This window comes from Dasypus novemcinctus, chromosome 31 (genome assembly GCF_030445035.2).
Source record: "Dasypus novemcinctus isolate mDasNov1 chromosome 31, mDasNov1.1.hap2, whole genome shotgun sequence".
In the NCBI taxonomy this organism is placed as follows: domain Eukaryota; kingdom Metazoa; phylum Chordata; class Mammalia; order Cingulata; family Dasypodidae; genus Dasypus; species Dasypus novemcinctus.
Genome location: NC_080703.1, coordinates 5132435 through 5204523, shown reverse-complemented (window position 1 = coordinate 5204523; position 72089 = coordinate 5132435). Strand labels below are relative to the sequence as shown.

At 41.4% G+C, this 72089-nt stretch overlaps 1 long non-coding RNA gene across 1 annotated transcript; it reads right to left on the bottom strand.

Moving 5' to 3' along the window:
* Window positions 1-45044: 45044 nt before the first annotated feature.
* Window positions 45045-46146, bottom strand: LOC131277013 (uncharacterized). Its single transcript, XR_009184208.2, has 2 exons — window positions 45956-46146; window positions 45045-45178 (listed from the first exon to the last, which is right to left on the bottom strand). It is a non-coding gene; the product is annotated as an uncharacterized lncRNA (long non-coding RNA).
* Between the last annotated feature and the right edge of the window lie 25943 nt (window positions 46147-72089).

The window sequence follows — 72089 nt, the reverse complement described above, 5'->3', positions numbered from 1 at the left end:
TAAAAATTATATATACAAACATAAGAGAGATAAACAAGATACAAAACCAGAGAATAAAGTGAAGGTAGTGAGTTACCTATGTATAAAAGTTTGATACAAAATTCCTTTAATAAATGATGCTTTTCCAGGACTTAGGACTGATACCTTTCTTAACACAGCAATGAAAAATATCCTCGTTATAGTTCAAGTCTAATAGCTCAAAATATCTTTAAAATGTGTTTTAAAAGTAGTCACTGGAAAAAGAACAATAAACATCACGACAATGCTGTCAAGTTCAAGAAACATCTCTGAAAATCTCAGAATTGCTTTAAGGACCTGAAGGACACTCAGTTAAATTTTTTAATCCAAGAAGAAATGATAAAACTGACATCTCAATTCAATAAATAAAGGATTGCAATGGAACAAATAGTGATGGAAAATTGGTTATCTGTCTAGAAAAGAACAGGTAAACTCCTACCAAACATCAGACTATGGGCATATCTCCTTTTACTGAGTTTTGCTTTATTGCACTTTGCAAATATTGTGTTTGTTGGTTTTTTAAAATAAACTGAGGGTTTGTGGCAATCCTGTGTCAAGCAAGTCTATCAGTGCCAGTTTTCCAACAACGAGTGCTTGCTTCATCAGTGTCACATTTTATTTTGCCCGTTTTCCAACAACATGTGCTCGCTTCATCTGTGTCACATTTTAATTGAGGTATATGTATTTAAAAATAAAAAATAATGTTATAGCATACTTAAAAGACTATAGTATATGTGCACTGGGAAACCAAAACATGCATGTAACTCACTTTATTATGGTGGTCTGGAACTGAACCTGCCAAATCTCTGAGGTATACCTATATAATAAATCCCAGGTGGATTAAAGATCCAATGGGGAAAAATTAGTAAAATATTTGCACTAACACATATTTAGTGAAATAATCTTATGCATGATGGGAAAGTCAGGAACCATTAAATGACATGTAGATTTGGCCACACACATCTTAAAAACACAGTGCAATAGAAAGATGAATTAGGGAGCAGGAAGGCAATTCCTAGAAAATACAAATGGTCAATAAACATTTGACAAAATGCTCAACTTCATTATTGCTCACTCAAATGCAATTTAAATACATGACAAGACACCCTTTTCCACTGAATTGCGTGGCAAAAGCTAACAGGACAAAAAAACTGTACAGTGGAGGTGGGGGTGACCCAGCCACCTTCACTCTCTGCTGGGGAGGTGGGACATCTACCATTCAGAATCACTATCTACTGACATTACACTAGTAGTCCCACTCTTGGCATTCTAGTCTGAGGCTTGAAGGAGCATGGGCCCCAGTAGAATGACATGCAAGGATGTTTACTACAGCATTGTGGATAGAGACCAAAGATGGAAAGAACCTGAAAGATTATAAGCTGGGGAACTGGTGAGTAAGTCCCATAAAATACTACACCACTTTGAAAAAGAACGTATTTGATCCACACATATTGGTCTTGAGGAAGGTCTATGTATACTGAACATAACGGTAAATTATATGATACACTGGACATAACAAAGAGAAAAGAAAATTGGTTTCCATATTTGTGTACGTTTGGCATAGAAAGCACAGTTACAAATTTGTTATTTCAGGGAATTGAGGTGGTTGGGGTTAACTAATTTTAGTGTTTATCTTTATAGGCCTTGGCATTGTTAAAATTTTTTTAAAAGAAAAGAGTAATGACTTTTTATATATTTAGCTTTTACCAGAATATGATCGTAAGTCAAGTTTGAAGGACACAGAAGAAGGTGTTGAAGTCTGTTGAGACTATTTCCAATCACACAAAAAAGGTGTGCTGTGAAATTTATGAGAGGGAATCTTTATAGCACAGATACCACCTAAACTAAAGTTTCCCAGAGAAGAGTGAAATATCTGACTTGGTTTAAAAATGCACTCAGAAATAATTAGGATTTGTAGAGTTCAGAGATTCAGACTTTTTAATCAAATGGCTATTGTGCATGCTAAACCCTTTAAAACCCTTGAAGTGAATCAAGGAATACTAAGACTCATACACCTTCAACACTTGAAACCATCTAGAAATCTCATATAGCGGGAACTGGTCCTATAGGACAAGACAGAAATGGGGTCAATTTACCAAAAAAAGGCCAGCTATTACACATAGCTCCACGTAAATGAAAGTTTTCCCTTTTAATAAAGTTGTGGAGAAAAGTCAAAAGAGAAGTGACTTAGTTTTCAGAAGGGGCACAAGAAAACTGTTTGCCCTCAGTGAAATAATGCCATACACTTTTTGTTTTTACCTTATAGAAAGGATATTCTAGAACTGAGGATAAGTACAGTTGTGTCAGTTGTGCTAGACTCAGTCTGTCCAGACATGATTCTTCACCTGAAATGAAAAGCATCCCAATCAGGTACGTTTCAATTTTCCTACATGTAATGAAAAAAATCATGAACATCCAGCACTAATTAATTCATTCCAGAAGTGTGATGGATTTTTAAGTGACACTAGAAAATGAACTTGTTAGAATTATGCCCTCATGCTTGCTTAACCAGTGACATCTCATTTTGACTTCTACATACCCCAGCTCCTAACTTCTGCCCCTTGTTGGGATTCAGGCAGTTACAGCAGCAGACCCCTGCTAATGGGAGCAACTCGATGATCCCCCACAGGAGCATGAATGGCCTGTTGAGGTGCTGATGTCTTCCACCTATAGGAAGCATATCCACCAGCCCATCAAGCCACTGAACCACCACCATGGCAGCGCCAACCACGTGAGGGCTGACTTCTACAGGGAGAACAACATCCCCAGCATCAAGGCTCCTGGCTTTAGGTACTTTTCTCCAGCCTGAGGGTCACCCCAGGCCCCAAAGGCCCAGGAGCTCCTTTCATGGGGGAGGAGGGACACCTGGGGCCTTAAATCCTCATTGTGCTGACATCTCGAAACTGCAGAGATTCCCCCATTTGGCCTTATGGTGGGGACAATGAACAACAAGCAGCTTCCCTAAGGGGCCCTGGTTAAGAACCTGGCAGACACCTTTAGAATGTAGGCACATCCAGCAGGTGGATTTTTACATGAGACTATTTCAGATTAAGTGATGCTGGTGACTCATTCACTGCGGGCACCTTCACAACATTAAAAATATCCCCCCACCTTAAGTGACTGGGATTTGTGTTCATGGGCTTTCTGCATTTGTATTCTGGGAGGGGTGTGCAGTTATTTTCCTAATAGTCACAGAAGCCACTACTACCTGATATTATCTCTAGTGTACCTAAAACAATGCTTGCAATTTACTTTCCTCAAGAGGAAATATCAGGAAAGTTACATTTTAGCACAAATGAACTCTAGATATACTGCAGTGCAATTTCTCCCCAGTGGTCTGAACTGCAAATAATGGGATTTTGTTCACTCGAGGACAAAAATCCCTAGGAAGGATGGATGGCCCTGGTGGCCAGCATTTTCTGCTGTCACCCTGTAAGTGAGAAGCAGCTGAGGTCATGAGGAAAGCATGGAGCTTAGCATTCACCAGGGTTGGGTAGAATTCTGGCTTCTCCATTTTCTAGCTCTGAGGTCAAGTGTAAGTCTTGTCATCTCTCTGAGCCTACATTCCCCCATCTTTACAGTGGGGAATGCTAACCTTGTCTGTGTCTGAGTCTGAATTCAGTGTCTCAGGGTTTGGAGGCTAGACATCAGATCAAGGGATTAGCAACCACACAGTCCTGCAGGGGGCATCCTGATGTTGGCTCAGCCTCTGCTCATCACATGGCCATCTGAATCCTGTGGTCTCCACTTCTGCACAGGGGTACATCTGTCTAGATCCCCTCCTTGTGAGGTCTCCAGTCCTGTAGGATGAAGGCCCTCCTGGCTCAAAATTTGGTTTCATCTTAAAAGCATCTTTAAGATTCTTCCAAATAGCTCCCACCCACAGCACTAGGGACCAGGATTTGAATGTGTCTTGGGGGATATGAGTCAGCCCCCATCAGTAAGTCTGTGAGGGGCTTGGTGAGCTCACAGAGTTGGTCATAAAACAGGTGGCACTCTGGTACACCACGCTGCTCATCAATCGTGCTGAAGATCATCAACTTTTGATGATTTTAAAGCAGACTGCTTTTTTTTCAAATTCTACTCAGTTTATTCATTTTTTAACAAGATATTACATTAAAAAAAATATGAGGTCCCCATTCACCCCCACCGCCCCCACACCACCACTCCCCCGACAGTAACACTCTCCCCCATCATCATGTCACATCCATTGCGTCTGGCGAGTACATCTCCAGGCATCGCTGTACCCCATGTCCTGTATTCCACACCATAGCCCACACTTTCCTACGTTCCATCGGGTGGACCATGGGAGGACATACAACATCTGGCAATTGTCCCTGGGGCACCACCCAGGACAACTCCAAGTCCCGAGAATGCCTCCACATTTCTTCTCTTCCTTGCCTTCCCTGTACCCAGCAGCCACCATGGCCACTTTTTCCTCATCAATGCCACATTTTCTTGATTATTAACCACAATAGCTCATAAATAGAATATCATTAAGTCCACTCTGATCCTTACTGTATTCCTCCTTCCTTTGGACCTTGGCTTGGTTGTGTCCATTCCACATCTATGTCAAGAGGGGGTTTAGATTCCACATGAATATTGGATGCAATCCTCCTGCTTTCAGTTGTAGGCATTCTAGGCTCCATGTTGTGGTGGTTGACATTCTTCAACTCCATGTTAGCTGAGTGGAGTAAGTCCAATAAATCAGAGTGTAGGAGCTGTAGTCTGTTGAGGGCAGGGCCTGCCTATCATATTGTCAGTCCAGAAATTCAAACTCCCAAGATATATCTTAAGCCCCAGCACCAACTACAATTCCAGTAAAGTAGCATGAAAGGCTTGTGAAAAGAGATCCCATCTGAGTCCAGCTTCATCATGCAGAAACACCAGTTCCAAAGAAGGGCCAACTGACATGGCAGTGAACCCCATCTGCCATGACCATAGAACCTGTGGGTCTCTTTAGCCCTCAAAAGGACCAATATCTGGGGGTGTATCTACTTTATCTGTCTCTAAGACTCTGCTCAGGTGTGCATATGGGCAATTCTTCTGACAACCTCCAGACTCTTTTTTAGAGACTCATAGCCATATATACTCATTTGTCCTTTCCATTTCCCCCTTAATTTAGGTCAAACAGAATTTTTAACTCCTGTTATTATATGTAGATAGGGATATTCTGCTGGTCCGCATTGAACCTTTAATTCAAGGTCATTTTCTAGTTGCATCATCAGCTGGTACTTGGAAGTGATCCCTTGGTGCCAGGGAGGCTCATCCCCGGGTGTCATGTCCCACGTTGTTGGGAAGGCATTGCATTTACATGCTGAGTTTGGCTTCGAGACTGGCCACATTTGAGTAACACGGAGGCTGTCAGGAGGGAACTCCTAGGCACAGTGCTGCTCTAGGCCTTGTTCTTATTTCAGGCATTTAGGCTCACAAGCATAGTCATTAGTATCAGGGGCTCACTGTTGGACCCTCATTCCTTCCTGATCCTTACCGTTGCACCTGGGGTACTACCGCTGCTCCCCTCCGGACAACGGCAGAGCCCCCACTGGCCAGTAACCCAGTACCCCCCCAGCTGTTGTATTTAATTTTTTCCACTATGAGTATATCCAAACATTTCCATACCCTCTGGACGTATGCCCTGTATAACTCCCTGTCAATCATATATCGCCTGTCAATAACATCCCATACCAGTATTCCTCCGCTGCCATTTTTGAACCACTCTGTGATCCAAAACTTACTGAAAAGTAAAGCCCAATATAATGTCAGGTTCCCTTACTAGTAAAATGGAATATAGCAATGAGTTTAAAGGTTAGCTGTAGAATGCATATTGATTTGGAAAAATACTACATCTTATCTTTTTCTTTTCTTTTTTCCTAATTCTACAGCTTCTCTTCAGAGGAGTCCCAGATCACAGTAATTCATATATACAATGTATAGTACTCCCACACATCCACCATAAAACCTTTTCCCTTCCACAGCGATAATCTTTCAACTTAGTCATATCATATTTACTTAAACTGATGTACAGAATCTGAGACAATAGCTTTCAAACAAGGTGACATTTGTACTTACATTGTGGTCCATACTTTAGGATATACAGTTTTCTAAATTTTTTAGTTATCCTTTGTTTTACATTATGGTTTACATTATTAGGCTGTCATCCCCTATATGTTTTTGGTGTAATATTACATGTTTTATATTCATCCTTGTGTACTCTCACGAAACTCCTCTCTTGCCCCCACATTTACATGGTTCCATCCATTCAACATCCATTTTCCCCTCCCCTTGGGGCCCACAGCGACAGCCAATCTCCATTTCCCAAGGAGCCATGCCCAGATATACTTGCAACAGTGCTCAGGGCCTGACTTGCTCAACTGACCTAAGGCCCTGGGAGTCATCCTTTCTCTCGATTGATACAGTTCCCTCTATTTGATGGCATTAGTCCTCCCCAGGGTGTGGGTCCACCCCCACTCTCACTACTTGGGTCTCTACCCAATGGTACAACCCACCCTGGCAAAATGAGCATTCAGACATTCCCCAGGAGTCTGTCCCGCATCAGACCATTCCCTCCAAGCATCCTAAACAGGTAACCCTCCTAATTATATTTTGATACGGTTTTCTCTGCATTTTACTCTCAACCAACACCTGACACTCTCATTTGTTCATATGTTGCCCCTCCTTCCCCCAATTTTTTGGGCAATATTACCCCTCCGCCCATCCCCAGGCCCCCTCAAACCCCCAAAGCCCCACCCAAAGGCAACCCCTTGCCCCATTTTATCTCTTCTTTGTGCTCATACTTACCACCAGATCATCATAGATTCCACCCCTGCAGACGTCAGCTTACATCCTTCCTCTACCCCCCGATTTCCTGTAAGCCTTTCTTCCAGTCTCTAGCTCTCTGAGACAGCTTGCTTATTTCATATCATTGAGGTTATGTAGTATTTGTCCTTCAATGCCTGAGTTGCTTCACTCAATATAAGGCTCTCAAGATTCATCCATTTTATCACGTGTGTTTGTAGTGTATTTGTTCTTAAAGCTGAGTAGTATTCCACTGTATATATATACCATATTTTATTGATCCACTCATCTGTTAATGGGCATTTGGGTTGATTCCAACTTTTGGCAATAGTGAACAATGCTGCTATGAACATTCATGGGCATATATCTGTTTGTGTCCTTGTTTTCAGTTCTTCTGGGTATATACCTGCAGTGGTATTGCTGGGTCAAATGGCAAACCTATGGTTAATTTTTTGAGAAACCACCAAACTGTCCTCCAGAATGGTTGGATCCTTCTGCATTCACACCAGCAGTGGATGAGGATTCACATTTCTTCACATCCTCTCCAGCATTTGTATTCTTCTGTTTTTTTCATAGCTGCCAATCTTAAGGGAGTAAGATGGTACCTCATTGTAGTTTTGATTTGCATTTTCCAGATAGCTAAAGATTTGGAGCATTTTTTCATGTCCTTTTTAGCCATTTGTATTTCTTCTTTGGAGAAGTGTCTGTTTAAACCTTTCCCCCATTTTTTAAATGGGTTGTTTATCTTTTTATTTACAAGATATAGGAGTTCTTTATATATGCAAGTTACTCGACTCTTATCAGATATATGGTTGAAAAATATTTTCTCCCATTGTGTAGGTTCCCTTTTTACTTCCTTGACAAACTACTTTGAGGTGTAGAGGGCTTTAATTTTGAAGAAGTCCCATTTAACTATTTGTTCTTTTGCTGCTCGTGCTTTTGGTGTGATGTTCATGAACCCATTTCCTATTACAAGGTCATGTAGATGTTTCCCTACACTGCTTTCCAAGGTCTTTATGTTTTTGGCTCTTATATTTAGGTCTTTGATCCCTCTTGAGTTGATCTTTGTATAAGGTGTGAGATGGTAATCCGCTTTCATTCTTCTACATATGGATATCCAGTTCTCCAGGCACCATTTGTTGAATAGGCCATTCTCTCCCAGTTGAGAGGGTTTGGTGTCTTTATCGAATATTATATGGCTATATATATGAGGTTCTATATCAGAACTTTCAATTCAATTCCATTGGTCTGTGTGTCTCTCCTTATGCCCATACCATGCTGTTTTCACTTCTGTAGCTTTGTAGTATGTTTTGAAGTCAGGTGGTGTGATTACTCCAATTTTAATTTTTCTTTTTCAATACATCTTTGGCTATTCGAGGCCTCTTTCCTTTACAAATAAATTTCATAGCAAATTTTTCCAGTTCCTTAAAGAAGGCTGTGTTGATTTTTATTGGGATTGCATTGAATGTGTAGATCAGCTTTGGTAGGATAGACATCTTAATAATATTTAGTCTTCCTATCCATGAGCAGGGAATATTCTTCCATTTATTTAGGTCTTCTTTGATTTCCTTGAACAGTCTTGTATAGTTTTCGGTGTATAAGTTTTTTACCTCTTTAGTTAAATTTATTCCTAAGTATTTGATTTTTTTCTTTACTATTGTGAATGGTATTTGTTTCTTCATTTCCTCCTGATCTTGCTCATTATTGGTGTACAGAAATGCTACTGGTTTTTGCGCATTGGTCTTGTAACCTGCGACTTTACTAAACTCATTTATGAGTTCCAGAAGCTTTGTTGTAGACCTCTCAGTGTTTTCTATGTATAGGATCATGTCATCTGCAAATAATGAAATTTTGACTTCTTCCTTTCTAATTTGAATTCCTTTTATATCTGGTTCTTGCCTCAGTGCTCGATCAAGTACTTCTAAGACAATGTTTAATAGAAGGGGAGACAGTGGGCATCCCTGTCTTGTTCCTGACTTTAGAGGGAAGGATTTTAGGATTTCTCCATTGTAAACAATGTTAACTGTAGGTTTTTTCATATATACTCTTTTTCATGTTCAAAAAATTTCCTTGTATTCCAATCTTTTGGAGTGTTTTTATCAAGAAAGGGTGCTGTATTTTGTCAAACACTTTTTCTGTATCTATAGATAAAATCATGTGATTTTTTTCCTTCAGTCTGTTTATATGGTGTATTACATTGATTGATTTTCTTATGTTGAACCATCCTTGCATACCTGGAATGAATCCCACTTGGTCGTGGTGTATAATTCGTTTAATGTGTTGTTGAATATGATTAGCAAGTATTTTGTTAAGTATTTTTGCGTCTAAGTTCATTAGAGAAATTCGTCTGTAATTTTCCTTTCTTGTGGTGTCTTTGTTTGGCTTTCGTACTAGGATAATGTTGGCAAGAAAGAAGGAGTTAGGTAATGTTCCTTCTGTTTCGATTTTTTGGAAGAGCTTCCCTAGGATTGGTGTTAATTTTTTCCGGAATGTTTCGTAGAATTCACCTGTGAAGACATTTGGCCCTGGGCTCTTCTTAGCTGCGAGGTTTTTAATGACTGATTCTATCTCTTTACTTGTGATTGGTTTGTTGAGATCATCAATTTCTTCTTTCATCAATATAGGCTGCTTCTGTGTTTCTAGGAATTTGTCCATTTCCTCTGAATTGTCATTTTTGTTGGAATATAGCTTTTCAAAGTATCCTTTTATGATAGTCTTTATTTCTATGTGGTCAGTGGTGATATCTCTTTCTCATTTCTTATTTTGTGTATTTGCATCTTCTCTCTTTTTTCTTTGTTAGTCTCGCTAAAGGTTTGTCAATTTTATTCATCTTCTCAAAAAAAACAGCTCTTGGTCTTGTTTATCTTTTCAAGTGCTTTCTTATTTTCTATTTCATTTAGTTCTGCTCTTATCTTTGTTATTTCCTTCCTTCTTCTTCCTGTGGGATTACTTTGTTGTTTGTTTTCTAATTCCTCCAAATATGCAGTTAGTTCTTCAATTTTTGCTCTTTCTTCTTTTTTGATGTATGAATTTATGGCTATAAATTTCACTGTCAGTACTGCTTTTGCTGCATCCCATAAATTTTGGTATGTTGTGTTATCATTATCATTTGTTTCAAGGTAGTCATTGATTTCTTTTGAGATTTCTCTTTGACCCACTGTTTTTCTAAGAGTGTTCTGTTTAATTTCATTATTTTGGTGTGAAATCTGGGCCTCTGGCCCTTGCAGATTTCTAGCTTCACTCCACTGTGATCAAAGATTTTATTTTGTATTATTTCAATATTTCTGAATTCATTAAGCCTTTCTTTGTGGCCTAGCATAGGTCTATCTTGTAGAATGATCCATGTCCACTTGAGAAGAATGTATATCCTGTTGTGTTTGGGTGTAATGATCTGTATATGTCTATTAGACAAGCTCCTCTAATAAATTGTTCAAATATTTCATTTCTTTAGTGATTCTGTTTTGAGATGTTCTGTCCAGAGTTGATAGTGGTGTATTAAAATCCCCCACTATAATTTTAGATGTGTCTATTCTTTCACTTAGTTTTTCTGGTGTTTGCCTCACGTATTTAGAGGAGCCCTTTTTAGGAGCATAAATATTTATGATTGTTCATTCTTCTTGACAGATTGTCCCTTTCACTAATATGTAGTATCCTTCTTTGTCTCTCACAATTGTTTTGCATTTAAAGTCTACTTTGTCTGCTATTAATATAGCTACTTCTGCCCTTTTTTTTGGGTTATTGTTTGCTTATACGATTGTTTTCCAACCATTCATTTTCAGCCTCCATGAATCTCTGGCTCGAAGATGTGTCTCTTGTAGATAACATATAAATGGGTCATATTTCCTTATCCAATGTCCCAGTCTGTATCTTCTCATAGGTGATTTTAATCCATTGACATTCAGTGTTATGACTTTCAAGGTATTATTTATGTTAGCCATATTTTGATTGGACTTATGTTTGTCATATTTTGTTTTTTTCTTCTTCTCTTTTTGTCTTTTTTGTTGCTCTTACACTCTCCTCCAACTCTACCTGTCCTGTTTTATCCTTTCTTCCTGCAGAAATCCCTTTAGAATTTCTTGAAGGAGAAGTTTCTTGCTGGCATACTCTTTCAATTTCTGTTTATCTCTGAATATTTTGAACTCTCCATCATTTTTGAATGCTAGTTTAGCTGGATAGAGTATTCTTGGATGGAATTTTTTTTTCCTTTAGTACTTTGACAATATCATACCACTGTCTTCTTGCCTCCATGGTTTCAGATGAGAAATCAGCACTTAATTTTATGGAGCTTCCCTTGTATGTGATGGTTTTCTTTTCTTTTGCTGCTTTTAGAATTTTCTCTTTGTCTTGAGCGTTGGATAATTTGACAAGTATGTCTTGTAGTGGGCCTGTTGGGGTTTATGATGTTTGGGGTTCACTGTGCTTCTTGGATATGTACATCTGTCTCTTTCAGTAGATTTGGGAAGTTTTCAGCCATTATTTCCTGCAACACTCCTTCTGACTCCTTTCTCTTCTCTTCTCCTTCTGGGATGCCTATAATACGTATGTTTGTGCATTTTGCATTGTCATTCAGGTCCCTAAGTCCTAGCTGGATATTTTCTACCTTTTTATCAATCAATTTTCTATCTCTTTGATTTCCGGTGTACTGTCTTCCACATCACTAATTCTCTGCTCTGCCTCTTCTAATCTGCTGCTATTTGCTTCAGGTGTATTTTTGATTTCTTGAACCGTGGTGTTCATTCCCATCATATCTGTTATCTTTTTGCATATGTCTGCAATTTCCCCTCCAAATGTTGACTTCATATTGTTAACCTCTTCCTTTACTTCATTAAATTTGTCTGTGATATATGTTCTGAGATCTTTAATTACTTGTGCAAAGTTCTGCTCCCCTTCCTGATTTTTAGTTTGTTGATTGGATTCATCCATGTTTTCCTGATTACTGGTTTGTTTTGTAGTTTTTTGTTGCTGTCTGGTCATCATTTTATCTTGATGGGTTAATCAGTTTCTTAGCTTCTTTGTCTAGTCTTGGGGATTAGTTAGCTCTTGTTTTTGTGTAAGTGGTATATCTTCTCTTTGTCACTTTGTTCTTCTTATTCTAATTTCTTGTTGCTGGGTGAGTTCACTTTGGAGGAAAGTATTAGGGCCAAGGAAAGGCAATTGTGTAAGAAAGGAAAATGTGTAAAGTAGTATTGGTAAGAAATGTTAACAGAGCAACAATATGAATTCTGAGAGAATGGATAATAGATTCATGTATGTTGTGTAGAGTTATAGCAGTAGGTAGAGTACCTATAATGAGGTAGTTGACTGAATATGGGAGGAATATGGTATGAATTAAAAAGTTAGTGTTTTCGTGAGAGAGGGAAAGAGAAAAGAAAGGCAATAGTTTCAAGAGTGGATAAAAGACAGAAAACAAAACAAAGGTATTAGAAATTAACAGACAATTTTGGGGATCAAAGAAAGGGAGGTGGAATATAGGAGAGACAATAGATGATGGAGGATGTCAATATGTGGGGGAAAGGAGATAGTGTAGGTAGCCAAAATCAATTAATACAGACATGAGGCAGTGAAGGATGAGGAAACCCAGCAAATGTGAGGTGTTCCCTCCAGCACCTATTGTATAAGTAAGATAAAATAAGAAGAAAATGAGTGACGAGAGAAAGAAGAAAAAAAAGACATTGGGGGATACAACGGGAGAAAAGAATAGGAGATAATGCAATGTTAGCAATTGCTACAATAAAAAATTTAAAAAAATTAAAAAAAAAACAAAAAACAAAAAAGAAAAAACACAAATGTTGAGGGCTAGGACATTCAATGACATCAGATGTACCACAGGGCGTGGTGGATTCAAGGAAGGAAAGTCTGTGATATTGCAGACTCAAGAGGTGTGATTCTTGGGGTGTAGGCCACCAGGGTTTAGGGTACACAGACCTGGCAACCTCAAATCTGGTTAACAGGGAGCCTGGGAGCACCGCAGTGCAACACAGCCTTCAGGGATCCCCACAGCTCAGTGCCAGACCTATGGGGGAGATCACATCCACAAACTCTGACCTATGCTTCAGAACCCCACATTTCACCCTCTCACTAGTGTCTCCTCTGCGGCTGTATCAATAATTCAACTTCAGGACAGCTCCCGTCCTGCAATCACCTGAAACAGCCACCTGTGAGTCCCTCTACACTGCAGCCAATTTAATGATGCTGCAGATCAGCAGCCAGGCCCAGCCCGCGTGGCTCCAGCTGGAAGCGCAGATATCAGTGTCTGAACCTGAAATTCCCATGCCTTGCAAAATATTCCTCTAATCAGCTTCCAGACATCTCCCACCCTGCAGGCCCCTGAACCAACCTCCTGGTGATGTCTCTTTTTTGTGAGCGATTTAAGGCTGCTGCAGATTGGCAGCCAGCCTTGGGGGTGGGGCTCTAGCCAGAAGCACTATTATTCATGTCAGAAATAAAAAATTTCCCCACCTCACACAAAACTTCCGTCTGTCTCCCCAAATCGGTCTGCGAAGGCCTCCTGCAGCTCCGCCCACCCCAGGTGGGAGCGTACCACATGCAGCCCCCACCACCATGCAAAAGAGCCTCAATTTTATCTTATACATGAATTTTCTCTATTGCCTTCCCACCAAATCAATGTCCAGACACCTCCTGCCCTGCAAAATCTTGAAACAGCGTGGTCCTGAAGAATTTCCAATGCTGCCCAGTTGCTTCTATGCAGGAGAGACACTCAGGTGCACTCACTCAACCACCATCTTGCCCCATCCCTCTCCCCCTGCCTTTGAATTCAGCCCCCTGCCCTCCAGCAAGTGTGAGGGAGGAACAATTCTTATCCAACAGTGGCCCCTAGTGGTGGTAGTTTTGCCTCTGACTTTCCACCACAGAGCCACTTTCTTTTTCCTGTAGCTTCTTCTGCCTCTTTTCTTCCCATCAGACATACATGAGAGAACTGTCCAGGACACAAGAGCAGAGGTTCTCTTCTCACAAAATGATTTTAAGAGCCAAAGATGGGTTCCATATATTATTAAAAGGGGTAAACTTTCAGGAACAAAGAACAAAAATAAAGATTTATGCACCTAAGCATGAGGCTCAAAATACATGAGGCAAACACTGGGAAAATTAAGTGGAGAAATAGATGCTTATACAAGTAGAGTGGGGTAATTTAATACAAAATTATTATGACTAGACAGAACATCTCAACAAAGAATCAATAAAGAAACAAAGACTCTGAATAATACATTAGAGGATCTGGACCTAATTGACATATACAGAACAATACACCCAAATACAGTGGGATATACTTTCTTCTCAAGTGCACATGGACCATTATCCAATATACACCACATACTAAGCCACAGAATAACACTCAAAGAATTAAAAAAGATTGAAATTATACAAAGTAATTTCTCTCATTATAATGGTATGAAGCTTGAAATTAGCAGGGGCCAGAAAACTAGGTCAGACACAAATATATGGAAATTAAACAACACACTCTACAACAAACACTGGGTCAAGGAGGAAATTACAAAAGAAATCAGGAAATACCTTGAAATGAATGAAAATGACAACAATACATATCAAAACTTATTGATTTCAGCCAAAGCTGTACTGAGAGGGAAATTAATAGACATAAATATATAAATGAAAAAAAAAAAAGAAGAGCAAAAATCAAAGACCTAACTACACACCTGTAGGAATTAGAAAAAGAAAAACAAACTAACCACAAATGAAGTAGAAAGAACTAAATAAAGATTAGAGTAGAAATAAATGAAATAGAAAATAAGAAATCACTAGAAATATTAAGAAAACTAAAACATGGCTCTTTGAGAAGATCATTAAGATTGAAAAACTCTTAGCTCTATCAACAAAGAAAAAAGGAGATAAGATGTAAATACACAAAATAATAAATGAAGAAGGGGATATCACCATTAACCACACAGAAATAGAGTACCAGAAAAGGATACTTTGAGAAATTATATGCCAACAAGAAGGATAATTTAAAGGAAATGAACTAATTCTTAGAAACACACAAGCAGCTTACATTGACAAAAGAATTTGATGAACTCAACAGACCAATCACAAGTAAATATGGAATCAGAACCTCCCAAATAAGAAGAGTGCAGGATCAGACAGCTTCACAGGTGAATTCTACCAAACATTCCACAGAGAACTAACACCAATCCTGCTTAAACTCTTCCAAAAAAAAAAAAAACAAAAGTAGAAGGACCATTGCCTAGTTCATTCTATGATGCCAACATTACACTTAAAACAAAGCCAAACAAAGACACCACAAGAAAGGAAAATTACAGACTAATCTCTGCAATGTCCAGATGCTAAAATCCTCAAAAAAATACTTGCTAATCATATTCAAAAGCACATTAAATGAATTATATACCATAACCAAGTGAGTTCCATCCCAGGGATATAAGGATTATCCAACAAAAGAAAATCAATCAATGTAATACACCATATAAACAGATTGAAATAAAAAATCACATGATCATATCTACAGATGCAGAAAAGCATTCACCAAAATACATCACCCTTTTCCTGATAAAAATCCTGCAAAAGAGATAGTAATAGGAGGAAAATTTTTGAACAAGAGTATATATGAAAAAGCCACAGCTAACAACATGTACAATGGTGAAATCCTAAAACCTTTCCCACTAAGATCAAGAACAAGACAACGATCTCCACTGCCCCTGATTCTATTTAACATTGTGTTAGAAGTACTTACTCAAGCACTTAGGCAAGAAAAAGATATAAAATGCATCAAAATCGAAAGGAAGAAATCAAAATTTCACTATTTGCAGATATCATGATCCAATGTATGAAAGGCCGTGAGAAATCTACACCAAAACTTGTAGAACTTATAAATTATTTCAGTAATGTCACAGGTTATAATATTAATGCACTAAAGTCAGTAGCATTTCTGTACACTAGTAATGAGCAATCTGTGAATGAAATCATGACAAAAATCCAATGTACAAGAGCAAATAAAAGAATCCAATACCTAGGAATAAACTTATCGAAAATGTAAAGGATTTCTACACAGAAAACTACACAGCCCTGTTAAAGTAAATCAAAGAAGACTTTTTTAAAAATGAAGAATATTCCATTTTCATGGATGGGAAGACTAAACTTCATTAAGATGTCCATCGTACTGAAAATGATCTACACATTTAAAACAATCTCAATAGAAATCAACACATCATTTTTATTGAATTGGAAAAACTAAATATGAAATTTAAATGGAAGGGCAAGTGTCCCCAAATAGCAAAAGATATATTGAAAAAGGAAAATGAAATTGGAGGAATCACACTTTTTGCCTTTAAAACATTCTATAAAGCTACAGTGGTCAAAACTTCATTGTATTGACACAAGGATAAACATACCAACAAATTGAGCCAAATTGAGAGTTCTGCTATAGAATCAGATATTCAAAAAGGCCACCAAACACATTCAACTGGAGAGAATGGCATCTCCAACAAATCCATATCCAAAAGAATTTGAAAGAAACACCATCTCACACTATATACAAAAATCAACTCAGGATTGATCAAAGATCTAAATGTAAGAGCAAACAGCATAAAGACCTTGAAAGATAATCTAGTGGAACATTTACAGGACCTTGTAATAGGGAATATTTTTTCATGTCTTTATTGTTTTTAATGTTACATTAAAAAAATATGAGGCTTCCATATACCCCCCACCCCCCTCACCCCACTCCTCCCTCATCAACAACTTCTTTCATCATTGTGGGATATTCATTGCATTTGGTGAATATAATTTGGAGCACATGGAAAATGGTTTACATTGTAGTTTACACTCTCCCCCAGTCCACCTAGTGAGCCATGGCAGGACATACATTGTACAGTGTCTTTCTTTGCAGTACCACCGAGGACAACTCCAAGTCCTGAAAATGCCCCCACATCTTATCTCTTCTTCCCTCTCCCTAACCTCAGCAGGTACTGCAGCCACTTTCTCCACATCAATGCTACAAATTCTTCCATTACTAATCACAATAGTTCCATAGTAGAATGCGGTCACCCATTGGGCTGAAGTGTGGTTTGCTGGCCTGGCAGGGGAGCAGCCGTGGCAGGCCAAGCCGCTGCCCCCATAAGGGTGGCTGGTCGGACTCACCGCCACCCCTGAAGGGAGCTCGGCATGGGCACAGAGTGCCCTCGGGTCTCCCCTTCTTGGCAGCCATGCTTCCATGGCCGCCCCTCCTCCCGGATGGCGCCACACGATGCCTGTGGGGCGGAACCCTTCTTCTTCTTTCTCCCTGCGCAGGCACAGGGCGGAAAATTCCAGTCTGCCCTTTTCCCCTCCCCCAACAGCAGCAACAGCCAGGCGTGGGCGGAAAAATCCAGTCTGCCCTTTTCCCTCCCCCCAACAGCAGCAACATCCAGGCATGGGCGGAAAAATCCAGTCTGCCCTCTTCCCTTCCCCCGACAGCAGCAACAGCCAGGCATGGGTGGGAAACTCAAGTCTGCCCTCCACCCCAGCAACAGCAGCCACCAATCCCTAAACCCTGCCCCTTCCCCCAGCAATAGCGACAGCCAATCCCTAATCACCACCCCTTCCCCATCCAGTACCGCCCACTGACCTTTCTCCGGCAACCAATCAGAACAGGGCATGGCTTCGACCAATCAGCCTTCCCCAGCCCCTATAAAACTGTTGCCTCTCCCTCAATAAAGTGGACTTGTGTGTTTACCTTGTCTCTGCGGTGGTTCTTCTGCCATGCGCCCTCCAGTCCTGAGAGCCCCCGACAAGGGCCTGGCCTCCCTTGTCTCCAGTTCATCGCCTGCTTCTCCGGGCAACCCCGTCATTGCTGGCTTCGCCGGGCGACCCCGTCAGCCGAACCGCGCAACCCCTGTGAGACCGATCCCTCGTCTGCTGCCGGACCGACCCCTCGTCCCAAGCGGGACCGACCCCTCGTCCTAAGCTGGACCGACCCCTCGTCCACAGCCAGACCCCACCTCTACCGACTGAGCAAGCCATCACAGCTGGCGCCCAAAGTGGGGCAAGGCAACTCCACCAGACCGATCCCTCGTCTGCTGCCAGACCGACCCCTCGTCCCAAGTGGGACCGACCCCTCGTCCCAAGCGGGACCGACCCCTCGTCCAGAGCTGGACTGACCCCTCGTCCACAGCCAGACCCCACCTCTACCGACCGAGCAAACCGTCGCAGTAGAATATCAGTAAGTTTACTCTAATCCATACTCTAATCCTCCAGCCTGTGGACCCTGGGATGTTTATGTCCACTCCACCTCTATATTGCAGGAGCTTAGGTTCCACATGGATGAAGGATGCAATTTTCCTGCTTGCAGGTGTAGGCACTCTTGGCTCTGTGGTGTGGTGGTTGACCTTCACCTCTCTGTTAGGTGGCCAGGGTAAGTCCAATAAACCAGACAGTATAAATTGCAAGTCTGCTGAGGCTTAGGGCCTGACTATCACATGGACAGTCCAGAGATTCAGGTCTCCTGAATATACACCAACTCCAGTGCTAACCACAGGTCCAGTAAAAGTGACAGAAGAGGCATGTGTAGAAAGGTCATATGTGAATCTAACTCCATCACACTCAGGAACACAAACTCCAAAGTAGTGCCCACTGACATGGCACTGAACTCTGGAGCCATCTGCCATGACCATAGAACCTGTGGGTCTCTATAGCCCTCAGGAGAACCAGTACCTGAGGTTGTATCTACTTTGGCTGTCTCTGGGACCTTGCTGAGGTGTGTGTAAGCACAACCTCTCTGATGACCTCCTGACTCTCTTTTAGAGACTCATAGCCATATAAACTCATTTGTTCTTTTCATTTCCCCCTTTTATTCAAGATCATAAAGCAGTTTTTAACGCCTAATATTACATATAGGCTGAGGTATTCTGCTCTTCTGAGTTGACCCTTTTATTCAAAGTCTTTTTCTAGTTACATCACCAGCTGGTGCTTGGTAGTAATTCCTCAGCACCAGGGAGGGGCATCCCTGGGAGTTGTGTCCCATGATGGGGGGAAGGTAATGCATTTACATTCTGAGTTTGGCTTGAACTTCACATCCAAATCCCAAGCAGTGAAAGAAAAAATAGATAAATGGGAACTCCTCAAAATTAAAACTTTTACACCTCAAAGATGTGATGGAAGAAAATATTTGGTAATTATATATCTGATAGGAGCCTATCATACAGCATATATAAAGAAAACATATCTAAAAACAAAAGACAAACAACCCTTTTAAAAATGGGGAAAAGAGAAAGACAAAGTAGATACAACTCCAGGTACTGGTGCTCCTGAGAGGTATGGAGACACACAGATTCTACGGTCATGGCAGATGCCTCTGGAGTGGGCCTTACTATGGAAATTGTGCTCCTGAGTGTGATGGAGTTGGACTCAGATGTGACCTTTCTACACATGCCTCTTTTGTCACTTTTACTGAATTTGTAGTTTTCACTGGTGTTGGTGTATCCTAAGAAGACTTGAAGCTATGGACTGGCCATGTGGCAGCTGGGCTCTAAGCCTCAGCAGATTTGAACCTCCTATTCTCTGGTTTGTTGAACCTCCTATTCTCTTTTGTTGAACACCGGCTAGCTAACAGGAAAGTGAAAATGGCTAACCACCACACCAGGGACCTGAGATTGCCTACAACTTTAAGTAAGAGAATCACATCCACCAACCATGTTGGAATAAGTCCCCTCTCAGTATAGATGTGGAATGGACATCACCAACCCAGGGTCTACAGGATGGAGGAATAAATTATGGAATAGTGTGAGCTTAATGGTATTCTACTGTAGAATCATTTTGAATAGTAAGGGAAGCAGCTGTAGCATTGATCTGGGGAAAGTGGCTATGGTAGTTGCTGAGGGAAGGGAGAAGGAAGAGTTGAGATGTGGGACATTTTTGCTACTTGAGGTTGTCCTAAATGATATTGCAGGGACAGATGCTGGACATTATATATCCTGCCATAACCCACTGAATGTACTGGGGAGAGTGTAAACTACAATGTAAACTATAATCCATGCGGTCTGGCAGCGCTCCAAAATGTAGTCACCAAATGCAAATAATATGCCACAATGATAAACAAGGTTTTTGATGTGGGAGGAGTGGGAGGGTGGTGTGTCGGAAATGGAAGAACCTTTTACTTTTTTTAATACAACTTTATTTTGTGATCTATGTATCTTTAAGAAACATACAATTTAATAAGTAAAAAGAAAGAATACGGAACTAGCTCATGGAATAACATGGATGAACCTTGAGGTCCTTATGTTGAGTGAAGCAAGTCAGACATTGAAGGACAAATATTACATGACTTTTGATATAAATTAAGCAAATCAAGCAGACTCAGAGAGCTATTGTCTGTAAGAGATATTTAGAGGAAATACAAATGGAGAAGTTTGTGAGCCAATGCCCATATGGACCAAATCTATGATAAGGTGAAAGTGTGTCATTGGGTAGTGAAGGACTATGACAAAACATTGGTGATACTATTGGGTTAGGCATTGCTGGTTTGACAGGGGTGGGGTAGTGAGGGTAGGTTGGATGGCTCATGGAATTGGGGGAGGGTTGGGCAAAGGACCATGTGAACACTGGGAATTGTCAGGTATGTGGCTGAAAGTAAAAAGTTGAGAACACTCCTATGGCAATATGACAAGGGAGGGTTACTGCCTTATGGTGTTGGATGGGGAGCATTCAAGACAGGGTGCACCTGGTGCAGGCTTCCAGGGAGAGTGTGAGAGATCATTTTGTCATAATGTTTTGGGTCGGTGTGTGGAAACCCACATAATGAGTGGGAAGCTGTTGAACTCCCATCCTGGGGAGAACCTATATCTTCTCAAACAATGGGACAGGAGTCATTTGAGGGCATAGGTGATTCCTAGGAGGGGAGGACAAACCAGAATGTCAAGACTTCAGTGTTGCAAGTAACTATGAATCTTATCCAAGTAGTGAAGCCAGATGATCAATATTGGCCCCAAGGGGAGGCAGAGGGAGCACATAGAATACATGAAAGAGGGGTATTTATTGGGCAATGGAAGTGTTCTACATGATCTTACAATGATGGACACTGGTCATGTTAAATGTCATCAAAATTTATAAATGTATGTGCTGTAAAATGTAAACCACAATATAAACCATTGACCGTGGTTAGTAGCTATGATTTACTGCTTGTATAACAGTTGAAACAAATGTACCATCCACATATAAAACGGTATTAACATGGGAAGTGGAAAATGGGGGAGGATTTTGGGTATATGGGAGTGCCCTATATGCTGTTTGTGACTTTTCTGTGAACTAAAACTTCTTTGAAAACAAAATTTTATAGTTTTGTTTAATGGAATAAACAAAATGGAGAAAATGGAAGGAAATGTCAGTATACACACAGTACAATATATATTAAACTGATGAAAGAAAAAAGTTTTTAAAAAAATAATAGTTTTCATTATTTTGTAATATCCCAAATTTTAAATTTTATTTTAAATTTTTTCTGTATTTTATTTTTAATATTTAACCTATCATTATTATTTGATTTTCCTAATAATTGTATTTGGCTATTTTATTGGCTTCATTTTTGAAGAAGCTTTGGATCACAGAAGAGTTACAATTGGTGAAGGAGAGAATCATTAGTGTGGAGTGTCAGTAATGAGGGATACATGGGAGGAATTTCACCTGGAAATACACATAAGGTATATAAATGTTTTCAAATATTCATGTGGCATTGCCACAGTGGATGGAGAGACACACAATAACTGAGAGAATATTGAATTCTAATCCTGGAGAGCTCTGCTACATTCTCTAATGGAACAGCAGCAATCCCCCAAGTACAGGGGCAATGACTAGTGAAGAAAAATGGCCCATTGATGGACCCTTGATATTGATGACTGTGCTTATGATCCTTTGCTCTTGAAATTGAAACTTAGCCTTGTGTTTAGGGTGCCTAAAAGTTACCTTCTGAGATCCTCCTTGTTGCTCAAATGTAGCCTCTTTCTAAGACAAATTCAGCATACAAATGCGTTGTCTTCCCCCCAGAGTAGGACATGACTCCTAGGGATGAGCCTTCACCAATCACATAGCAGGGTAACTGGAAAAAGATGTAAAAGAAAAGGGGTGGAATGCAAAGACAAACGAGTTCATAAGGCTGAGAGACTTCAAAGTGAATTGGGAGGTCATTTCAGAGGTAGCACTTATGCACATCTCAGCAGGATCTCATAGACTGCCAAAATAGATACTACCCCAAATAGTCTCCTGAGAGCTCTGGAGACACCTAGGTCCTATGGTCATGGTAGATAGGTCAGGAATTTGGTGCCTTCCCAGTGGGCCTACCTTGGGGTTTGTGCTCCCCATTGTGACAGAGTTGGGACTCAGTTATGACTTCCCTACACATAGCTCATCTGTCCCTTCTATTTGAACTTATACTTGGTGATGGTGTTAGTAGATGTACACCCAAGAAACTTAAGTCTTTGGACTGCCCATGTGCCAGCTGTGCCCTGAGCCTCAGTGGAGTTGCAACACCTACTCTCCAGTTCATTGGACCCACCCAGGGCAATTAACAAAGAGGTGAGGATGGGCAACCACTATACCAAGGAAATAAGAAAGCCTATAACTGCCAGCAAGAGCATCCCATCCATATATGGGATCAAACTCCCCTCTCAATTAGAGGTGGATTGGGCTTCACCATCCCAGAATCCTTAAGAATGGGAAAGAACTATGGACTAGAGTGGACTTACTGGTATTCTTCTATAGCCTTATTGTCTATACTTCTTGTTACTTATTGTAATTCTAGCAATGGAAGAAATTATAACATTGGTGTGGAGGCAGTGATCGCTGGAGGATCTGAGGGCAAGGAGAGGGAAAAACAGTTGTAACATGGGGGTGTTTTGGGGACTTGGAGTTGTTCTGAATGGCTTTGCAATGACAGATAAAGGCCATTATATGTCTTCCCATAATCTACAAAATTATGTGGGAGAGAGTGTCAACTACAATGTAAACTATAATCAATGCTCAGTAGCAATATCCTGAAATGTGTTTATCAATTGCAATGAATGTATGTCCCTAATGAAAGATGTTGTTTATGTGGGAGAATGTGGGAACTACGAGGAACAGGGCATATAGAAATTCCTACACATTTTATGTAACATTTATGTAATCTAAGTACCTATAAAATAATTTTAAAAAAATATTTTTAAAAAAAGAAACCAGTCTAAGTAGGATAAGACAAAACAGCAGAGATATTAGAATGATCACTGTTTGCCCAGGCCTTAGGCAGAGGGAGGTACATTGAGTAGGTGAAGCTCAGAAATTTTCAGAACAGTGAAATTATTCTCTGTTATACTGGGATTGCAGGCATATGACATTATGTATTTTTCAAAACCCATTGAACTTGACAACATCCAAGTTCAAAAATAATCTAACTGTATTGTAAATGCATCAAATGCCCTATCTGAGGGGTATGAGAGGAAAAGATGCTGGATTAGTAATATTGGATATGAACAGTATCTGTAATATGAAATCAATGGGCACTGTACACAGGTATGCTACTCTATTTGATATTGTGTCCCATCAGGGTATGGGTTAACAAATTTTACTTTTATACATGTACACTGGAATTAAGCAATGAAGTAAATGAATGGAATATGGGAAATATGCTTCCCAACATGGTGTGGAAGGATTCAGATAAGCAAGGGGAGGATGTTAGATTGTTCTGTTAATGAGTTAGGGACAGACACATCAGTGTGAATTTGTGTGGAGGTAAATATAGTTACACAGGGTTGCATGTAGAAATATTTGCAGATATGTATATATACATAGGATTGTGTACACACATGTGTGTTCTTGTAATATCCATGGAGATGGCCCAGTAGCAAGGCACATATAGTGTCCAGACTTTAGATATTAAAAGCATTTTTGCAAGAAGAATTTTCTTGGAGAAATAGCTGCCTGCAGGACTAGGTCAAGAAATATACAAAAAGAGTCTGGAGTATCTCTTAGTACCAAAAAGTTAGTATGTGTTAAAATAAAACTGGTAATGTTGGGGATAATTTCAAATAGACACAGGACATAGCCAAAAGTGTTCCAAAGGTCAAAACTGGAATAAACTGTAAAACAAAATAAAGTAGTACAGGTATCACAACCCAAAGTAAGAAATAAATGTCATGAGGCAATCCTAATATAAATAATTGATTTTTAAAAGATACATATTTATTGTGAAGATGAATTCCATAATATATGGAGATATTTTTCTCTCAAGGCAGTGGCACAAACATCACACTCCTGAATGTGGGCTTCACGTATTAATTTCATTCCAAAAGCCATATATGGAAATGCAGAGAATTGATGAGTATTGGGGAAGCTGGGGAAGCTCCAAACACTGTTGATCAAGGTCAACATCAAGAGTGTTAAGTCATGTTGATAGGATGCACCCTAGATATGATGCAATGAAAATAACACATTATCCTGGTATCTTCCTCCAAAATCCCATTAACCCTGTCTAAACATGAGAAGAATATCAGGCAAATTCAGAGTGAGGGGCACTTTACAAAATACCCGACCTACACTCCTCAAAAGTATACAACTCATAAAACATGAGGAGAAAATCTGAGACGTTGTCACTGCCTGAATGGCTTAAGAATTTTTGAAAATAAATATAATTTGCTATTCTGGCTTGGAGGTGTTAAGATGTTGGAAAAGTATGTGAGAAGTTCTTGAAAATCCTCTCTACTATCCTTGCAAATTTTCTGTAAATCTAACACAGTTTTAAAATATTAATGTTATTAATAAATAAGTTATTAGTGAAGTGCAAAATTCCAGAAACTTTGAACTCCAAGGTTCAATCCATGACAATTACATTTACATATCTTGGATAAGAATATAGCATTGCTGCCTCACATTATTCTTCCATTAAATCAGCATAGTGAAAAACAATTTCATGGAATAATTGAATTAAATGAAATAATGAATACAAAATGCCTGACACTGTGCTTAGGATAAAAATGAATATTTTTCTTTGTAGTCCAAGCCCACACAGATTCACTTCCCACTACAATTGTGCTATTTCAATCCCTCATCCTCTCTGTAGGGTTTTGGCAACAGCGTTCGTCATGTTGACTGAGAGTAAGCTTTCATCATGGCAAGTAATTTCACGACCATCACCTTCTATAAACCTGCCCTGACTCTCAATAATTTAAAACATAAATATCCATGTTCTGCACAAAACACCAGGCTCTCTATACTATGGCTACTGCCAAACTGGTCAGGCTGCTTATCCCCTTTTCACATCCTACCCCTTCATTGTTCATCAGATAGCAAGAACTAATTTTAAAACCTCACCACACCATATGGTTATCTTGATTGGATTGTTTCCCTCTTGTTTCTTCTTGGTGTGCTTCTATACCTTTCTCCTCTTGAAGTTACCCCAATCTCTACTTTCAGTGTCAGTGCAGTCATCTCCCTTGTGAAGCCTTCACTTGTCTCCACAGAATGAGCATAAACTTTTAGATCCACTTCACCAGGATGTCAGTGCCATCTCAGGGTATTTCATGTAGTCACTACTATTTTTGCTTGCACATAATCTCTATAAGATGTGGAAGAATATTTTACTTATCTCTTTATTCACAAAATATTATTTAGTAACTTCCATGATGTGTTTGATGACTAAATGGTTGTTGAATGACTAAAATTAAAAATGAATGAGGGATGTGCAGAAAGGTCACATCTGAGTAAAATTCCATCATACTCAGGAATACAAACTCCAAAGTAGGGCCCACTGATATGGCGCTGAACTCCAGAGCCAGCTGCCATGACCACAGAACCCGTGGGTCTCTGCAGCCTTCAGGAGAACTAGTACCTGGGCTTCTATCTACTTTGGCTGTCTCTGGGACCCTGCTGAGGCATGCATAAGCACGACCCTTCTGATGACCCCCTGACTCTTTTTTGGAAACTCATAGCCATATAAACTCATTTCTCCTTTTCATTTCCCCCTTTTATTCAAGGTCAAAAAACAGTTTTTAACAACTGTTATTACGTTATTACGTGAAGGTTGAGATATTCTGCTGGTCTGACTTGACCCTTTTATTCAAAGTCTTCTTCTAGTTACATCATCAGCTGGTGCTTGGTAATAATCCCTCAGCACCAGAGAAGCTCATCCCTGGGAGTCATGTCCCATGCTGGGGGAAAGTAATGCATTTTCATGCTGAGTTTGGCTTAGAGAGTGGCTACATTTGACCAACATGGAGGATCTCAGGAGGTAACTCTTAGGCAAACTGCACCTCTAGGCCTAGTTCATATTTTAGGCACACAGGCTCATAAGCATAGTCATCAGTATAAAGGGCTCATTGTTGGACCATCCTTATTAGTCTTTGTCATTGCATTTGGGGATTGATGCTGTTCCATTGGGGAATGTGATAGAGCTCCCTAGTTTAGGAACTCAACATTCCCTTATTTGAAGTTTTTAATTGTAACCACTATGAAAATATCCAAACATTTTTATGTACCCTATATACATGCCTGGAGAACTCCCTCCCAGCCATGTGGCTCCCATCAATAACATCCCACACAGTCTTCCTCCCCTGCCAGAGTTGAACCTCTCTGTTCACACTGAGACTATTTTAATACTTACTCTTTGAAATCTAAATGTGATTTTGAAAATAATTGATTCTTCCTTCCAATGTACAATATATAGTCAAAATAACCTGCTGGATGTTGATTAAATTTAGAATATTAAAATTTTGTTCAACACACACACAAAAAAAAACTTCTTAAAAAATGAAGCCTAATATATTGTCAAGTTCCACAAATAATAAAGTGGAAGATAGTGATGGATTTAAAGGTTAGATATAGAAGACATAGTAATTTAGAAAAACTAAAGTAAAAATAAATTGGGGTATCAAAAAATGAAAATGCTTCATTTTTGATGTTTTGTCTTTCACTAATGCAATAGGTGTTGCCCCGTATGTACAGTGGCAAGGCAATTTCATTTCTTCCTCAGTGTCTACATCCTTTCTTTTTTTCTAATTATTTGTTTTGTCTTCACAAAATGTTTAGATCACAGTAATTCACATATATAATATAGGGTATTCCCACATATCCAATATCAAACATTTTGTCCCTTCCCTAGCAATGATATTTTTACATGTTCATATTGTGTTTGCTGCACTTGATGTACAGATATTGAAATATAAATTTCAACCAAGTTTCCATGTTGGCTTACATTATGATCTATATTTTAGACTATACACTTTTCTAAATTTTTAGTTATCTTATGTTTTACATTATAGTTTACATTTTAACCTATAGACTTTTATACAATTTTGGTGTAATTTAACATGTCCTATATCCATCATTGCATGATCTTGTGGAACACTTCCATTACCCTACAGTTACCCTGATTCCATCTATTCAATACCCCTCTCCCCCTCCCCAGAGCACACACTGTGACAATCAGTCTTCATTACTTGAAGGACCATATTCAGAGATACTTGCAACAGTGTTGATGGCTTGACATACTCGACTGTCCTAACCCATTGAGAGCCACCAGTATTCTTTTCTTTTTTTTTTTATCAAAAATTTCATAAAAGTGTATGGTTTAAAGTGTAAAACATAATGTGAACCATTGGCCATGGTTGGAAGCTATGTATCAATATTTGTACACCAGTTCTGGCAAATGTACCATTCACATGTAAAAAGGTTATTGACACAAGAGGAGGGAGAAGATATTCGGTGTATGGAAGTCTCCTATATTCTGTATGTGACTTTTTTTTTTTTTTTTTGGATTTGGTAAGTACATCTTTGGGCACCTCTGCACCTCATAGACAATGGTTCACATCATGGCCCATACTCTCCTCCATTCCATCCAGTGGGCCCTGTGAGGATTTACAATGTCCGGTGATTACCTCTGAAGCACCATCCAGGGCAGCTCCATGTCCCAAAGACTCCTCCACCTCTCATCTCTTCCTGCCTTTCCCCATACCCATCGTCCACCATGTCCACTTTTCCCAATCCAATGCCACCTCTTCTATGTGGACATTGGATTGCCACCAGTATTCTTGAGAGACACATTTCCCTGTTTGAGAACATCAGTCCTCAGGATGTGGGTATAACTTCACACTAATTGTATGGATCGCCACCAAGTGATATAACCCACTATGACAAAATGAGCATTCACACACTACCTGGAAGCCTGACCTGTGTAAGATGTCCCACCTTAAGCATCTTAAACATGTAAACTTCCTTATTATATTTTCTAAAAAGTTTTCTCAACATTACAGTTTCAACCACATACCTGACAATCTACTATGTCCAAATATTTCCCCACCCTCCCCCCAATTTCTAGGGCCATCTGACCCTTCCTCCCATCCCTAGCCCCGCTCAAGCCATTAAAGCTCCAGCCAAGGCATCCGTATGCCCCCATTTTATCCCTTCCCTCTACTAATATTTACATATAGCTTATCATAGATTTCACCCATGTAGATGTTAGCTCTCTTCCAAACTTTCTTTAAGCCTATCAACCAGTCTGTAGCTCTCTGAGACAACTTATCATGTAATATTTGTGCTTCAATGCCTGGGTTGCTTCACTCAACATAAGGTTTTCAAGATTCATCCATGTTATCACATGTGTTTGTACTGTATTCCATCTTATAGCTGAGTAGTAGTCCATTGTATGTATATGCCACATTTTATTTATCCATTCATCTATTGATGGGCATTTGCATTGATTCCAACTTTTGGCAATAGTAAATAATGCTGCTATGAACATTGGTGTGCATATATCAGTTTGTATCCTTGTTTTCAGTTCTACTGGGTAAATACCCACCACTGGACTTGCTGGGCCATATGGCAAATCCATAGCTAGTTTTTTTTGACAAACCACCAAACTGTTCTCCAGAATGGCTGTATCCTTCTGCATTTCCACCAGCATGAGTGTTCCCATTCCTCCACATCCTCTCCAGTACTTGTAGTCTTCTGTGTTTTTGATGGCTGCTAGTCTCGTGGGAGTAAGATGGTATGTCATTGTAGTTTTGATTTGCATTTCCCTAATATCTAGTGATTTTGAGCATTTTTCATGTGCTTTTTAGTCATTTGCATTTCTTATTTGGAGAAGTTTCTATTTTTTTATTTTTATTATTTATTTATTTATTTATTTTTTATTGACTTTGTAATAATATTACATTAAAAAAATATATATATATATATGAGGTCCCATTCAACCCCACTACCCCCACCCCACCTCTTCCCCCCAGCAACACTCATTCCCATCATCATGACACATCAATTGCATTTGGTAAGTACATCTTTGGGCACCTCTGCTCCTCATGGTCAATGGTCCACATCATGGCCCATACTCTCCCCCATTCCATCCAGTGGGCCCTGTGGGGATTTACAATGTCCGGTGATTGCCCCTGAAGCACCATCCAGGGCAGATCCATGTCCCAAAGACGCCTCCACCTCTCATCTCTTCCTGCCTTTCCCCATACCCATCAGCCACCATGTCCACTTTTCCCAATCCAATGCCACCTTTTCTATGTGGACATTGGATTGGTTGTGTCCATTGCACCTCTATGTCAAGAGGAGGCTCAGATTCCACATGGATGCTGGATGCAATCCTCCCACTTTCAGTTGTAATCACTCTAGGCTCCATATTGTGGTGGTTGTCCTTCTTCAACTCCATCTTAGCTGAGTGTGGTGAGTCCAATGAATCAGATTGTAGGTTCTGGAGTCTGCTGAGGCTCAGGACCTGGCTATCACATTGTCAGTCCAGAGATTCAAATCCCCTAAATATCTCTTAAACCCCAACACTAACTGCACCTCCAGCACATTAGCATGAAAGTCTTATGAAGAGAGATCCCATCTGAGTCCAGATTCATCACACATAAACACCATTTCCAAAGAGGGGCCATCTGACATGGTAGTTAAGCCCATCGGCCTTGACCATAACTCCCATGGGTCTCTTTAGCCCTCAAAGGAACCAATACCTGGGGGTTGTATCTGCTTTATCTGTCTCTCAGACTCTGCTCAGTTGTGCATAAGGGCAATCCTTCTGACAGCATCCAGACTCTTTTTTAGAGACTCGTAGCCATATAAACTCATTTCTCCTTTCCATTTCCCCCTTACATGAGTCAAACAGCATTTTAAAGTCATGTTATTTTATGTAGACAGGGATATTCTGCTGATCCGCATTGAACTTTCTGTATAACGTCATTTTCCAGTTGCATCATCAGTTGGCAGTTGATAGTGGTCCCTCGGTGCCAGGGAGGCTCATCCCCGGGTGTCATGTCTCACGCTGGGGGGAAGGCATTGCATTTACATGCTGAGTTTGGCTTCAAGACTGGCCACATTTGAGTAACATGAAGGCTGACAGGAGGAAATTCCCAGGCACAATGCTGCTCTAGGCCTTGTTCTTATTTTAGGCTTATCAGCTCACAAGCATAGTCATTAGCATCAGGGGCTCACTGTTGAGCCCTCACTCCCTCCCGGTCCCCACCGCTGCACCTGGGAGACTGTCGCTGCTCCCCTAGGGACCACAACAGAGCACCACTGGCCAGGAACCCAGTACCCCCCCTGCTGTGGTTTTTAATTGTTGCCACTATGAGTATATCCAAACATTACCATGCACCCTGGACATATGTTCTGTACAGCTCCCTGTCAGCCATATATCACCTGTCAATGGTATCCTATACCAGTATCCCTCCATTGCCATTGTTGAACCACTCTGTGATCCAGAACTCCCTGAAATTTGAAGCCCAATATAATGTCAGGGTCCCTTACTAGGAAATGGCATATAGCGATAGGTTTAAAGGTTAGATAAGGAATACGTGATGACTTGGAAAAAATTCTACATCCTATCTTTTTCTTTCTTTTTTTTTTTCCCCTAATTATTGAGCTTCTCTTCACAGGAGCCCTAGACCACAGCAATGCATATATATAATATAGAGCACTCCCATACATCCACCACAAAACCTTTTCCCTTCCACAGCGATACCCTTACACCCTATTCACATCATATTTACTTAACGTGATGTACAGAGTCTGAGACAATAGCTTTCTAACAAGGTGACATCTGTGCTTACATTGTGGTGCTTACTTTAGGATACACAGATTTTACATTCTTAGTTATCCTATGTTTTACATTATGGTTTACATTATCAGTCTGTCATCTCCTATATGTTATGGTGTAATATTACATGTTTTATATCCATCCTTGTGTACTCTCACGAAACTCCTCTCTTACCCCCCATTTACCTTGGTTTGCGGGTTTGCGGGTGGCTTAGGAGGGGCGGATGGGTAACAATGCCCAAAAGTGGGGGGAGGGAGGAGTAGCATACGAACACAGGAGAGGGTCAGGTGTTGGTGGAGAGTAAAATGTGGAGAAAATCATATCAAAATATAATAAAGAGGGTTACCTGTTTAGAACGCTCGGAGGGGAGGGTCTGATGCAGGACGGGCTCCTGGGGAATGTCTGCATGCTCATTCTGCCAGAGTGGGTGACACCATGGGGTAGAAACCCAAGTAGTGAGAGTGGGGATGGACCCACATCCTGGGGAGGACTAATGCCATCAAATAGAGGGAACTGTATCCCCTCGAGAGAAAGGGTGGCTCCCAGGGCATTGGGGCAGTTGAGCAAGTTAGGCCCTGAACACTATTCCATCTATCTTTGGAAGTGGCTCCTCGGGAAACGGAGGTTGGCTGTCAATGTAGGCAGCAAGGTGGAAGGGAAAATGGAAGTTAAATGTGTGGAACCGAGGAGTTTCTATTTAAGTCTTGCCACTTTTTAAAATGGGTGGGTTGTCTTTTTATTTTTAAGATATAGGAATTCTTTATATTTGAAGGATATTGGTCTATCAGATATATGGTTACCAAATATTTTTACCCATGGGGTAGGCTCTCTTTTCATTTTCTTGACAAAGTCCTTTGAGGTGCAAAAGGCTTTAATTTTGAAGAAGTCTCATGTATCTATTTGTTCTTCTACTCGTGCTTCTGGTGTGAAGTACATGAAGCCATTTCCTATTACAAGGTCCTGTAGGTGTTTCCCTACATTGCATTCTAAGGTCCTTATGGTCTTATGGTCTTGGCTCTTATATTTAGGTCTTTGATCCATCTTGAGTTGATTTTTTTATAAGGTGTGAGTTGGTAATCCTCTTTCAGTGGGTTTGGTGGTCTTGTGAATATCATATGACTGTATCTATGAGGAGCTATATCAGAATTTTCAAATTGGTTCCATTGGTCAGTGTGTCTCTCCTTGTGCCAGTACCATGCTGTTTTCACTACTGTACTATGTTTTGAAGTCAGGTAGTGTAATTCCTCCAATTTTGTTTTTTCTTTTTCAATATGTCTTTGGCTATTCGGGGCCTCTTTCCTTTCCAAATAAATTTCTTAGTGAGTTTTTCTATTTCACTAAAGAATGTTGTGTTGATTTTCATTGGGATTACATTGAATGTGTAGATCAGTTTTGGTAGGATAGACATCTTAATAATATTTAGCCTTCTTATCCATGAACAGGGAGTATTCTTCCATTTATTTAAGTCTTCTTTGATTTCCTTGAACAGTGTTGTGTAGTTTTCTGTGTATAAATGTTGTACATCTTTAGTTAAATTTATTTCTAGGTATTTGATTTTTTAATTTACTATTGCAAATGGTATTTTTTCTTGATTTCCTCCTCAGGTTTTTCATTAGTGTTGTACAGACATGCTACTGATTTTTGTGCATTGATCTCATAACCTGTGACATTACTGAACTCATTTATAAATTCTAGAAGCTTTGTTGTAGATTTCTCAGGGTTTTCTATGTATAGGGTCATATCATCTGCAAATAGTGGAATTTTGACTTCTTCTTTTCAAATTTGAATGCCTTTTATGTCTGGTTCTTGCCTCAATGCTCAGGCAAGTACTTCTAACACAATATTAAATAGAAGGGGTAATAATGGGCATCGTTGTCTTGTTCTTGATCTTAGAGGGAAAGATTTTCAGATTTCAAAATTGTAAATGATGTTAACTGGGGGTTTTCCATATATATCTTTTATCATGTTCAGAAAGTTTCCATCTACTCCAATCTTTTGCATAGTTTTTATTAAGAAATAGTGCTGTATTTTGTCAAATGCTTTTTCTGCATCTGCAGATATGATCATGTGATTTTTTTCCTTCAATCTGTTTATGTGGTGTTTACATTAGTGTATTTTCTTATGTTGAACCATCCTTGCATACGAGGAATGAATTCCTCCTGGTCATGGTGTATAATTCGTTTAATGTGCTGCTGAATATGATTAGTAAGTATTTTGTTGAGGATTTCCACATCTATGTTCATTAGAGAGATTGGTCTGTAATTTTCCTTTCCTGTGGCGTCTTTGTTCAGCTTTGATATTAGGGCAATATTGGCATCATAGTATAAGTTAAGCAATGTTCTTCTGTTTCAATTTTTTGGAAGAGTTTCAGCAAGATTGGCATTAGTTCTTTATGGAAAGTTTGGTAGAATTCACCTCTGAAGCCATCTGGCCCAGAACTCTTATTAGTTGGGAGGCTTTTAATGACTGATTTTATATCTTTACTTGTGGTTGATTTATTGAGATTGTCAGTTTCCTCTTTCATTAATATAGGTTGCTTATGTGTTTCCAGGAATTTGTCCATTTTCTCTGAATTTTCATTTTTGTTGGAATATAGTTTTTCAAAGTATCTTCTTATGATAGTCTTTTTTTTCTGTGGGGTCAGTGGTGATATCCCCTTTCTCATTTCTTATTTTCTGTATTTGCATCTTTTTTTTCTTGTTAGTCTAGCTAAGGGTTTGTCAATTTTATCGATCTTGTCAAAGAACTGGCTCTTGGTTTTGTTTATTTTTTCAAGTGCTTTCTTATTCTTTCATTTAGTTCTGCTCTGATCTTTGTTATTTCTTTCCTTTTCCTTTGCGTTTAGTTTGTCATTTTTTTTTTTTTTACTAAATCCTCCAACTGTGAAGTTAGTTTTTCAATTTTAGCTCTTCTTTTATCACGTGTGAATTTATGGCTATACATTGCCCTCTCAGTACCACTTTTGCTGCATCCCATAAGTTTTGATATGTGCATTATCATTTTCATTTGTTTCAAGGTAGTTATTGATTCCTTTTGAGAGTTCCTCCATGACCCACTGTTTTTCTAAGAGTGTGTTATTTAACTTTCATATATTGTTGCCAAATCCAGGTCTCTGACCTTTGCAGATTTCCAGCTTCATTCCACTGTAGTCAGAGAAATTATTTTATACGATTTCAAACTTTCTGAATTCACTGAGACTTTCTCAGCAACCTATCCTGTTGTCTATCTTGGAGAATGATCCATGTGCACTTGAGAAGAATGTTTATCCTGCTTTATTTGGATGTAATGTTCTGTATATGTCTATTAGGTCCAGTTCCTCTAATATATTGTTCAAAGTCTTTTCTTCTTTATTGATTTTCTTTTGAGATGTTCTGTCCAAAGGTGATAGTGGTGTATTAAAGTCCCCCACTATAACTGTAGAGGCATCAATTCCTTCCCTTAGATTCTCCAGTGTTTGTCTTACATATTTGTAGGCACCCTTGTTAGGAGTGTAATGTTTTTTCTTTGTTTTTATTTTTGTTGTTAAAGATTTATTTATTTATTTCTCTCCCCTCCCCCACACACTAGTTGTCTGTTCTCTGTCTTTTTGCTGCATCTTCTTTGTCTGCTTCTGTTGTCAGTGGCATTGGAATCTCTGTTTCTTTTTGTTGCATCATCTTGCTGTGTCAGCTCTCTGTGTGTGCAGTGCCATTCCTGAGTAGGCTGCACTTTCTTTCACACTGAGCAGCTCTCCTTACAAGGTGCACTCCTTACACTTGGGGCTCCCCTACACGGGGACACCCCTGCATGGCACAACAATCTGTGTGCACATCAGCACTGTGCATGGGCCAGCTCCACATGGGTCAAGGAGGCACCAAGCAGGTCCAGGGTTTGAACCGTGGATCTCCCATGTGGTAGACAGATGCCCTAATCACTGAGTCAAGTCTGCTTCCCAGGAGCATAAATGTTTATACCTGTTCTTTCCTTTTTGAATGATTATCCCTTTCACTAATATGTAGTGTCCATATTTGTCTCTCACAATTATTTTGCATTTAAAGTCTATTTTGTCTGATATTAACATAGTTACTCCTGCCCATTTTTGGTTATTATTTGCCTGTAAGATGTTTTCCAGCTATTCATTTTCAACCTCCTTGAATCCCTAGGTCTAAGATGTTTTTCATGTAGACAACATATAGATGGATCATACTTTCTTATCCAATCTTCCAGTCTGAGTCCCTTGACAGGTGAGTTTAATCCATTGACATTCTGTGTTATCACTTTCAAGGAATTATTTATATTAGCCATATTTTCTTTGGATTTGTGTTTGTTATATTTTGTTTGGTTTTTTACTTTTTTTTGTCTTTTTATTGTTCTTACACTCTCCTCCAACTCTGTCTCTCCTGTTTTTTATCTTTCCCCCTATAGAACTTCCTTTAGTATTTCTTGAAGGGCAGTATTCTTGTTGGTATAATCTATTAATTTCTGTTTGTCTGTGAATATTTGAACTCTCTATCATATTGAATGTCAGTTTAGGTGGACAGAGTATTCTTTTTTGGAAATTATTTCTTTTAGTACTTTGACTATATCATACCACTGCCTTCTTGCCTCCTTGGTTTGAGATGAGAAATCAGCACTTAGTTTTATGAAGCCTCCTTTGCATGTGATGTTTCTCTTTTCTCCTGCTGCTTTTAGCATTTTCTCTTTGTCTTGAGAATTGGATAATTTGACAAGTATATGTCTTTGGGTAGGCCTGTTGGGATTTATGCTATTTAGGGTGCATTGTGCTTCCTGGATGTGGACATTCATCTCCCTCAATAGGTTTGGGAGGTTTTCACCCATTATTTCCTCCAACACCCCTTCTGTTCCCTTTCCCTTCTCTTCTTATTCTGGGATGCCTATAATGCATATGTTTTCACATTTTGCTTTGTCATTCAGGTCCCAAAGTCCCTGTTGAATTTTTTCTCTCTTTTTATCTATCAATTCTACTGTCTGTTTGATTTAGCATGTACTATCTTCCATAGTGGAAGACAGTACATCACTAGTTCTTTCCTCTCCCTCTTCAAATCTGCTGTTATTTGCTGAGAGTGTATTTTTGATTTCTTGGATTGTGCTGTTACTCCCCATCTTATCCATTGACTTTTTTTTTGCATGATTGCAATTTCTTCTGTATGCTCTCTAAGTGTTTTCTTCATAGTCTTATCTCTTCCTTCACCTCATTAAATTGGCCCCTATTAAATGTTTTGAGAGCTTTAATTACTTGTTTGATGTTCTGCTCTTCTTCCTACTTTTTAGTTTGTTCATTGGATTGGGTCATGTTTTCCTGATTATTGGTTTGGTTTGTAGTTTTTTGTTGCTGTCTGGTCATCATTTTAACTTGGTCGTTGATTAGCTTCTTTGTCTAGTGTCAGGGTTTAATTAGTTGCTGCTTTTCATGTGTGTTAAGTCTTCTCTTTGCCATTTTGTTCTTCTTATTCTATTTCTGTCCTGTTGGCTAAGTTCACTTGAAGGAAAATATTAGGGTAAGTGAAAGCAAAAAGAGTAAGAAAAGAAAAAAGTATAATAGTAGTATCGTTAGTAAATATTAGCAGAAGAACCATGTGAGATCTAGAAGAATGGGTATTAGACTCATGTAGGCTGTGTAGAGTTATAACAGTAAGAAAAATGGAGTATCTATAATGAGACAGTAACCTGAATATGGTGAGGAATATAGTATTAATTAAAAGACCAGTGTGGTCAGGAAAGTGGGAAGAGAAAGGAAAGGACAATAATATAGAGAGTGAATAAAAGACAGAAAACAGTACAAAGGTATTAGAAATAAAAATTGGGGGCTAAATTAAGAGCAGTGGAATGTAAGAGAAGCACTAAATGATGGAGGATAGAAAGATGTAGAGGAAAGGGGTAAGTATTGGTAGCCAAAATCAGTACACACAGAAAAGAGGAAATAGAGGATGAGGAAACACAGCAAATGTGAATCACTCCCTTCCACACCTAATATAAAAAATATAAAAAAGAAGAGAAAGGGAAAAAAGGGGGGAAAGTGGGGGTGGAAATTCAAGCAAGAAAAGGGGGATGAAGAAGAAGAGGAGGAGGAGGAGGAGAAGGAGGAGGGGGAGGAGGAAAGGGCTGTGGGGTTATAAAGAGGCAGGAAAAACAAAAAAATAAGCCAATAAAAAAGACCAACATTTCAAGCAAGGAATCCTCTTTGCATTTAAATAAAATGCTTAGGAGTCTGACCTTCCCCCTTTCTCCCTTTTTCCCTTCTCTCTCTCCCAGGGCAGCAGGAAAGCTGTGTGAGGTGTCCAGTAGGAGAATCGAGTGGGTCCTTGGTGAACCAAATCACCAGAGAAAACAATGTCTCTTAATTTCCAAAGAGAGCGTGCCCACACATCACCAGGAACACCAAATATGCTAATGGAAGTTTTCAAAACACATCTTTTTTTTTTTTGATTTTTTTTATTGACTTTGTAATAATATTACCTTAAAAATATATATGTGAGGTCCCATTCAACCCCACCCCCCCCACCCCCCCTCTCCCCCCCCCCCCCAGCAACAATCGTTCCCATCATCATGACACATCCATTGGATTTGGTAAGTACATCTTTGGGCACCTCTGCTCCTCATAGTCAATGGTCCACATCATGGCCCATACTCTCCTCCATTCCATCCAGTGGGCCCTGTGAGGATTTACAATGTCCGGTGATTGCCTCTGAAGCACCATCCAAGGCAGCTCCTTGTCCCAAAGTCGCCTCCACCTCTCATCTCTTCCTGCCTTTCCCCATACCCATCAACCACCATGTCCACTTTAACCAATCCAATGCCACCTCTTCTATGTGGAAATTGGATTGGTTGTGTCCATTGCACCTCTATGTCGAGAGGAGGCTCAGATTCCACATGGATGCTGGATGCAATCCTCCCATTTTCAGTTGTAATCACTCTAGGCTCCATGGTGTGGTGGTTGTCCTTCTTCAACTCCATCTTAGCTGAGTGCGGTAAGTCCAATAAATCAGATTGTAGGTGCTTGAGTCTGTTGAGGCTCAGGACCTGGCTATCACATTGTCAGTCCAGAGATTCAAATCCCCTAAATATATCTTAAACCCCAACATTAACTGCACCTCCAGCACATTAGCATGAATGTCTTATGAAGGAAGATCCCATCTGAGTCCAGATTCATCACACATAAACACCATTTCCAAAGAGGGGCCATCTGACCTGGTAGTTAACCCCATCGGCCATGACCATAACTCCCTTGGGTCTCTTTAGCCCTCAAATGAACTAATATCTGGGGGTTGTATCTGCTTTATCTGTCTCTCTGACTCTGCTCAGTTGTGCATGAGGGCAATCCTTCTGCCAGCCTCCAGACTCTTTTTTAGAAACTCGTAGCCATATAAACTCATTTCTCCTTTCCATTTCCCCCTTACTTTAGGTCAAACAGCATTTTAAAGTCATGGTATTTTATGTAGACAGGGATATTCTGCTGATCCGCATTGAATCTTCCATATAAGGTCATTTTCCAGTTGCATCGTCAGTTGGTAGTTGATAGTGGTCACACGGTGCCAGGGAGGTTCATCCCCGGGTGTCATGTCCCACGCTGGGGGGAAGGCATTGCATTTACATGCTGAGTTTGGCTTCGAGACTGGCCACATTTGAGTAACATGAAGGCTGACAGGAGGAAATTCCCAGGCACAATGTTGCTCTAGGCCTTGTTCTTATTTTAGGCTTATCAGCTCACAAGCATAGTCATTAGTATCAGGGGCTCACTGTTGAACCCTCACTCTCTCCCGGTCCCCTCAAAACACATCTTACAGTCCATCTCCCTTAGTTGTACTACAGGAGGGCTAGTTGAATTTTTTTTAAAGATTTATTTATTTATTTCTCTCCCCTTCCCCCCCCCCCCCCCCCAGTTTTCTGTGTCTATTTGCTGTGTCTTCTTTGTTCGCTTCTGTTGTTGTCAGGGGCACGGGAATCTGTGTTTCTTTTTGTTGCATCATCTTGTTGTGTCAGCTCTCCATGTGTGCGGCATCAATCCTGGGCAGACTGCACTTTCTTTCATGCTGGGTGGCTCTCCTTACAGGGCACACTCCTTGCACATGGGGCTCCCCTATGTGGGGGACCCTCCTGCTTAGCAGGGTACTCTTTGCGTGCATCAGCACTGCGCATGGGCCAGCTCCACACAGGTCAATGAGGCCCGGGGGTTTGAACCACAGACCTCCTATGTGGTAGGCAGACACTATAACAACTGGGCCAAGTCTGCTGCCTAGTTGATTTTCTGACTCCACCTTCTCCCAGACCAAGTTTCCGATCCCAGCACTTTTAGGTAAATTGGGCTTTCTCGGCAGATTTGCCTTTCCTTTCTTCCCCAGTTTCCCCCAAGCCAGCTGGAATGCTCATCAGCTCAAAAAAAAAGAGGGGGGGTGTCAGGACCTGAAAATTGAACCCCCATCTCATTTGGCCCCTCTGCACCTCCCACCAAAACCCTCCAACTCACAGAGTCACTCCAAAACTGAACGGCTAGTGTATTCCCTTACGGCAGGGAGCACTGGATTTGGCAGAGCGCTGGATTTGGGAGTGGGAAGTCTGGGATATTGTCCGCTTGGGGCCTGTGGGTCTGTGGAAAGTGGGCTGCGGTGGCTTAGCGGTCATGGACCTGGGGACCATTCTTCTGGGGAACACAGGGCTTGGGAATGTTGCCACACTACTAACAGTTCAGGGAATGCCCTAGGGGGAAGAGTCCCACCTCTCCACAACTTCTGACCTCAGTGTTAGAAACCCACAATTCTACCCTTAGCAAGCACGACTTCTGTTCCAGTCTCTCCAAATCAATGTCCAAACACTTCCTGCCTTGCAAGTCCCCGAAACAGCCCACTGCAGCAAGATTCCAACTGTACTCAGCCGGCCTTCTGCAGGAACAATTATGAAGTGCATTCACTCAGGTGCCATCTTGCCCCACCCATCAGCTATCATCTTTTAATATCTCCATTTGTTCATCCCAGCTTGTCCTTAAAGGGAAAGTACGTCTGCCTCATTATCTAAAAAAGATGAAGAAATGCACTTGCTAGCTGTTCTTTAATCCTCCCCTGGTTAGCCATGTATATCACTTTGGCTGCTTATATCCTCCCGACAGTGAACTCAGACACGTGGTCTTGCTGGATTTGGGCAGGATCAGGTCTCGAACCTAATGCCAGGTTGCCTAAGTTTGTTTTTGCCTTGCTTTTTTCCTCTGGGTGGGTAACAAAAGGAAGCATTTCTACCAACTACAAGGCACAAGGTAGAAAGTACAGTTAAGAGAATGCAGCACATATGCAGAGTATGTTGGAAAACCCAGTAATCCCCAAGCTCACTGACTCCAGGAACTCAGACTGGGTGAAAGCAGCTTCAACTGAGTCTCTACAGACCCTTCACACACCTTCCATCCTGTGCAAGACACCTGGTCATTCTGAGAAAGGTGTGAAGATAAGTCAGCCTGGTTGTTGTCCACAGCCACCCTGCTAAGGCCAGCAAGGCAATCCTTAGTATTGTCTTAAAGTTCTTAAGAACTCCAGGGGTGCCATGCTAAAAGAACTTGTCTCACAGCTATTGGAAAATCTGGTGTGCTTGTGCTCCAAGTCACTTTACAGGATGGGGAGGACAGAAAATCTCCGAGTATGGGCTCAGCGCTCCTGCTCACACACCACCACTGGCCAGAACAAGCCCACCACACCTGAGCTTCCTCCCACTGTGGCCTTCAAGCTTGTCCACTTCTGGCATGGTCACAGGGTGCCCTGGTCCACTGTGCCTGTCCACTTCTGGCATGGTCACAGGGTGCCCTGGTCCACTGTGGCCTTCATTCTGTGGAAAGCATCACCTCCAGTATGGCTCCTACACACCTAGGTTAACAAGAAGCCCAAACCATGGCCAGTGATAAAGTTTTCAGTGTTTGGTACTGTGAAAACTGGATAGCTCTTTGGGTTAAAAATAAACTTGTATTTTCCCACTTCATTGCAGACAAAAGAAAATTCTGGATGGATTTTAAAAGGTAAGTGAAAAAACAACTCTAAGGGCCTTTTAATCATCAAAGCAATGGGGAGAAATCAAAAAGAAAATATCAAACACTTTGACTATATGCCTTAGTCAACAAAAGGGGTACTGATGCAAAGTACCAGAAATCTGTTGGCATTGACAAAGGGGGTTTATTTTGGGTAGAAGCTTACAGTCACAAGGCCATAAAGTGTAAGTTATTTCCCTCACCAAAGTCTGTTGCCAAAGGCTGCTGGTCTCTGTGAGGATTCAGCCTTCTTCTTCAGACTCCATGGTCCCAGCTTCTTCTGGTCTCAGCTGTAGGCTGGCATAAGGCTTGTCTCTCTGTCTGGGGCTTGTTTCTTTATGGGCTTGGCGGCTCTGGTGTTGCCACAAGGTCAACAGTAGTCCATCAGGTTCTCTCTCTTTCCAGGCCTCTGCCATGTCTATAGAGCCATCTCTGTTCCTCTGTGTTCTTCTCCTGTGTGTTTACTTCCCTGGGATCCAGCATCAAAACTCCAACTACTTCCTTTGCCATGTCTTTTTCTTAGTGAGTCCCTGCCCACCAAGGGGGTGAAGACTCAATGTCCTACTGACATGGGCCATTTCAACCCCTGACCATAATTTAACAAAGTAAAAGTGAAACCTCTGAAGTTAATACAATCTATTATGCCCATAGGAAGAGACCAGTTTACAAACATAATCCAATATCTATGTTTGGAATTCATAAACAGTATCAAATGGCTATACTATATAAAAATTAAAGATATTTGAATTAAATAAAAAAAATCCAACATTTTAAGAAATGTAATACACCGTGGAGAGATCACATTATCTTTAACATACATAACGTAGGATGTTGATTGGCCGAGAGTCACCTCTTGCTGGCAGTGTTATGTCCTCTTGAAGGAAACTTTGTAGGTAAACCCCCAGATCAGAAGGCCCTTCGGAACCCAAGGAAGCCCAAACACCCCACCCACTCTTCTGGGATGATACAAGGTCAATTCTCCAGAGGAGGAACTTGGTCTCCTGTCAGGGAAAGTTCTGGAATCCAGACCCTCCCCTCTGAGGTTCAGAGTTACTGCCCAGCCCACTTGAGGCCATCTGGAAAGAAAAAAAGATAACATGGTCCCCATCACTCACATCACCTCCATATGCCTAGTAAATTAAGGACTTAGAAAGAAGCTGGGCTCCTGGTCATTCTGTGGCTTAATTCCTTCCTGGCCAGCCCACCAGTGGAACACATGTGTGGCTGGAGAAGAGCCACAGGGTCCAACACATAGACCAGGTCTCCAGACACGTGGTGGAGAGGTGGGAGGCACCTTCCTCTCTCACACCTGAAAGCCTGGTGCCAAAGGGGACAGGGCAGCAGGGCAGCCAGCAGGGGCAGTGCTAACAGCAGGGGAACAAGGAAACAGAAGATCCTCATGGAAAAGGCTGGGCTTGTGCTTCCTCTGACCCTTCTGAGCTGAATTAACCCCTAGCGTTCTTATTCTGAGAGAAAGATCCTAAAGGGGAAGGATGGACTCAAGAACAGAACATGCAATTACCCTACACTGAATGTAAGAGCTAATGGCACTTTATTTTGTTCCCTAAACTGGAGAAAATCAGCATAATAGAGTATGATATGCAACATTATTGAAAAATGCCCATTTCTTTTCCTAATGAGTTCTAAAACTCTCTTTAAAGTAAGAATGATGAGTAAGCAGCAATGCCTGTCCCCAAAGCCCTGGATTAGTTACCAGGAGCCTATCATAGCTCAGAATAACTTCCCTTAGCAATGCTGGTGGATGCTATCACAATCTTAGACAGCTCTTCTTTGTGGGGATTTCGCATATTCAGAACTTTTGCAGAAGAAAATGAAATTTTCTATCACAGAAAAATAAAGAAAAAAATATTCATCACCAGCCAGCCTCAGTTAGTAACATGACTATCCATTTCCAAAAACTAATCAAACTGAAAAATCTGCTTTTCCTTGATTTGTTTCACCAATTTTTCTTCTTTCCTCTTTTTTTCTTTCACTACTTTATGGATTGAAGCAGAATGTCATTAATAAAACCGACCCAGATTTACATGCTACCACAAAACGGAGCTTCTGGGTTTATTGGTATTTCATTATTACCATTTCTCAAGGGATTTCTTGTTTCACACAGGATGTTGCTTTTAAAACACAAAGCAAAAAGGACCCCACTTTCTTTTCTCTCTTGATGTCCATTTGGCCCTTTGTGTTTTGAGTGTTATTGAAATTCAGTGTTTCCTGATACTGGTTTGGCCCTTGCTGTCTACCATCAGTTTTCTCTCAGAAAATAGCTGAGGTGTGAACAAAGTGCAGGGTGACACAGAAGGAGGGTTGCTGAGGTTGTTGGTGCTGGGGGTAGGAAACAGACGTGACAATGGAGGAAACCTTGCCACTGCAGGTAGAGCTGCTGGCTGAGAAAGGGCACTTGGTAGGAGAAGCAAGGGCTTTCCAACAGTGGGAAGTGGAGCCAGAGACACAACCTCAGAGCGTTGTTCAGGATCAGCTGAGTGGTAGATGGCACCAATAGCCAATTCTCCTCCACTCCTGGTCACCCACAGGAGTAACCGTCCCTGCTCCTCTGCTAGGTGCTTGCATGTGACCAAGAAGCCATGTGTGACTCTTCAGGCAGAAGCATGTAAGCACCCATGGCCAGGAGCTCCAAAGACTTCACACAGAAAGGACAACAGCCTGACAGCTGACCCGCCCTCCACCTGGGTTCCTGAGACTGGACTGGGCAGAGCCTCCCTGCCACATACACAAACACATACACACACACACACACACACACACACACACACACACCTTTTGGCATGGGAAGTCTATCTTTACTTTTAGCCGCTGTCTCAGTTTTCCAGGGCTAGTCTGACAATGCCCCAGAACTGCTTATTTAAGCCCCCAGGTTGAAGGTTCTATCATGTGCATCTCTGACAGTGGTCAGATCAGGAAGGAAAGGCTTGGCCCAGTGGACCCAGTCCTTAGCAAAAGGGCACAGAGCATCAGTAGCCAAAGCCAATTAGTCTATGGGGTGCAGCAGTGCTCCAAAATGTATTCACCAAATACAATGAATGTGCCACACTAATGAAAGAGGTTGTTGATGTGGGAGGAGTGGAGTGAGGCGGTTGGGGGTATATGGGAACCTCTTATATTTTTTGAATGTAACATTTTTTGTGATCTATGTATCTTCAAAAAATACAACTAAAAAATTGATAGGGGTAGGGGTGGGGAGTGGGGTATATGGGAACCTCTTCTGTTTTTTAATGTAACATTTTGTGTGATCTATTAACTTTGAAAAAAGATAATTAAAAAATAAAAAAATCAAAACAAAACAGTAATTAGAGCTCCACCGACCCAGGGCTTACTGTGAACCACTGTATGCGCACTAAGCACATTCATTCTCTTAAGTGGTCCATGAGGTCAGTTCTGTTTGATCTGTCCTAGAATGGCAAAGTGAGACAGAGAGGCTGTGACTTGTGAAGGCTCCACAGCTAGTCACCATAGAGCTGATACTTCCACTCGGGACTCCTCAGCCTGGGCTGCTAACCAACACACTGACTACTGTTAACTGTGCTCCAAGGAAATTGATTTAGGAAGAATTTGATCAGCTTTAGTACAGAGTTTGATCAGCTGTAGTACAGAATTCGCCCTCTTTATGACCAATGATCCCAAGGTCAGAGAAACTGCTCCTGGAGCCCTGGAGCTGATCAGATACCAGTGCCCATAATCCCAATACCATGGTGTGAACATTGGTTCAAATAGACTTTGAAATGCCTTTTGCTGTTCTTGTTGCTTTTAAGGCTCTTTTCTTTAGATTTTAATTAATATTTATTTCAGTTGCATCATTTCCTTTTGGCATGCACAAAGCCCCAGGACTTGAATTTGCCTGTAAACTCAGCTAACCAAAACTGCCCTGAAATGCTTTAAACACATAAAATCCCATTTGAATGCATGCATTCTAAAGACAGTTACCAGACATTGTATGTCCTCCCATGGCCCACTGGATGGAATGTGGGAGAGTGTGGGCTATAATGGGGACCATTGACCATGAGGTGCAGCGGTGCTCAGAGATGTATTCACCAAATGCAATGAATGTCTCATGATGATGGAGGAGGTTGTTGCTATGGGGGGAGGAGAGGGGTAAGGGGAGTGGGGGGATATATGGGGACCTCATATTTTTTGAATGTAATATTAAAAAAGTAAAGACAAAAAAATAAATAAATAAAGACATTTCCCATTTTCCAGGAGGCAATAAGGCATTCGAGCAGCAGTCAGCGACTTTCTTTCTGGAGGGCCAGGGGGGAACTCTTCTGGCCCTGTGGGCTCTGTCGTTATCACTCAACCCCAACATCCTGCACAGGAATGTTAGAGAAATGAATGGGTGTGGGTGTGTTCTAATAAAACTTTATCAAAACCGGCAGGCAGCCAGATTTGGCCTGCAGGCCTTAGTTTGCCAACCCTGTCATATAGAAAAGTGTGCTTATGGCTCATTCCTGATGTCCCACCAAGAGATAGAGCCCTGGTCACTTCCTACCTTGGGGTCCCTCTTTGGCACTTGTTCAGTTAGCCCTGGAAGGTGGGGCCATTTATCAGTCTGCCAAATTCTGGAAGGAGACACTGAGTCTTCAGGATCACTCTGTCCTTCTCCCTCTTGGGCCTGGCCCACAGGGGGCAGGGGCTCTGCTCTCCATTTCTACCACATTCAAGCTTCAGAAGCCACAAGCCCCACTGTGCAGTCCTCAGCGGTACCTTCCATCAGTGACATCCCATCAAGGAGCAGCCTGCAGTCCATCTTATGGAAAGGGACTCCTCAAAGGTACAAACAAAACGGTGTAGTGTGAACTGTCTTTGTTATTCTGGAAATCCAGATGAAATTTATGTTCTCTAGATAAAGAAGATTTGAACAACTTCATACAACAAGAGTCTTGGCCTTTTGACTATTATCTCATAATGGCCATCATAGGTACCGTAGACTCAAAATGTAAACCCCTCTTAGTAGTGAAACTATTTACAGTTGTTCAAAAGCTATTGCTCACAGGAAGAAAACAGATGAGGTGTGTGTTTACAGAAGGTCAGGAACCCTTCCGTTCCACCCCCCTCCTGTTTTAATGGCCAGCAGAGACAGGTACCTTGTCAGACGGCCCCAGAAGTCCCCTTCTTCCATCCAGTTCTTCCACACGCTAGAAGCCAGGCAGAGGGGTACCTCAGATTCAAGAGACATCCCAGGGGCAGGCTGAGGGCCATGGTTGATTCAACTGGAAACCATGCTTCTGTGTGTGAAGTGAAGCTCATGAGACTCAAGAGGCCTCCTACCAGTACTCCAGCAAGAGTTGACCTGAACTGGGGACTCACCTGGGCACCACTGATTGTGGGTGGCTAGGAGAAGAGGAAGGAGGCATTTTGTGGGATTATTTTATATACCATTAACTTCCTTTCCAAGGCAATCTGTGTTCCACGTTATGGGTTCAGCTGTGTACCCCAAAAAGATACCTTGAAGTCCTAATCCTGGGTACCTGGGAACACGAACTTTTTGCAAAAGCATTATTGCAAGCAGAATCATTTAAATTGAATGAGGCCGACTGCAGTGGGTGGACCCTTATTCCAGGATGGCTGGTGTCTTTAGAAGGGGGGTGTGTGCACAGACAAAAGTGGGGGGTGGGGGCACCATGGGAAAAGAGAGCAGGCCATAGGGTGACTGAGGAGGCACTGAAAACCCAAGGCTTGCTGGCCAAGGGACAGGTGCCCCAGCGGCCAGGACTGACCCACCAGCAGGGCCCACGCACTTGTGGCTTCAGCCTGCAGGGCTGAGAGAGCGGTTCCTGGTGTTTTTAGCCACCCAGTTCATGGCACTTGTGACAGCAGCCTGAGAAAAGTGAGGTGTCCCTCTTCTGGCAGTTCCATCCATCCAGGAGGGCTGAGGGATAGCCCAGGTGCCCAGCTGTCTGCCAGGCTGAGGGTCCCCAACCAAGGCTTTTATCTAATCAGATGCCCTGAGGAACGCCCTGGGGACGGACAGAAACAATGTTGAAAAGAAAGGAATGGGTGACCTGGACAACTCTGAATACTCTTCTCTTCCTTCCTTCCACCCTCTCTTGGGTGCTTCGGCTGCTTAGACCCCCGAGGTCTTCCCACCACGCACACCTTCCCAGAGGGGCCGGGCCAGACGGTGCAGAACTATTACTGGTTCTCCTTGTCGGGTGGGAAGGCGGCCCGAGTGTTCCCGTGGCCCAGGACCGTCCATCAGCCTGGCTGCTTAATCACGGCCCCGGGAACCACCGCACATACTGCTCAGGGGGCCGCACCCTGCACACTGGATAGCCTCGGGGCTCCCTTTCTAGACTGTCCGCGCACCCCCGGATTGCCACAAGGCCCCTCCAGCCCAGGGGAGGGGTGCCTCTGTGTCTCGCAGTACTAAAAGCTCTGCTCTTTCAGGTCCAGGCGCCCATCTCTCCGACCCCGCCGAGCAGCCCCTGCCCCCTCCACCCCCGGGCGCCCCATCGAGTCTTCTTCCCTGGTGAGCACTCCCTCCTTGCCGCCCCCCCACCCACCCACACACACACACTTGACCTTCCCGGTAGCCCTATCCCACTATGATGTCCTGCTCTCACCCCGACAGAAGCATCCCCCACCCTGCCCGGTCCCCGCCCCCAAGCCCTGCTTGGCCCCCAGACCCCTTCCACGCAGTGCCGCTGGGTGTCCAGTCCCCGCTCCGGGGTTGCACAGCCCCGCCCCCGCCCCTCCCTGGCAGGGGAGTCCTGCGCCCAGCCCCGCCTCACCCCTCCCCCCGCGCGGTGCCGCCGGTCCCACCTCACCCGGGCCTGGCGGGAGAAGTAGCTGCGCTCCTTGGGGTCCAGGCGTCACGGCGGGACGTAGCTGAAGGCGGACAGCACCGCGATGGGCGGCGGCCGGGGCTTGCCGGCAGCGTGGCGGCGGTGATCTCCTCCTCGTCCCCCAGGCCGCCCGCGTCCAGCTTCTCCGCCCAGGCCAGGTCGGTCCCACCCGGCCGTGGACCCCGCCCGAGTCCGCCTCCCTGGCTGCCGGGCGCCCGCGTTCGGCAGTTGCCGGGGAACCGCGGCCTCGCGTCACAAAGCTGGGCGGCGGGCGCAGGACTGGGGCTCAGGGCCAGGGGCGCAGGGCGGAGGGCGCAGCTGGGCTGGGGATGGGACCGTGCCCTCCCGTCTCCTTGCGGGTCCCTGGAGGGCCCACTTGGGACACAAGGAGCCGCGTCTGCTGGACTGGGGGCCTCCGCCTGCTTGCACTTGCCCTTGCCCTTGCGCTGCCGGAGCGATCCAAGCGGGCTGTCCGGGAGAAGTGCAGGCCACCCGTGCGCGGCATCTGAAACCCTCCAGGAGCCGCGGAACAGTAGTGGAAGACGCAGGTGGAATTCACTGCCATCATATATTAACTCAGTGTGTCCGCAGCAGCATCGTGTCAACGTGCAACGAGTCTGTTTTCAGCGCCTCGGTCACCACGAGCGGGCACCGCTCACGGTACTGGCAGGTGCGGGTGTGCAGCGGCACTACTCGAATCCAGTCAAGTGGCATCTGGCAAAACTGAGCTGTTCCGAAGCGCTCTGCTGTTTCTTGAGTCAAATGCTGGTTCAAGAGGTGTGTTCCTTTTGTCGAAAATTCACTTAACTCTAAAGCCTGGGATATGTGTGTGTATCAGTAAAAAGGAAAAGGAGAACTAAACAGGCCTTGGGAATACTTTAACCAGGGCGGCTCTAGGAAGACTGGCTTGAAACATAAATGATAATGAGGGGCAAGACTTGTGAAATCTAGGGAACATTCGGTCATTTCAGGGAGAGGGAAGAGCATCTGTGCTGGCCCTGAGGCCGAGCCCATTGATGTGATGGTGGCAGAAAGGGAGGACAAGGACAGTGCAGCTTTCAGAAGGGGAAGGCAGTAGGGAGTGCAGGTGGACAGGCAGGCAGGAGAGGGGGCGATCTAAGGCCCGGGCAAACGAGCACCCATCTCAGGAGGCTTCTTGCCTGTATGTCCTTGATTCAGGCAGAGGTTTCAGAGATTTTTCAGTACCATGTCCTTGATGCTAATTAACAAAAGCAATAACCACACACTTACAGTGGCACCCCTAAAAGTAGAGCACCCTAGAAATATGGCACCCCTAGAAGTACAGCACACCTAGCCATAGGGAACCCTAAAATTATGGCACCCCTAGAAGTATGACCCAGCAAGCCAGTCTGTGCTCCTCCTACACCTCCTTACACATGGGCACAACCGTTCTAAGGTCCACAGGATGGAGGAATAGAGTATGGATTGGAGTGGACTTACTGATATTCTATTCATGAACTATTGTGATTAGTAATTGAAGAAAATGTGGCACTGGTGTGGAGAAAGTGGCCATGGTGGCTGCTGGGGGTGGGAGTGGGAGGAAGAAATGTAAATGTGGGGGCATTTTCGGGATTTGGAGTTGTCCTGGGTGTTGCTGCAGGAACAGTTATTGGATATTGTATGTCCTCCCATGGCGCACTGGGTGGACTGTGGGAGAGTGTGGGCTATGGTGTGGACCATTGACCATGAGGTGCAGCGATACTCAGAGATGTATTCACCAAATGCAATGAATGTCTCATGATGATGGAGAAGATTGTTGTTATGGGGGTTGGAGTGGGGTGAGGGGGGTGGTGAGTATAGGGTGTGACAGGGAGGGAAAGAGAGCTCACAGAAGGCAGAAGTGACACTGGGCTTGGTCTCGGTAGCAAAGAGGGACTGTGGAAGGGTTTCTGAGGCATAGTATGATCCAGAATGGTGCTCAGGCCCAAAGCCATGAACTGCTCTAAGAACTGTAAGTGAGACCACTTCACAGTTTTCCCCAGAGATGTGAGAATCCTTTTGGCCTGGCCCCCAGGTGAGCGGCAATTCACTTGGGTATATGAACACATCTGAATTGATTGCAGCTCTCTCCTGGTCAATCTTTCATTTGCTTCTATTTGTCTCATTCCTTCTCTGCAAAGAAGCATAAAATTTAAAAGTGAACTTGGAGCTCTAGAACTCATAGAGTTTCAATAACCTATGCTAAAGAATAAAAGCCATAAAAGGAAAGATAAAGAGATCTAAAATGTTAGAGCATGATGGGGTCATGCGATGGTTAATCACCATCCAGTTGGTGCTGAGTCATTGGATGATGCAAGCCCTGGCCTGCCAGTGTGAGGGCATTCTGTAGGTGGCTTTAGACCATTAGGCAGTTGGTTGAAGCTATGGCTGATGACATCCACAAACAAGGGTGACTGCCTTCAGCAAGGAGGGAAGTCCCATCACCCCGGCAGCTGGAGGTCTTAAAGCAACACCAAGGCCCTCAGCAGTGGCAAATCCTTTCTCTCCTTCTCCAGCTTCTCCCAAGGAAGTCATCCCCTGTGCTATCTCCAATGCATGGCCTGCCCTAGGAAATCTGAACTTGCCTATCCCCAGGGTCACTGAGCCAATTCTACTAACAAATCCCTTCCTATTTACATATGGCCCCATATGCTGTTGGCTGTTTCTTCAGAGAACTCTAATACTGGTAGAAATGCAGATGTTATTAGCTAATATGTCCTGTGATTACTTTGTGGTGGGCCCTTTTCTAAATGTTTTTAGGTGTATTAACTCATTTCATCCTTATTTTCTGATTAGCCATTTGGAAATGAGGCCCAAGGTTATACAATTTGCAAGAGAGATTGAAATCAACCCCACGTGCCTGACTCCTGAAAACAGATTCTCAGTCCTCTGCTGTATCGCTGCTCAGACCAGGTTCAAGTATCATTTTCACCCGTGGTTCTGTATCCACGGCAGGCATTGACCATCTCTGAGCTTTGGAGAGGAAACACTGCCCAAGTCCAAGGCCCCTGGAAATCATACAAGCCTGTGTTCAAGTGCTTAGCATAGAGCTCAGCACAGAGTGGGTGAAAAGTAAATGGAAGCTCCTTTCCCTGTCCAAGGCCCCGGAACTAGCCAGAGGTAGAAACCCAGTCTCCAAACTCTGCAGCCCTTTCCACATCTGCCTGCCTTGTCTCACTCTCCCCTCAAGCTTTAACCTGACCGTATTTGGAGGGTGAAGCATCTGTACTTCACTAAATAAAATGTAATTCACCCATGATTTACATTTTAGAAGATTTTCCCCCAATCAAACCTGCCCCCTTACAACCCTACCTAAATTTACTTTACTTCATTGTATATTTAAAAAGAGAATACTCCTGAATATATATATTCTTAAAGATTTTATTTTAATTTACCCCTCTCCCCGGTTGTTTGCACTTGCTGTCTGCTCATCTTCTTTTTAGGAGGCACTGGGAACTGAACCTGGGGCCTCCAATGTGGGAGGGAGGCACCTAATTACTCAAACCACCTCTGCTCCATTTGATATGTCTCATTGTGTTTCTTCACTGTGTCTCTTACTGCATCATCTTGTTGCATCAGCTCACTGAGTCATCTTGTTGCATCAGCTCACCAAGTCAGCTAGTCCTGTCAGCTTGCTATTTGGCTCATCATCTTTACGAGGCACTGGGAACTGAACCTGGGATCTACCGCAGTGTAGGTACAAGTCCAGCTGCTTAAGACACATCCACTTCCCTATATTTTATTAAAGGATTATTTCTGTATAATTCTACAATTATAAATGTTATAGTAATCCAAAGTGCTGTCATCTGTTTTCCCATTGCTCCTCCTCACTATACATTATATCTGCTAACAAAGTACATCAGGAAATGGGAAAAAAAAAACATTTCTTATATTTGTAGGAGGAGGAAATTAAGGTCTCTAAAAAGCATACTCTTTTCATTTAGCAGATAACTATTACAAGATGGCAGATTTAAAAATAGTCATTCATTGTATCATTTATTCTACTTGATCGATTCTGTTTGACATATAAAATCAAGTATCTATGATACTAATATTAAATTGAACTTTAATTTTAAATCAATCACTGACACTTGGTATTCACGGTATAGGGAAAATAAAGACTCCTTCCATGTCTCTGTAAGATCTAGACAGATCCTTTTCAGATCACCAAATAGTCCATAATTCTGCAAAATGGCTAATTCACAAATAAGGCTCTTTTTATGCTGAGTCCCATAAAAACACAACTTCTTTCATGATCTGAGTTCTGAAGTCACTATTTCTTCTTGTCAGCACTGAACCCCGGAGTTTTGAGAAAACAATTTTCTTGATAAAGATTTGACAAATTCAAGCCTTGATTTTAGCATCTCAGACTCATGAAAATGAATCTGTTATGGGAAGAATAAAGAAAAGAGGAACTGGCTAGTATAATCCTTAACAATTGAAATTACCATGTTGAACTTGTTTGTCTCTAACAACTTGCCCACAAATGCTTGCACACACATAAGAATGGAAGCTCCTCGAGGGCAAAGTCACAGCTATCTTACTTGTGTACTCCCAGAGCCCAGAACAATGCTTAGTACATAATAAGAGCTCAATAAATATTAGTTGCTTAAATAAGAGGGATATTTAAAGGATCAAACATGATTCCTGTCCTCGAAGACACAATCAGTACTAGAGGTATGCAACAACCCAAAGCAGAGTGTGTGAAGAAAATCAACATTCCAGCCCTCAGAGGAGGTCAGGGTTTTAGATTGTGGGGAAAGAAGAGACCTGAGTGGGGTGTTGTTGAATGGACAGAATTTAGCCATGGGGAGATGCTGTCTGGAGGGAGAAGGGACACCTGGTCAAAGGAGCAAGGCAAGAGAGAATGGAGTGGGTTAGGTGGGAGAGAAGAGACCGCCAGTTTGAAGACAGGTAACAAGGTGCAGCCTCAGGGGATCCCAAAAGTCAGAGCAGAGGAGGTTCTACTGTATCCCATGAGTAGGAAAGAAACAAGGTTTCTGATCACAGGCTGGCATGCTGAAGGTTTTCAGAAGATTAGTCTGGGGTGTGCAAGATGAACTGGACAAGAGTAAGCCAGAGAGGAAATCAAGTAGCAAACTAGCACCAATACCTTAGAGAACTTGGGAAATTCATCTACATTCTAGTCACTCATCATCATAATGCCTTATTAAGTAACTTGCAAAGGAAACAATAAGGTCTTAGACATTAGGTAGTGATGAAGATACTGGTTTTAGTGAGTCATCCTGTCCATTCTTACACTTACATCAGGGGGAAATTAAAACAGATATTCCAATAATTTAATAACTCTAAAAGCAGAGTTGAGCATAGCTTATGAAGAATATAGGCATATTCTGCTTTTGGAAAACTGAACATCAGAAAATTGTACATTTCAAGGGAAGTGGACTTGGCCCAGTGGTTAGTGCATCTATCTACCACATGGGAAGTCCACGGTTCAAACCCCAGGGCCTCCTTGACCTGTGTGGAGCTGGCCCATGCACAGTGCTGATGCGCGCAAGGAGTGCTGTGCCATACAGGGGTGTTCCCTGCATAGGGGAGCCCCACGCGCAAGGAGTGTGCCCCATAAGGAGAGCAACCCAGCATAAAAGAAAGTGCAGCCTGTCCAGGAATGGTGCTGCACACACGGAGAGCTGACACAACAAGATGAGACAACCAAAAGAGACACAGATTCCCGTGACGCTGACAACAACAGAAGTGGACAAAGAAGATGCAGCAAATAGACACAGAGAACAGACAACCGGGGTGGTGGTTGGGAGGGGAGAGAAATAAATAAAATAGGTAAAAAGAAAATTCTGTATTTCAAAACATAAGCCGAAGATTTATAAAAAATATCAAGTACACTGAAAAGCCTAATTAACAAAGTGGGTACTTCAATTAGAGATATAAGATTCTCAGCCCACTGTCCTAGCAGACTACTTAGGACCATGGAAAAAGCAAGTATGAATGAGGGATTACTTTGGGGGGTGGAGGGAATGGACCCATACCTGGACAACTTGATAACCAAGTAAATGGAGTTGCCGTTGTTTAATAGCCTCTTTTCCTAGTAAATTTTTGCTGTTAAAACAAACTCTTTTGGGGCCATTAATGCATAGTGCTACTCTGAAAAAAAAATCAAAGAGAAATAAACATAGTTTTTATAACAATCCAAAATATTGTTTTTTTGGCCAAAGTTTACTCAAAATGTGGCTTTTCCTAATGGCCAGTACTCTCACATCAATCATGAATGTGTTACTCTTTAGCCTACTGAAAAAGTACTTGGCTTAATTAATGATGCTGTTTATAAAATATTACAAGGAATTTCCAGAAAACATATCCTGAAATGTAGTTTTATTTCTGGAATTGTCTATTTTTCTCACCTTTTTAAGAAAATGATCCTTTCCTATTCACCTCAACAGGCCTTTTAACATAAAAACTAGAACAATTTCTTTATCTTTCGTGACATCTTCATCAACTGTAAAAGGTAATACAAATCCTTCTTTATCTAATTTAATTTCAATATCTAGTGAGAGAAGGAAAAAAGTCTTCATGTGATACCCTCACAAACACTATCTTCCTTTACTTCTTTGTTCTGTTTTGATTTCTTCCAAACTGTATTTACCAATAGGACAGAAGGCTGCAAAGTAATGACCACAACCAAATGAGGATGTTCACTCACTCAGCTTCAAGAACAAGCCTGTAAGCCTGAAATTAAGGAGGCTTCCTGGGCTAAAGCAATGAGTAGGTCCTCAAATTAACAGGGGAGCAGTAGGAACCACACACTTCCTCCTTCTCCTTACAAATGGTGGCACACTTTCAATTCAGACAGTGAAGAAAATGTTCTAAGTTCAGCAAAATTAGACAACTAAGCAGCTCAACACATCCCTCTCTTCCATGTCTCCTGACAGCTAATGCAGCCCATGACCGTGGCACCCCATGACTGCAATATGTGGCCAAGGGGAGTGGCTGGTGTTCCCTTCCAAGCCCTCTGGTATATGCCATTCCTTCTGAAGAAAGGGCCATGAAAGCAGGAGAGGTGGAACATGTGACCATTTGAAGCCTATCAGAGATGGTTCTCTTTGAGATGATTTTTTAATTGATGAAAGGAAGGACTTCGACTCAAAGTCAGCATAGTCCAGCAGCTATTTCTGGGAGGATCTGTGTGCTTATATCTGTGCTAATGTGGTAGCCACCAGCTATGGGAGGCTTTGGAGCACTTGAAATGTGATATAAACTTTACTTATGTTTAATGTAAATTTAAGTAGCCATCTGCACTAGTGGCTACTATACTGGACAGTGCAGGCCTAGACTATAAGAGTGGCTAAACAGACATGAGCACTTACTGTGTTATTCCCTCATTTATACCCTCTTACCATAAGTGTTTGAGGTCAAAATTCTTCTTACTCACATTTTACAGATGAGGAAGCAAACAGAAAAAGGTTAAAAAGGGTAAGTACACTGTGCAAAGACATTCTGCTACTCTGTGGCAAGCTGGATTCAAATACAGTCTATATACTATATTCTACCATCTACACTCTAGAGCCTCATGTGGGGCAGGGAAGATTCCATTTTGCATTCTGTGGCTACTAAGCTCCACCTGTCTCCCAAAGAGATAACAGCCACTAAGGTTCTGTAAATAAATCCCCTGGTACTTACCTACTGTATACCATTAGGTTATTAACAGTTTGGAAGCAAAGTAGGATCTTCTCCTAAAAGGTCGATCAATTCATTTACCAGAGATTTATGAAAGTGAAAATCCACAGGGGTCTCCAGGGAATGGTATGGAGTAAAAAAATGATTTCATTTGATATTTAGGAAGGAGTTTGGGATCCTAAAAATCATATATTCAATCATGAGAGAAAAATAAGATACAAAACCAGAGAATAAAGTGAAGGTAGTGAGTTACCTATGTATAAAAGTTTAATACAAAATTCCTTTAAAGAATGCTATTTTTCTAGGACTTAGGACTGATATCTTTCTTAACACAGCAATGAAAAATATTCTTGTTATACTTAAAGTGTAATAGCTCAAAATATTCTTAAAATGTGTCTTAAAAGTAGTCACTGAAAAAAGAACAATAAACATCATGACAATGCTGTCAAATTCAAGAAACATCTCTGAAACTCTCAGAATTGCTTTAAGGACCTGAAGGACACTCAGTTAAAATTTTTAATCCAAGAAGAAATGATAAAACTGACATCTCAATTCAATAAATAAAGGATTGCAATGGAACAACTAGTGCTGGAAAATTAGTTATCTGTCTAGTAAAGAAGAGTTAAACTCCTACCAAACATCAGACTATGAGCATATCTCCTTTTACTGAGTTTTGCTTTATTGTACTTTGCAGATATTGTGTTTGTTTTTTTAAATAAACTGAGGGTTTGTGGCAATCCTGTGTCAAGCAAGTCTATCAGTTCCTGTTTTCCAACAATGTGTGCTTTCTTTATCTGTGTCACATTTTAATTGAGGTATATACATTTAAAAATAAAAATAATGCTTTTGCATACTGAAAAGGCTATAGTACACGTGCAGTGGGAAACCAAAACATGCATGTAACTCACTTTATTATGGTGGCCTGGATCTCAAAGGTGGATTAAAGATCCAATGGGGAAAAATTAGTAAATATTTGCACTAACACATATTTGGTGAAATAATCTTATGCATGATGGAAAAGTCAGGAACCATTAAAAGACAGGTAAATTTGGTCACACAAAACTTAAAAACACAAAGCAATAGAAAGATGAATTAGGGAGCAGGAAGGCAATTCCCAGGAAATACAAATGGCGAATAAACATTTGACAAAATGCTCAACTTCATTATTGCTCACTCAAATGCAATTTAAATACATGACAAGACACCCTTTTCCACTGAACTAAGTGGCAAAAGCTAACAGGACTAAAAAAAACACAGCCACGTTCACTCACTGCTGGGGAGGTGTGATGTCTACCATTCAGAGTCACTACCTACTGAGGTTACACCACTGGTCCCACTCTTAACATTCTAGTCTGCAGCTTAAAGGAACATGGGTTGCAGTAGAATGACACACAAGGGTGTTTACTACAGCACTGCTGGATAGAGACCAAAGTTGGAAAGAACCTGAAAGATCATAAGCTGGGAAACTGGTGAGTAAGTCCCATAAAATACTGCACCACTTTGAGAAAGAACGTATTTGATCCACACACATTGGCCTTGAGGAAGGTCTATGTATACTGGACATAATGGTAAATTATATGATATACTGGACATAAAGAGAAAAGAAAATTGGTTTATATATTTGTGTATGTTGGGCATAGAAAGCACAGTTACAAATTTGTTATTTCAGGGAAGGGAGGTGTTTGGGGTTAACTAATTTTAGTGTTTATATGCCTTGGCATTGTTAAAAAATTTTAAAAGAAAAGAGTAACGGCTTTCCACTTCTTTACCTTTTACCAGAATATGATCCTGAGTCACGTTTGAAGGACAAAGCAGAAGGTGAAGAAGTCTGTTGGGACTATTTCCAATCACACAAAAAAGGTGTGCTGTGAAGTTTATGAGAGTGAATCTTTATAGCACAGATACCACCTAAAATAAAGTCTACCAGAGAAGAGTGAAATTTCTGACTTGGTTAGAAAATGCACTCAGAAATAATTAGGATTTGTAGAGTTCAGAGATTCAGACTTTTTAATCAAATGGCTATTGTGCGTGCTAAACCCTTTAAAACCCTTGAAGTGAATCAAGGAATATTAAGATTTGTATGCCTTCAACACTTGAAACCATCTAGAAATCTCACACAGCAGGAATTGGTCCTATAGGACAAGACAGAAATGGGGTCAATTTATCAAAGAAAAGGCCAGCTGTTGCACCTAGCTCCAAGTAAATGAAAGTTTTCCCTTTTAATAAAGTTACGGAGACAGGTCAAAAGAGAAAAGACTTCGTTTTCAGAAGGGGCACAAGAAAACTGTTTGCCCTCAGTGAAATAATGCCATACACCTTTTGTTTTTACCTTATAGAAAGGATATTCTATGACTGAGAATAAGTAAAGTTGTGTCTGTTGTGCTAGACTCAGTCTGTCCAGATATGATTCTTCACCTGAAATGAAAACATCCCAATCAGTTACGCTTGAATTTTGGTACATGTAATGAAAAAAATCATGAACATCCAGCACTAATACATTCATTCCAGAAGTATGATGGATTTTTAAGTGACACTAGAAAATGAAGTTGTTAGAATTATGCCCTCATGCTTGCTTAACCAGTGACATCTTATTTTGACATCTACAAACCCAAGCTCCTAACTTCTGCCCCTTGTTGGGATTCAGGCAGTTACAGCAGCAGACCCCTGCTAATGGGAGCATCTCGATGATCCCCCACAGGAGCATGAATGGCCCATTGAGGTGCTGATGTCTTCCACCTATAGGAAGCACATCCACCAGCCCATTCAGCCACTGAATCACGACCATGGCAGCGCCAACCATGTGAGGTCTGACTTCTAAGGAAGAACGACATCCCCAGCATCAAGGCTCCTGGCTTTCGGTACTTTTCTCCAGCCTGAGGGTCACCCCAGTCCCCAAAGGCCCAGGGGCTCCTTTCACAGGGGGTGGGGAACCTAGGGCCTTATATCCTGGTTCTGCTGACATCTAGAATCTGCAGAGATGCCCCCATCTGGCCTTATGGCAGGTACAATGAAAGACAAGCAGCTTCCATAAGGGGCCTTGGTCAAGACCCTGGCAGACACCTTTAGGATGTAGGCACATCCAGCAGGTGGACTTTTACATGAGACTATTTCAGATTAAGTGATGCTGGTGACTCATTGACTGTGGGTACCTTCACAACATTAAAAATATCCACCAACCTTAAGTGACTGGGATTTTTGTTCATGGATTCTCTGCATTTGTATTTGGGGAGGGGTGTGCAGTTATTTTCCTAATAGTCACAGAAGCCACAACTACTACCTGATATTATCTCTAGTGTACCTAAAACAATGCTTGCATTTTAGTTTCTTCAAGAGGAAATATCAGGAAAGTTACATTTTAGCACAATTGAACTCTAGATATACTGCAATGCACTTTCTCCCCAATGATCTGAACTGCAAAAAAAGGAATTTTGTTCACTCGAGGACAAAAATCCCTAGGAGGATGGATGGCCCTGGTGGCCAGCATTTTCTGTTGTCACCCTGTAAGTGAGAAGCAGCTGAGGTCATGAGGAAAGCATGGGGCTTGGCATTCACCAGGGTTGGGTAAAATTCTGGCTCTTCCTTTTTCTAGCTCTGAGGTCTAGTGTAAGTCATGTCATCTCTTTGAGCCTACATTCCCCATCTTTACAGTGGGGGATGCTAACCTCATCTGTCTGAGTCTGGCTGGTTGACTGTGACACATACCATAGGCAGCAGGAATTTAGTGTCTCAGGTTTTGGAGGCTAGACATCAAATCAAGGGATTAGCAGCCACACGGTCGTGCAGGGGGGCATCATACTGGTGGCTCAACCTCTGCTCTTCACATGGCCATCTGAATCCTGTGGTCTCCACTTCTGCACAGGGGTCCATCTCTCTAGATCCTCTTCTTGTGAGGTCTCCAGTCCTGTAGGATGAAGGCCCTCCTGGCTCAATTTGGTTTTATCTTAAAAGGATCGTTGAGATTCTTCCAAATAGCTCCCACCCACGACACCAGGGACCAGGATTTGAATGTGTCTTCGGAAATATGAGTCAGTCCCCATCACTAAGTCTCTGAGGGGCTTGGTGTGCTCCCAGAGTTGGTCATGAAACAGGTGGCCCTGTGGTACACCACCATGCTCAACAATCGTGGTGATGATCATCAACTTTGGGTGGTTTTTAAGGCAGTCGCTTTTAACCTCATTTGGAAATGTTTACTTTGGATAGAATATGAGAAATTGTGCGAGTGTTAAGATACTATCTATATTTTTAATGAAGTGATCCCTTGGAAGAGATAATCCCTGATCTTTTGTGATTAAATTCTCCAGTTTAGTAGTTGAAAGGTAGGTGATTTAGTTGATTTCAACCCTGATTCCTCAATCATTGGTTTTATTGTTCTGAAGACCAGGTCATTCTCAAAGGACACATGACATTGAATGACTGGTAATTTCAAGGCTGAGTGACTTCTAAATATGTCTTTATTAATTTGAAGCCAGCTTTTGTCACAATATGTGCCTTTTATTTTTTTCAAACAATTAAAAATATTTTATTCAGAATGCCTTTGGGTCCATGATATCATATTGGTAATGCCATAAAAGAAAATATATAAAGTTTGGGTTATAGACATTTTTATAAATAACTCTTTCTTCAGTCTAGATTACCAAGAAAAACAATGCATCTGTGGGAGATGCCTTCATCTGAAAGTGACAGCAATAAATTAATTTCAAACTTAAGTTATTTTCATTTAGTTTAAATTAGACCTTTAACCTTTTAGTGCTTACTTTTAATAAGCAGTGTTTCAAATGGGCAAGATTTCAAAAGCTCTCATGTTTGTTAGACAGCTAGGGAAATTAAATGTATTTCTGTAGATGAGACATTTTCAACTTAAATGTGTTAATTATGCCCATTAAAGCCATATCAAGCAGAAACATATTCTTAGATTAAAATAATTTGTTTTACTTAATCAGATATCCACCATTAGTCAAAAATGATTTTTCTATTGTTAGACATATCTAGAGCAAGGGGAAGTGGAGTGGTTGCTGGCTTTAAGAATTGCACATTGAGTTTGGAAAAAGAATAATATAGAGGATTCAAGACAAAGCCTAGTCATTTCTAAACAGATGATTTGAAATACTGGAATTTTAAAGGGTGTGGACTTAAAGTGTTTTTGTGTTTTCTAAAGATTTTATTATTTATTTATTTATTCATTTATTTATTTAATTTATCTCTATATTTCTCACCCTCTCATTGTTTGTACTCACTGCCTGCTCTCTATGTCTAGTTTTTTTTGGTTTTTTTTTAGGAGGCATCTGGAACAGAACCCAGGATCTCTCATATGGGTGGGAGGTGTTCAGCCACTTGAGATACATCTGCTCCCTGCTTGTAGCATCTTTTGTAGTGTTTCCTCATTGTGTTGTCTCATTTTGTCATTTTGTTTTGTCAGCTTGCTGCACCAACACTTTGCATCAGCTCTCTGTATTGTTAGTTTTCTTTAAAAGACACTGGGAACTGAAGCCAGGCTTCCCAAGTGGTGCCCAACTGCTTGAGCCACATCTGCTTCCCCTAAAGTGCTTTTAATGAAAGAATACTTCCTACAAAGCTTAAGGGTTTAGAAGAACTTTGAGTATGGGCATTTTTACTCACTTATGGATGCCATTGTTCATTGGCTTGACAGAAGTGAACTCCAAGGTTTCTGATTTGCATTTTTAGCTCATAGAGTTGTTTTCAGTTGCCTGAAGCTTTGCGTAGGTTTTACTCTGTCTTAGAATTCAGGGAAGAGGCAAATTTCCATTCCATTCTTGCCTCAGCCATTGGCCAACTGTGAACATTTGGAGAAGTCCCTTATCCTCTCTGCAACTCAGTTTTGTTTTTGTAAAATACAGGGGCTGGTCTAGTGCCTGGACTCTCAGCCACAGGGTCTCAAGATTGACCTTGAATCAGAGTCTCCTGGACAACTGTTAACTGAAACAGCCTGCCCCATCCCTGGAGTTTCTGATTCAGCAGGTCTGGATCTGGGTCTGAGAATTTGCATTTCTAACAAATTCCCAGGTGATGCTGTGACTGCTGGCAGGTGGGTTGGGGGAACCCCTCTCAGCCAGGCCCTTGTATGCACAGAGTTTCATCAGGTAGACTCTGATCATAATGCTGATTGCTTTTAAGGCCTATTGGTTAGAAAGACTGCTGATAAAGCCTCAGGAAAGAAAAATCTTCCTTTTGTGTTCTTTTTGTCATAAACGCCAAATTGAGATAATCTCATGGGGGTAGAAGGGAGGGACCATATTTAAGAGAATTTAGCAATCACTGGCTGTGGACATTTCCATGGGCTAGCAAAGGGGAAGGCTGTGCTACCTCAGGAAGGTCTCTAGGACATGGGCAATGGGTGGGAGGCTCTTTGTCTCTTCAGAGATAACTTAAACTGTCTGACTTGTGGGTGTGAAATGGTAAGAGGCTGCAGTCCTGCCCTTGGTGACAATGGCAACATCTCCAGTCCCAGGAAACAGTTTAACAATGCAAGGTCTATAAACTTTAAGTATTTAGGGGAAATGCAAACCAAATATGCTAAAAGCTTATCTAGAATGTATGAAGTCCATGCTAAAACCTAACCTAGGATGTGGAAGATATATATGCTAATTCAAGCCTATTGAGAACTGAAACAAAGGGACCATTTAATGTTTCCTCCATATAAAAGGGATTCAAAAATCTTGTTCGGGGCTCAGGATTGAAACAAAAAGCTCCTGAGTCCGACCAGCCGTCAATAAACCATTTTTCCTTCTCAAAATCATTCCTGAGTCCTGGCCTCTCTATACACAAATAATTGAACCTCTCTCAAATTCTACAACAATATCATACTATTTTATGTGTTTTTACCATTTATTTCACCCTTTGTAATAATCTTCATTTCAACACTATTCTCCAAGTCTCTCTCTTTTTTTCCCTTTCAGGATGCAGTAGTCCCTTTTGTATCTCTTGTAAGTCTTTTGGTAACATTCTATTAGTGTTCGTTTTTTTTTTTCCTGTGAAAACTTTGGACTCACCCTCATTTTTGAAGTTCAGCTTTGCCAGATACAAAATTCTTGGCTGATGGATTTTTCTTTTTAAGTACATTAAGGACTTCATACCACTTTCTTCTCTTCTTCATGGTTTCAGATGTGAGGTCAGCACTTAATCTTACTGAGGTTCTATTGCACGTGATTCTTTTCTTTTGCTGCTTTCAGAATTCTTTTTATCTCTTATGTTTGTCATTCTGAATAGCAGGTGTCTCAGAGTAGGTCTATTTGGATTTACTCTACTTCTTGTGCATTGTCCTTCTTGGATTTTGATATTTATAACCTTCATAAGGGTTGGGAAGTTTCCATTTGCTATTCCCTCAAATATTCTTTTTACCCCTTTTCCATTCTCTTCTTCAGGGAAACCAATACTGTAAATTTGTGCACTTTGCATTGTTTTTTGATTTCTTGAACACTTGTTTCACTTTTTCCACTGTCTTCTCTTTTACTTTCCTGTCTTTTCCAGTTCAGGTGTTCTGTCTTTGAAATCACTAATTCTGTCATTGAACATTGAAAATCTGCATTTATTGTCTCTAATGTATTTTTAAATTCATTGAACTATATCACTCATACATAAACAGTAAGTGTATAGTAGTTGTAAACTTACAAAACATATATAACATCAAACAAACATATATAATATCTCACCCTACCACCAATAACTTATATTATTTTTAAAACTTTTTAACTAATAAAAAGTATTGTCAAAATATTACTACTAAACAATTTTCCCCTAACCAATCCAATTATTATCTTTACATCATCCATATATGAGCATACATAAACAATTAAGTGTATAGTATAAGTTGTGAACTTACAAAGCAAACCTGCATAACATCATACAGGGGTCCCATACATCAACCCTCCACCAACACCTTGCACTGTCATGAGACATTTGTTACAAATTATGAAAGAATATTGTCAAAATCTTACTATTAATCATAGTCCTTATGTTACATTTGTTGTGTTTTCCCCCAACCCACCTCATTATTTTTTAAATATTTTCTATGACAGAAGTTGTAACCTTATAAAAAGTCATGCACATGTGTAGAATTCTCAAACAACACCCCTCCATCAACACACCACAATGTGGTGTGTCATTTGCTACAGTTGAAATAATATCAACTGATTGTTACCATGTCCATAGTGTACACTTGGCTCACTTTTTCTGAACTGCCTCTGTACCAACACAGAACATCTTTCATACAAATGAAAGAATATTATAATATTACTACTAACCACAGTCCATAGGTGACTCCAGCTGTGTTTTTCCCATCCTTCTACACATTCCCAACACCCTGCAGTAGTGATCTACATTTGTTTTACCTAACAAAGGACACTCTTGCATCTGTATCATCAATCACAATTCTCACCCACCTCTTAGTTTACTATGCTAATTAGTTCCTAGATTATTTCCTAGCATTCTGTCAATTGGCATTTATATAACTAGACTACCATTTCAGCAACATCCCCATTTATAAACCAGCTGTTACTCACTGTGTGTTACCATCCACTCTATACATTTCCATACCTTTACAGTAAAGCTAATTAAAAATTCTACATACATTAAACATCAGTAGTCCACTCAGTCCTTCTCTTATCTCTTCTAAGAATCCACCACCCACCACCAGGTACTGAAGATATTTTCCTAAAATTTCTTCTATAAGTTTTATGGTCCTTGCTTTTATTTTCAGTTTGCGATATATTTTGAGTTAATTTTTGGATAAGGTGTGAGATAGGAGTCCTCTTTCCTATTGTCAGCTATGGATGTCCAATATTTTTAATGCCCTTTGTTGAGTGGATTGTTCTGTCCAAGCTGTGTGACTTTGACAGTCTAGTAAAAAATCACTTGAACATATATCTGAGTCTGTTTCTGAACCATAAATTTGATTCCATTGGTCTATTGTGTCTGTCTTTAGGTTAGAACCATGCTATTTTTACCACTATATGTATGTATTATGATTTAAAGTCTGGAGATGAGGGCTTGCTTTTCCTTTTTATGATGTTCCAGCTATTCAGGACTCCTTACCATTCCAAATAAATTTAATAATTGTGTTTTCAATTTTTTCTTTAATGCTGGTGGAATTTTTATTAGGATTGCATTAAGTCTATATATCAACTTGAGTAGAATTGACATCTTGATGATATTTAGTCTTCCAATCCATGAGCATGGAATGTTCTCCCAGTTATTTAGGCCATTTTTTGAATTGTTTTAACACTGAGTTGCAGTTTTCTGAATACAAGTGCTTTGCAACATTGGTTAGGTTTATTCCTGACTATTGAGTTTTATCTGTTATATTGTATTTTCACGACTCTTTTGACACTATTAGTTACTTTTATTGATATAATCTTCATTTCTAGACTTTCTTCCAGGCCCCTCTCTCCTGTCTTTTCTTTTCAGGCTGTAGCACACCCTTTAGTGTTTCTAAAAAATCTGGTCTCTTGCTTAGAAATTCTCTCAGTTTCTGTTCATCTGTGAATATTCTAATCTCACCCTCATTTTTGAATGACAGACTTGCTGGATATAAGATTCTTGGCAGGAAGTTTTTCTCTTGTAGTATCTTAAATATATCAGACTACTGTCTTCTTGCCTCCATGATTTCTGGTGAGAAATCAGCACATACTCTTATTGGATATCCCTTATATGTTATGTATTTCTTTTCTCTTGTTGCTCTCAGAATTCTCTGTCTTTGGCCCTTGACATTTTGATGAGTATGTGTCTCGGAGTTGGTCTATTTGGATATTTTTTGGATGGAATTACATTGTACTTCTTGGACAGGGATCTGTCTTTCAATAAGGTTGGGAAATTATCTACCATTTTTTCTTCAAATATTTCTTCTGCCCCTTTTGCTGTCATTTCTTTCCCCAAGACGTTGTTCAATTTTTTTTCATTCTTTTCTTCATCTCTTCTTTTGTATGTTCACTTTCAGAGGCCATTTCTTCAAGTTCACCAATCCTTTCTTCTGCCTCCTCAAATCTGCTCTTATATGATTCCAAAGTTTTTTAAATTTCATTGATTGCACTTTTTACTCCCATAAGATCTGCTATTTTTCTATGTATGCTTTCAAATTCTTCTTCGTGCTCATCCAGTGTCTTCTTTTTTTTTTTTTTTTTTTGTCTTTATTTTTATATTTTAATATTATATTCAAAAACTATGAGGTCCCCATATACCCCTCACTCCCTCACTCCCCCTCCCCCCATAGTAACAACCTCCTCCATCATCATGAGACATTCATTGCATTTGTTGAACACATCTCTGAGCACCACCGCACCTCATGGTCAATGGTCCACATTATAGCCCACACTCTCACACCTTCAATCCAGTGGGCCATGGGAGGACATACAATGTCCAGTAACTTTCCTTGCAGCATCACCCAGGACAACTCCAAGTCCCAAAAACTCCTCCAGTGTCTTCTTAATATCCTTAATCTCTTTGGCCATCTCATTGAATTTATTAAGAAGATCTCTTTGAACACCTATAATTTGTTGTCTCAACTCCTTTATGTCATCTGGAGGCTTATCTTGTTCCTTTAACTGGGTCTTAGCTTCCTATTTCTTGGTGTGGATTGTACTATTTTTGTTGGTGTCTTGGCATCAGGCTTACTGGAGTATTTATTCTGGGTGCAGTTTTTCTCTTTAGTTTAGGGCTTCCTATCATTTCTCCCTTGCTGGTTGAGCAGTAGGAGCCAAGCATGTAGTTGGTGCTGTAAGCTATGGAGGCTCAAGCTGCCCTCATTGTGCCAGGGGCCAATGAAGCTTCTTCCAATTTTCTCCTTTGCCAGGGGTAGGGACAGAGTCACAGCTATGTAGAATAACCCAAGTGCAGGCCTAGACTGTAGTTGCCCAGAGAGACTGATGAAGCTTCATAACTTTTTCTCCCCTGCCTGGGACAGGGATAGAGCTGCAGGTGTGGGCAGCAATCTATGCAGTGCAGGTCCAAGATGACTGCAGTTGCCCCGGTAGGCTTCTGATTTTTCAGTCTTTTACAGCCAAAGATACCTGCAATTACCTGTATAGGCTGGTGCAGGGCTCCTCAGGCTTCTCCCTGCCAGAGGCAGGGCTGAAAGCCTAGATGGGCTGCAGGCTGATCTGCATGAAAGAAACTGGTTCCTGCCAACACTGAGAATTTCAGTCAGCCTGGCTTCCCCTCAGGCTGGAGGTGAAGTCAGAACAGTGGCTACTGGCCTCTTTTTGACTTGGGCTGGTTCACACCCCAGCTGTTCCCAGGGTTATATCTTAGCCAGCTGAGTCTACCAATCAGCAGCCCAAATTGGCAGCCAACTGTCTCCACCTTCCCCATTTCTGGGAAATGGAGCTTCCAATTCCAGCCACAGAATAGCCTCTGGGGTGGCTCCTGCAGCCAGAGTAGGATAGTCACCAGCCTCCATGGCTTGGATGGTAATTTCCCAGAGAGGCTGATGCAGGTCTCTGCAGCTTCCTACCTGTTGGATATGGCACTAGGGCCTAGGCTTGAGCTGTAATATGATCTGGGTGGGAAGAAGCCGGTCCCCACCAGCACTGGGATCCTCTGTCTACCCCGCTTCCTGCCGTGCCAGGTGCAGAGTTAAGTTGGTGGCTACCCACCTCTTTCTGACTTGAACAGGCTCAAACTTTATCTGTTCTCAGGATTATACCATAGCACACTGAATTTACTCATCAGTAGCTGAAATTCGTGCCCAACTGACTCTTCCTCCCCCATTTTGGGGAAGTGGAGCTTTCAGTTCCAGCCATGGAACAGCTCCCAAGGTGGCTTGTGCCTCCAGTGGATGATAAGCACCGACCTCCGTGGCATGGAATACTCTACTTATGAGTCTTCTCTGAAGATTCATCTTCAGATGAATCTTCTACTCCTTCAAGGACATTGCAGGATGCTCTTCTGGCTTCCTGGAGCACCCAAACAGGTGCTTCAGCTAGCTCCAGAGAGCTCTGTGTGTTTACTAACTGCCCTGTAGCAGAAGCTGATTCTAGGAGCTCCTTACTCTGCCACCATCTTGCTGGTTCCTCTAATATATATTTTATATGTATATAAATATTTTAAAGATACATAGATTACACAAAATGTTACATTAAAAAATATGGGAGGTTCCCATATGGCCACCCCCACATCCCCCATTTTTCCTTCATCAACAACTTCTTTCATTAGTGTGGTGCATTCATTGAATTTGCTGAATACATTTTAGAACACTGCTGCACAGCATGAATTATAGTTTATGGTGTGGATTACACTACCCCAGTCCACCTAGTGGGTTATGGCAGGATATAAAATGTCCTTCATCTGTCCCTGCAATATCATTCAGGACAACTCCATGTCCCCAAAATGCCCCATATCACACCTCTTACTCCCTCTCCCTGCCCTCAGTAGCTTCCATGACCACAATCTCCACATCAGTGACATAATTTTCTTCCATTGCTAGAGTCACAGTAGTTCTATAGTAGAATACCAGCAAGCCCACTAAAATCTGTAATATATTCCTCCATCCTGTGTAACTTGGGATGGAGATGTCCACTCCATCTCTAAATCAAGAGGGGGCTTAGATCCCACATGACTGATGGATGCAATTCTCCTGCTTGCAGTTGTACACATTCTTGGTTGCCTAGTGTGGTGGTTGACCATAATAATTCCCCATCAGTTGATCTGGGTAAGTCCAATGAACCAGATAGTAGGTGTTCCAACTCTGTTGAGGTTCAGGGCCCAGATGACACATGGACCATCCAGAGATTCAAGTCTTCTGAGCATACACAAACTGCAGCATCAGTCACAGGTTCAGTAAAAATGACAGAAGAGGCATGTGTAGAGAGGTCACATCTGAGTCCAACTCCATCACAGTCAGGAGCACAAATTCCAAAGTAAGGCCCACTGCAAAGCAATGAATTCCACAGTCATCTGTCATGACTATAGGACCTATGTGTCTCTGTAGCCCTCAGGAGCACCAGTATCTGGGGTTGTATCTACTTTGGCTGTCTTTCAGATCCTACTGAGATGAGCATAAGTGCGACCCCTCTGATGACCTTCCAACTCATTTTGAAATCTCTTAGCCATATAAATTAATTTGTCTTTACCACTCCCCCTTTGATTTAAGGAATTTTTCTAGTTGCATCACCAGTAGGTGATTGGTAGCAATAAATCAGCACTAGGTAGGCTCATCCCTATGTGTCATGTCCCACGCTGGGGAGAAGGCAGTGCATTTACATGCTGAGTTTGGCTTAGAGAGTGGCCACATTTGAGCAACATGGAGGCTCTCAGGAGGTAACTCTTAGGCACCCTGCAGCTCAAGGCCTAGTTTAAATATTAAGCACAGAAGCTCATAAGCATAGTCATCAGTACAAAGGGCCCATCATTGGACCATTCTTCTTCATGGGTCTTTTCCCTTGCACCTGGGGGATTATGCTCTTCCACTGGGGGATGCAACAGAGCTGCCCAGGATGGGAACTCAGCACTCCCTCAGTTGTCATGTGTAACTCTATTCACTATGACAATATCCAATGAACATCTGAACATATCTATATATCCTATATGCATACCCTGGAGAACTCCCTCCGACGCATGCATTCCCTTTCAATGACACCGCTCACCAGTACTCTTCCCCTGTCATAGTGGATCCCCTCTGTGATCCAAAATTTCTTCAAAAATTAAGTCTAATATATTGCCAAATCCAATTAGAAGGATAATGAAACAGTACTGGCATGCTTATAGATTAGACATAGAATTTATAATAATTTAGAAAAACTAAAATAAAGAAATAAATTGGGGTATTAAAAAATGAAAAATATCATAAAACTTTGTTCCTGATATTCTGTGTTTCATCATTGTAATAGGTGTTGCCCTGCAAGTACGGTGGCAAGGCAATCTCTTCCATTCCTTCTGCAGTATCTACATCATTTAAAAAATTTTTAATTTTAACTTCTAAAGTTTTAGGTCACAGTAAAATCACATATACAATTAGGTGACTCCCATATACCCAATATCAAACCCTTTTACCCCTTCCTCAGCAATGATCTTTTTACATGTGCATGTTGCACTTGCTACAGCTGATGTACCGATATTAAAATATAACTACTAACTGTGATTCCGTTATGGCTTACATTATGGCTTATATTTTAGACTGTATACTTTTTGGTTACATTATGTTTTACATTTTTGACTATTCACTTTTATATATTTTTGGTGAAATTTAACAGGGCTTACATCCATTTTTGTAAGATCTTGTGGAACACTTCCATTGCCCTCCAGTAACCCCCACTTCCATCTATTCTATTCCTCTCTCCCACTCCCCTCAAGGCCCACAGCGACAACCAAGCTTCACTGCTTGGAGAACAAGATTCATAGATACTTACAACAATGCTGAGGGCTTGACACTCTAGTCTATCCTCCCCCTTTGGGAACCACCCATGCTCTTGAGAGACACCCTCTCCTCTGTTTGAGAATATCAGGCCTCCCCAGGATGGGGGTACAATAACTTCCCACTCATTGTACGTATCTCCACCCACTAATAAAACACAATATGAGAAGATGAACCCTCACACACTCCCTAGAAGTCTGTCCCAGGTACATCCTGTGCCAAATGTTCCCCATCAAACACCTTAAACAAGTATCCTTTCCTTAATATATTTTCTAAAGAGTTTTCTCAACATATAGTTTTAATCACATACCTGACAATCTCCCATGTTTTCCCCCTCACCCAACCCTTCTCCTCAACTACATGGGCCAGCTGACCCACCCTCCCAACCCTAACCCCCCAAGCCTTCAAAGTCCCACCCAATAGTATACCTATGTCATCATCTTATCCCTTCACTCCACAAAAACTTACCCACATTTTATCATAGATTTCTCTCATGTATACATCAGCTCACACACACAACACCCCCCCCACTTCCTATAAGCATATCGTCCAGTCTCTAGCTCTCTGAAACAGTCTGATTTGCTTAATTTATGTCAGAGAGGATATATAGTATTTGTCCTTCAATGTCTGGGTTACTTCACTCAACATAAGGTCCTCAAGGTTCATCCATGTTATCCCATGTGTTAGTACTGTATTCTTTCTTACAGATGAGTAGTATTCTGTTGTATGTATATACTACATTTTGTTTATCCATTCATCTTTTGATGGACATTTGGGTTGATTCCAAATTTTGGCAAAAGTGAATAATGCCACTATGAACGTTGGTGTGCATGTATCAGTTTATGTCCTGGTTTTTAGTTTTTCTGGGGATATACCCAGCAGTAAAATTGCTGGTCATATGGCAAATCTGTAGCTAGTTTTTGAGGAACTGCCAAACTGAGCTCCAGAATGGCTGGATTCTTCCACATTTCCACCAACTGTGGATAAGGGTTCCCATTCATCTGCATCCTCTCCAACACTTGTAGTTCTCTATTTCTTTAATAGCCTCAAGTCTAATTGGTAAGATGGTATCTCATTGTAGCTTTGCTATGTATTTCTCTAATAGGTAGTGATGTTGAGCATTTTTCATGTGTCTTTTATCCATTTGTATTTCTTCTTTTTTTAAAAAAAATATTTATTTAATATTATTATTTTTTTAATTACATTAAAAAATATATATGAGGTCCCATTCAACCCCACCGCCCCCGCCCCCCACTCCCCCCACAGCAACACTCTCTCACATCATCGTGATACATCCATTGCACCTGGTAAGTTCATCTCTGAGCATCCCTGCACCCCATAGTCAATGGTCCACATCATAGCCCAGACTCTCTCACGTTCCATCCAGTGGGCCCTGGGGGGATCTACAGTGTCCCGTAATTGTCCATGAAGCACTATCCAGGACAACTCCCCGTCCCGAAAACGCCTCCACATCTCATCTCTACCTCCCGTTGCCCACACCCAGCAGCCCCCATGGCTACCGTTCCCACACCCATTCCACATTTTCTCTGTGGACATTGGATTGGTTGTGTCCATTGCACACCTATGTCAAGTGAGGGCTTAGATTCCACATGGGTACTGGATGCACTCTTCCCGCTTCTAGTTGTAGACACTCTAGGCTCCATGTTGTGGTGGTTGACCTTCTTCAACTCCATGTTAGCTGAGTGGAGTAAGTCTAATAAGTCAAAGTGTAGGAGCTGAAGTCTGTTGAGGCTCTGGGCCTGGGTGTCATATTACCAGTCCAGAGATTCAAATCCCCTACATATATCTTAAACTCAGCACCAACTACAATTCCAATAAAGTAACATGCATGTCTTGTGAAAAGAGATCCCCTCTGAGTCCATTTCCATCACGCAGAAACACCAGCTCCAAAGAATGGCCATCTGTCATGGCAGTGAACCCCTTCTGCCATGACCATAGAACCCGTGGGTCTCTTTATCCCTCAAAAGAACCAATACCTGGGGTTGTATCTACCTTATCTGTCTCTTAGACTCTGTTCAGTTGTACATAGGGGTATTCCTTCTGAAAACCTCCAGACTCTTTTTTAGAGACTCACAGCCTTATATGTATTTCTTCTTTGGAGAAGGATCTGCTCAAATCTCTTGCCCACATTTTGAATGGGTTGTTTGTCTTTTTATTTTTGAGAAATAGGATTTTTTATATATGTTGGATATTAGGATCCTATCAGATATATGATTATTAAATATTTTCTTCCATTGGGCAAGCTGTCTTTTTACTTTCTTGATAATCGCCTTTGAGGTGCAAAATACTTTAATTTTGAGGAGGTCCCATTTATCTATTTTTTCTTTGGCTTTTGTGTTTTGGATGTGAAGTTCATGTAGCAATTTCCTATTACAAGTTCCTGTAGATGCTTCCCTACATTGT